The following is a 66,086-nucleotide window of genomic DNA, read 5'->3' on the forward strand; positions in this document are numbered from 1 at the left end:
AGTGGTAGCGAGAAATTGAAATTGTAAAGGATAATTACTATTGTAAAACTTAACAATGTTATAATATATTATCATTTAGTTTTTATTATGTTATCCATAGAATTATAGTTTCAAAGTATATGTTAAGTACATTGCACTGACATCAGCGATAAAATTTCCTAGCTTCGCCCCTAGCATCGAGAGCTAGCAATGCGGATGCCGCTAAGGTAGCAACAGAAGATGCTAGCAATGATCCTCATGTTGTACTCAATGATGGTGATATTGTTGCAGATCCTGGACTACGCATACCAATTGAGCAAATGCATCCAAATATTAGGGATGCAGCCAAAAGAGCATATATTTTGGCACTTGTTAGGTATTTCTTTACAATCTGTCAAATTTTTATTGAGTTTGATGTACAATCTTAAAGTTGGAATTGGAGATATAGTCTAAATTATGCAATTTAAGCACTTTTTGGCGATTGCTATTATGACTAGTAGTATGTAGATTAGTTTCAGTGCTTCAAGCCCTTAGGGCATGAGCAATGTATCTTGTCGAAGCCGTAAACAAGAGAGGGACCCAAAGGAGCTGTAAATAGCTATGTAAAATTCCACAATGATTACTTATAGCGTAGCTAATAAGGTGGGTCCTCTTAAGATAAAAAAAAAGTCACTATTTTTCAGCCTCCCTTCATCCATTGCCTGCAACAACATAGGAGAGAGAAGCTAGGAGCAACATGCAGTAGCTTTTCAATAGTTTATTCCTTGTTGCCTCGTAGTAAAGTTACTACCCACTCTCACAGTGGCTACTACCCGGCAACAAGATGGCATTTATTGTTTACTACCTGATTTTTTAGCACATTGCTGGTGCCTTTAGATAAGTGGCTCTAGGCGTGAAAAACTGCCAGCTCCGCCACTGCCGTGTCACAATGTGCCATGCCTGGTCCGTGACTGAAGCCGCGTTTAGAAGGAAAGCGCATTGTGGGGCATACGTCTTCGTTAGCAAATGTTCTACAATTCAAATAGTTACTGTAATGTGAGGCACTGTGTGTCAGAGTTGGTAGGCGAGGCATATATGCCAGCCGTGTAACATGCATAACCAGGCACGAACTCGATGGCCAGTATCAGAATTCAGAGGATGGACTCCCAGCACCATTCCTTGGGCAACATCTCGACATTGGTGAAGACATGCTTGGATTTATCGCTAGATGGAAAGGAGTTGTGGCCGCCCTAGCATCCTCCGAGAAGCCGCTCCTTCGTTGTTCGATCCTTTTAAAAGAAAGAAACTTAGATGAAACTGAAGATAATCATTAAAACAATGGTTTCAGAACAGAGAGAAAGCTACTGGCACTAACAGTCACCCGCAGATGCAGAATGTTCTTTGAAGAATATAGGAAGCTTTCGAGTAGGTAACTGACTATGGACAACAAGGCAGCGTGGAAAATGGGCATACCTGGCCCACTCCCGGTTTGCAAAATGCTGGCAAATTTCTCTCTGATGCTCATCTCGCTGAGGTCGCTGATGATGATGTGGCCGAATTAAGGGGTGCCGGGCCGTAGGAGGAGATGGCAGGTCCTGTAGTTCCGTTGATATGTGCCATCTGATCCGTGGTAGCTTTCATTATCAAGGTCAGTGAACTCGAAGTTGTAAAAGACCCGACTGTTGTAGCTAGACGCTCCATAACAGATCGGTTTCATCATTCATGGTTGTTCGTGCCAGCGGTGAAGTTTTCCAAGGTCTCCCCGAGCTGGGATGGGACATGTCTCTTGAGAGCCTGTTTGGATCCGCTAACTATCTAGCTATCTAGAAGAGCTTCACCTGGGAATTAGTTTTCAGTCTGAATCCGTCTCTATCAAACAATTAGCTGGTGGATCAAACCAGACACTAAGATAATAACAAAGATCATTTAGTGTGATGTCGTCATTCGGGCCGGTGATTCGCATGATGAGGGTGCGGTCCTCCAAACCGAGGCGGTGGTCGAGGATGAGCCTAATGATTTCCTCATCACGAAGGGTCTGCCCAACGGCGGTTAAGGTGTCGGCGAGCTGCTTGACCGCATGGATATAGCTGATGAGGGATTGATCTTTCTTCTTCCGGATATTGGCTATTTGTCGTTCAAAGAAAGTTGTCGGCTGCTTAAAAATAATTCAATAGGATTCAATGATCTCATATACTTATATACACTTCTCTTAATTAAAAAACCACTGAAAATCGTTAACAACAGATCAGCATGGGCATTTTGCCAGTGCCAGAGAGATTACTGCATGATGGAATCATCACAAAAGGAGAATGGGTGTTCACACCTATTCCAGCCAAAAATTCCCTTTTTGTTTCTCACAATTGGAATCTAGTTTGATGTTGAGATTTTAAATGGATGTACACCATTCCCTCACCTGGAATGCATTTTTTTATATTTTTAGCCTCTAGCTATGATTCATGAGCATTGCAAAAATTAGGTTTTTTTCCAGCTGCAACAAAAATATATATTCATAAGGATATGGCAAAAAAAACAAAAAATTCGTGCTTCTATCTGGAACCTCTAAAATAGTCCATACCCTAACAACGCAATCTAAATCTTCCAAATTACTTTTCATATCCGTATGCATAGAGCTTACTGTTATGCATTTTTGCACAGCGTACTTCACACATAATAAAATGGACATTGTTAGTAACATCATGCTTTTAATAAATGTATTAGGAGTTACAGTACTGCATGTGCTGAAAATTAGCGGGTATGCATGTATCCGCAGGCTATATGTTTGCAGTTCCTACCATTTTAAAGTTCATCATGGAGTGAAAAGTAATACTCCCTCATTTCCAGATGTTTCACTGTTGACGTTAAGACACAATGTTTTGCCATCTGTTTTATTCAAAAAAATTTATGTAAATATCATGTTGTTTTCCTGTTTTATCATTAAAGGTATTTTAAGCCCACTTACATTTTTACATATTTGCACCGACCTTTTTGAATAAGATGAATGGTCAAACATTATGCTCAAAAATCAATATAATGAACATTTAAGAACGGAGGGAGTAATTATTATCCAGCTACCAATCGACACTGCCGTGAACCTTAAGCACCGTACGGTCGCTACTGCACAGCAAGAGGGTGTACCTACATGTGGGAAAACTGCTAAAATAATTACCTTGTTTTTGACGTTCTGCAAGGTCCATCTACCATGCATCTTGCACCACTTCTGTGATTCATCATTAAGACTGATTTCCAAGTTCTCCAATGCAGTAAGGTCCGGTGATGGGAAAACCGCGAGCCCCTGGTCACTAGAAATTGCAGAAAGAAATACTAACCAATCACATAGTTGTTCTTGATTGTTATTGGAGACATCTATCTTCAGCGACCACAGTGATACCAGGAAAACCAAGCTTTCTGGCAGTTTTTTCTTTTGATAATTTGAAATTTCCAGTATCTCAAGAGCAGGGAGGTATTCGAACAGTGCCCATTCTTCGGGTAGAAGGTGGCAGTCAGTAACATGCAGTTTTGCTAGCGTCAAAGAGAATGATGAGCCCGCATCATATTTAGTTGCAATAATTTCATCGCTCGCTTGAATTCTCCACTCGGTTGCTCTAGGAAGACATGGTTTCAACCTTAGCCCAGGGCAGCGACAGATTTCCAGCTTGTGAAGATTGGGGAACATGAACTCACCATTTGCTGAATCCTTGGTGACCCATTCCTCCAGGGTTTCAAGATCTATCAGTGTGAACTTTCTTAATTTCTTAAATGCTCCACTTCCCCCACAAAATTCAGTTCCCAATTTCCTTAAGATAGGCATTCTCTTTAGAGTCAATTGCTCTAGATTTTGTAATTGGCCAAATGGCGGTAAATGCTCACATCTCGGTAAATCTACCATCTCAATGCAAACAAGATGCGGTAGACATGATGCCATGTCTATCATCCATCCAGAAAAGGAAGTTCCCATGTAGCCTTGTACTTTTAAAAACTTTAGATTTCCAGGAGGCTGGAGTTCTTGGAGTAAATCCTCATCCTCCACAACACGGCCAACTGCTGGTGTCCATGCCAATACCAATTTGGCAAGTACTGATTTGTCTGCCAAATTTACTGCAGCCGCTTCTTCGATACTAGTCACATTTTGAAGGCATTCAATTTCAAGCTCTGCGGGATGTACAGCTTGGAGGAGGGAAATATTGCTGGACATGCAGATGCTTGAAGCTGTTCTTTGAACGATAAACTTGGGTAATGTTAGCATATCATTCTTAAACTGTGACTCCCTAACACGCTGTTGCAACCAGGGTGAGCATCCTTTTATTAGTAGAAACTTGACGCTGGTCATCCCGCATAGTCTTTTTGGAAATCTCTCAATCCAGTCACATCTAGAGAGATCTAAAGTATGGAGATTTTTTAGATTGTTGACAGATTCAGGTATATGCATGAGACTTGGACAACGGGACAGGTTTAGGTACTGTAGGTTAGTAAGACAACAGACAGTCTCAATATCAACCTTTAGATTTAGTTTCAAGCAACCTGACAAGTTCAAATACTGAAGTTCACATAGCCTTCCAAAAGACTTGGGCAAAGAACTAAGATCATAACAATTTTCCAGATCCAAATATGATAAATTTACCAGCTCACCAAATGATTCTGATAATGAACAAAGGCCAGTACAACCACTTAGATCTAGATGTAGCAAGTTTCTGAGTGTTTCCACTGACTCGGGCAAAGTATTGAGAAGAGAACAATTTGAGAGGTTTAGATGTGAGAGGTTCATCAAGTCACCTAACGATTCTGGCAATGAAGAGAGGTTACAGCACCCAGATAGGTCTAAATGTAGTAAGCTTCTGAGTTTGTCCACTGACTTGGGCAAAGTTTCGAGAAGAGAGCAATTTGCCAGGTTTAGATGGGCGAGGTTCGTCAAGCCACCGAATGATTCTGGTAATGAATGAAGTTTACAGCACCCAGATAGGTCTAGATGTAACAAGCTTCTAAGTTTGTCTATTGAGTCTGGCAGCGTTGAGATTTTGATAGAGCCACTCATATTCAAGTGGATTAGCTTTGAAAGGCTAGTGACATGCTTAGGAACCTTTTTATGTAGCATGTCAGGAGCACTAAGGTACCTCAGCTGCTTCAATTTACCGATAGATGCTGGTAAGTTTCCTCTGGGACACTTGCCTAAATCCAAGATACGCAACGATTTACCAAACAAGGACAACTGAATTTCAGGACATTCAGAAAAATGCAGAGCTCTTAACTTAGCAGGCTCATCATTGCAGACAGCCATTTGAGCCTCATGATTCAGTACCAATGCATACCGGTAGTTGCCATTGCTAGAACTGTATTCCTTTTCACCATCCACGAGAAGTAATTCATCACCGATAACAGATCTACCAAGATCATGCATCAAGTCATGCATTCTAAGCAGCATAGAGTTCTTCGTGTCCTCCCTTGTACTCTGAAAAATGTGTAGGTTATATTATTTCAGCTTATCACAAAATGCTGCTCTACATTTTAATTCATATAGATGAGGAAAAAGATAACCACATATATATATATATATATATATATCACTTACAAATGAAGTTCTTTTTTTTTTGTGAAACAGTAGGGACAAGCCCCTGTTGTTTATATATTAAAGGTAAAGAAAAAGTTTTACAGAGGGAGGGAGAGAGGGAGGAAGGGGGGGGGGGGTATGGGGGGGAGATCTATACAAGTGAGTCTAGCCATTGAACTTGTGCTGGAAAGTACTTATCACTTACCAAGGAAGTTAGCCTTGAGTATTGGACAAATGACATTCCCAAAAGCTCATTTACATAGTTTTCTCCAACCTTCTCAAGTGTTATGTGCTTTTGGGGGCTGGGTGGGATGAACCCAAGAGATATCCATTGTTGAATTAGATTTCCCCTATGCACTTCAAAACCTTTAGGAAATACTGAGCAATAGGAAAAGCATAGCTTCAAGTAAGGAGACATCTGATAATAACTAAGCTTCAGCGACGGCAGCACATCATCTGTGGTAGAGGATCCGCTCCAAATCTCACTATCCCTCACACTTTTCCACTCTACAACAGCTTTGTTGCGCAACATATACCCAAGAGCTTGCGCTGCCATTGGCACTCCTTGACACTTGTTTGCAATATCCCTCCCAATGTTTTCCATCACATTTTTTTCATCTTCTCCTAGTGGGCAACCAGGTAGAAAAGAAATATTTTTGAACAACGCCCAGCACTGATCATCAGACAATGGTTCCAGCTTGTATGGTGTAACTGTACCTATCTTCCTTGCAACTTCTTCAGTGCGTGTTGTTACAATAATTCTAATCATGCTTTCCTTCTTAAAGTTGCTTAGCATCTGCAGTAAATCAGTTAGTTGAGAGCAGTTGTTCTCCCATAGGTCATCCAAAACAATCAGGCAGCTTCTACCGCACATTATCTCTTCAAGAGAATTACTAACAGATTGTAGGTCATGTAAACCCTCAACCTGTCCTTTGATTTGTGAAATTATACTTTTGCCGATCATTTTTAGATCAAAATGTGGAGACACATAAACCCATGCTCGCAGATCAAAATTTGGCATCTGGTCATCATTGAAAACCAATTTAGCTAGTGTGGTCTTACCAATGCCCCCAAACCCAAAAATCGGGATTACCATCGTTTTCTGTTCACGATTTGATGCTAGCAGTGTTACTATCTCCACTTTCTCTTTCTGCCTTCCGACGATAGTTGCTCTATTGACCTTTGATGTCGTTTCTCTCTTCTTTATCTCTTCATGGTCTGTTGAACAGGTGTGTAGCATGAACCCGAACTGCGACCGCTGTGCTGCTATGTTTGTTAACTTTTCCCTCAAATTCTTCAGCTTTCTACCCATAGAAAACTTGGCAACAGAGCTAGAGATCTTCCCCTGGTCAATACGAAATTGAAACTCGATATCAGTTTCAAAAGGGGACAAAAACAAATTTCCTAAATAACTGACGCAATAGATTCTCAGCAGAAGAATATACAGCCAATATATATTTACATTAAAACAGCGCGTCCTTCGGGGATCAAAATTTGCTACCTTATAAATTAGAAGAAAACATATGTTACATGTTCGATATCACCATATGTTCTTATATGCTACTCCGTATTACGAACAAGTCTCCCCTTAATTAGAGCACGAGGAAGAAGATTTACGGATTTACCTGCGACAGTTTGACCTCAAAGTCGTCGAACATGTCGGAGATGTCGTAGGCGGCGTTCTTGAGCATCTTGAGCCAGAGGCTGACTGCTTCCTCCCTCACGGACCGCCTCTCGGCATCCCTGAGCACTGCCTGCACCAGCTCCAGCGTGCTCTTGATGCTCTCCATGTCTTGCCTCAGCTTCCATCGCGCCGTCATCTGCTCCCCGACGGCGGACCCCAGCTTGCGAAGCACCTCCTTGAGCACCGCGGACACGAGCGCCTCCCCGACTCCGGCCATGGACGCGACTTCTTCCGCAGCAGCAGGTCCACCGTCCACGGCGGCTCCACTCCAATAAAAAAAGGTACAGGCGGGATGGAAGGGTAAAGACGAAGACCCGATGAGTCGCTCCCCCATTTCCCACCGCGTGTACGTACGCGGTATTCCTTGTTGTTTCGGTCTGGACTTTTGCAGGGCCAATCTAAAAGCCCAGTGTCGACTGATTGGGCCGACGCGCCGGTGGGTCCATGGGCCGTGCACGGTGCCAACGGCCGCCCCGGCGGCATCGTATAAATGTCGGCCTGGCCACGCGATACGCCCGGCCCGCTGGGTTCAAACAAACATGCCGCCGCGCCCGCGCGCGACTCCGTGCGGCCCACATGCCAATGACTCGGGAAGGCCGGGCCGAGGCCGACGTGGGGGCGCGGGGCCAGGGGCGGCGGCGTCAAGGATTCGCGTGCTCGGTGGCAGACTGGCAGCGCCCGGCGGCTGCGGCACGGGCAGCGGGGGGGCGCGACCGCGCGACGTGCGTGGTGGTGGGCGGCGTCGGCGTGGCTGGCCGCGTGCCGCTGTGCTGGCGGGCGGGCAGTCCGGTGTCCCATGGCACCGCGCCACTACGGCCGGCCAGCCGGCCGGCGCGGAGCCGCCCGCGCGAGTGGCTCTGGTGCATGGCGGTGAGTGAACCCCCGTAGTCCCGATTCCGACTACCCTCCCGCCCTTGATCTGTCAAGCTGAGATTGGCCAGCAAACAACAATAAAACAAACAGGGTTACAAAAGGATAAACCCCAAGCACTGAACTGAAGCAACAGGGCACATGCATGCTGATCTGTGTCAACCATGTTAAGGCTAAGCAACCATCACCAGGTAACGCTAACGGCCTGATGACCTGATCCGGCATCCACACAGATACGCGTCACCACTGCGCGATCCGACCCCCTAACATGCCAGGAGAGGGCATCGATCCAAAGCCGCGATCCGCCGGATACCCTAAATTGTCGCAGCGCTCGTCGGGGGATCGCGGTCCTAGCGACGACGCCATGTGGCCTGGGGGACTCGCTGTCACCAACGGGTTGGCCTCCGGCGTGAGAATAATGGCGGCGCCGACGCGAAATGCTCGCCGCCGCGACATGGCGCGGCGCCCGTGGATGCAGGGAAAGTTCTCCGGATATACTATAGCAACTGGGTACGCGCACGCGCGAGCAGATTCTTTTGTGCTCCAGCAGCCTCCAGGTCATCTCGCGCCGACTCGATCCGCTATCATTGGCGCCGCGCCGGCGTCAGGCCGGCCTTATCATCGTTTGAGATCATCGTGCGAATGCGTCACTAGAATGGGAGCAGTAATCACATTGCTCCAGTCTCTTTAATCGCCTGCCAGCCATGGCTGAGTAGAATAAACCATTGCAGCACTGCTTGTATCCTCGCACTGGCTTAAGCTTTCAAGCGTGAACTGGTCGGTGCGACGTGCATATAGAAATACAAGTGACGGGACTTGGAACAGCGATGCAGCGGGGAGATGAGTGTGGACTAAGCCCCCACAGGCCACCTTGACCACCCTTGAAGCCACACAAAACTGAACCCACACATACATACCTTTGGTCCTACTCAAAACATGCGCACACTGTGCACGTACAACTCTCACCATCATCGTCGCCGTTGCCGTCGTCATCTTTCTTTGCGTTCAAAACAAGGGCGGCAACCAATGGCAGGGCCCCGAACTACACCTAAAACAAACAATAAACTAGCGGTGGGCGACCGCGACGCCGGCCAAATTGCCAAGTCGCCAATCAACGGTCTAATCGGGAGGCCGGCCGGCTGATGGCCTCCCTAAGCTAACCGACCGCCCCAATGATCATGTCCTCCGCGGAGGCTCCGCCCCACCCCAATCCTACCGTCATCACCATCAAAAGCTCATCATTTTTGGCGCCAACCCTCCCATGTGCGACCCAAATAAACCTCGCAATGCAACTTTCAAAACATCTCAAGATTGGCCGCTGCAGCAGTACTATAATGGCGAATGGCAACATGCTTGTCCTTTTGTCTGCGTTTTTTTTAAAAAAAAAGATTTGGGTCCTACGCTTTGGACTTTGCAGAGATTGCATGCATTGCATTGGCATGCCTCGTCGTCGGGCTCCCCGGCGGTCCTGGACTTTAAACAGGCGCACGCTTGTAAAGCCAGCCTGCCTGCCAGTGCCAGCCAGCCCTCTGCAACGGCCTCTCCTCGTCCTATATATTCACACGGGTACCCACACAGCCTTGGTACTAGAACTGCAACTGCTAGTAGCTAGCACGGCCATTGAAGCAAGAAACTTGCAGCTGCTCCCACTCGTGCAGCCATGATCAAGCTGAGGTACTCCAAGAGGCTCTTCAAGAGGAGGCCCTCGTCGAAGCAGGCGGCCGCTTGCGGCGGCGGCAATGGCGGCGCGGCTGGTGGCGGCGCCGGGGAGATAGAGTGGGAGGTGAGGCCGGGAGGGATGCTGGTGCAGAAGAGGGATGGGAAGGGCGGCGAGGAGGTGATCGTCGTCAGGGTGTCCACCGGCTTCTCCTGGCATGATGTGTCCATCAGAGCCACCTCCACTTTTGGTGAGTACGCGTTCCTCAAATCTGATGGTTCTTCTCTCTGATTTCCTGTCGATTTGGGTGACTTTTATTTCTTTTGTAGTTGTTGATAGATTAGCAGCTTGATCCTGGAACTTGGTTTGGCATAGTTTTTCTTTTTGACATTTCCATCACTCTAGCATCCAGTGATATGTCTGTTGCTTTTACTTCTAGTATTTTATTTTTTTCTCTAGTTTCCATCACATACTTTTATTTAACTTCCCCCTAAATCCTACCAAAAGGAAGAGGAGAAAAGGAAGAAGAAGAAAACTTCACTTCTCCCTTCACATCAGTGAATGCAGTTGTTTGGTAGGCGTTGGATGCAGTTAAGAACCCTTGACCTGTGTGAACTGTCAAGTACAGCAGTGTCCCTGTATTTGACCGACTTCCTATGCAAAATTCGTCTATGGACAGCTCTGCTCCCAAATTTACTCCTCCCATGGCCATGAAAATTCAGAACGAAACCAAAATAGTCTCGAAACCGAATTCATTTTATTTGGAAACTCAGAGCTCCAAAGTCCAAATGTGAAATTTCCACGCTTCTGAATCGTACTGCGATTTCCAAAATTTTCGTACTAGTAGTTGACAGCTAGGAAGGTCGGCTGTCTGAATACTGAACTGTGAGCCGACATGTGCTGCATCTTCTTCAGAACTGCGCTACTTCTACTCCAGAAGTCTCACCGTATCTGTACGACTGTACAAGCAACGCTGACGCAAAGACACTTAAAAATCCTACACCCTAACATGGGCGTACACGCTCAGACATTACTTATTAATGGCTGCCACCGGCACTGCCAGCTCATGCTCATACAAGCAGTTGCAGGCATCTACCATCTGTCAACATGCCTGGAATCAGCCAAAGTTGCACACATGTTGGAAACTTGGAACCTTCATCGATTTTCTTTTCCATCGTTTTCGAAATGATGTGTGCACCGAAAGTTGTAATTCCATCTTATAGTATTCCCTATTTGGTTGTACTCTAGTACTTAATAAAGTTTTTTTTCTGAAATTTCAGGGGAGCTGAAGCTAATGCTGTCCATGGTGACTGGTCTAGAGCCCAGGGAGCAGAGGCTGCTATTCAGGGGCAAGGAGAGGGAGGACACCGACCACCTCCACATGGTCGGGGTGAGGGACAAGGACAAGGTGCTTCTTCTCGAGGACCCTGCCCTCAAGGACATGAAGCTCCGGGCCCTCGCAGCCCAAGTCGTGCAGAGTCCATGCCAGCCTTTTATCCAAGTGTAGCCTGGCCCGGCCCGGCCTGTTGTTGTTCTATCAGTACTACTTACTAGATCATGAACCGTACTATTTAGTCCAGCGTGAAGGTAATTTTAATTTCTGGAAGGTTTTTTATATCCAGAATCCGAGGGTATTTGTTCTCCAAACCCCTCTTAGTCCACTCTTAGTGCCGCTCCATGGAAGGGCTAAGGATCCCTGAAGGTGAGAGTGAGAGCGCCTTTTAATCATGTAGTTAGTTGCAAGTGCCAGCCATGTTGGTTGTGAACTTGTGATGTGATGTTAAGCCTGGTGTTGGGCTTTTTTTATGGTCCCTACTGCTTTGGTCATTTCTCATTCCAACAATCCAGTATGGGTCAGGATAGGAATGAGAAAGATTGTATGTATCTTGTGTTCCTGTTCCCAATGAGTGGATGAAACCAAGTGTGTCCCTTTTCCATGATGGAACTTCCTCCTTTTGTTGATCTTTGATGGTGTGGTTGCGATGTCTGTATGGAGAGCGAATCATATTGATGCGTCAGGTTCAAGAAAAGGAACCTAAGATGAGCACGATCTTGGCAATAAGGGTGGACAATGTGATCCATCCTTTTTGTGAATGCGCCATGGATGTTCTGTGGATGGCATGGTGGTTGGCGCTTGAGATTTCGTATCGAGCCCTTTTGGACTGCAGTGGAGGTGAGCTGAGAGTACAGATGGGTCGCTGATGTGTTCCCCATTTACAAACAGCGGCAATCTTCACCTGGATGCTTGTCAGCATCCATGCAGATTGCAGAGTAGAAAAGGGTGTTTAGCTTCAAAACGAAGGGATTAGTACTCCATGCATAACAATATCTACGTCACAACTGAATAAAGTATCAAGAGATGAGATGAATTCATGCTTGCAACTTGCAAGTCCAGATGCCACAACGAAGTAACATCGAGATGGTAGATGTGCTTTTGAGACTGAAGGTTTCTGAAGAAAAGGGCAGTGACAAACTGAGAAACAACATTGGTCACATGCCTGTACTATGATCTAGACTCCAGAGTTAGGATCGAATGCATACAGTCAACAGTCCAGTAATCCTTTTGTCAGCTCGTCCAACTGTAGCAGCGCCCAGTCTACTGTCTACATGTGACTGTGATGTCCACCATGTCCGCATGGAGAATGAATCATTGTGACACTTCAGATTCAAGGAAAGCAGCTTTATGATGGGAAAAAAGGTCAGTCCATTCTGCCCTTTTTGTTACTGCGCCTCTGATTTCATGTGCTAGGGTCGTTGGTGGTTGAGATTTCAGATCAGGAGCTGTGGACTGCAGCGAGCCAAAGAGTACAAATCGGTCGCGGGTTTGTTCCCCACTCGTAGACAGGGGCAACCTGCACCTGCTTGCTCGCACTCACCTCCTTTGGTCCATGGATGTCAGCATCAATGCAAAGTAGAAAGGCTGCTTGGCTTCACAAGAAAGGAACTCGTACAAGGCCTGATGAAAATGGATGTTGTCACTTGTCAGCTTGCTGCTCCATCCACAAGTAACCATACACGCATTTCTTCACAAAACCAGCTCCATCGCACCCAAGATCAAGACATTGATGCTTGCGAAAAGCAAATGGTAAAAGAATGCGCCAGCACTTTGATGGCGACGAAGAGCAGGGCCATGAGGAAGCAGAGAGTAAGCATTCGCATAAGAGGACATTATCTGACAACCGAAAGGATACTTGGTCTGTTTAGTTTGGGAGGACTAAACTTTAGCCCGTCACGTCAAATGAGAATCTTATCATTTAGAAGTATTAAATAAAATTTATTTATAATTTTTTCTACAAATTGGTGCTAATTCGCATGACGAATTTAATGAGCCTAATTAATCATGATTTGCAATAGTGATACTACATTAACTATCCGCTAATTATGGATTAATATACCTCATTATATTCGTCTCACAAATTAGTCTAGAAATTCTACAATTAATTTTATAATTAAACTTTATTAAATAATTTTAAATGATAAAATTTATTTTGATATGATAGGACTAATGTTTAAGACTTCCGCAACCCAATATCGCTTAGGTCACTTTGCATTTAGTCCTGGACCGATGATGAAGATGTAGACAGGAAACTCTGACATCCTAAACGCCGAAGTTGTTGACCCTGCGGAAAGCCCATCATCATCCATGATCGGCCATGCTGCTTCTGGTCTTCAGTCACTTGCAACAGAGAGCGACGAGCTGGTGTATCTGACAGGAGCCATGATCGATTGATCCCTCGGCACGCACGATGCGGCCCTCCTTTCTGACCTTTCGAGGAGGCTGCGCGTCCTTTTCCAGTTCCTTCTTGGGCCGGTGCCGTTACCCGTCGAGAATCGAGAGGATCAAGGCCTGATACTCGCATGACTGTGCCTTGACTTCCTTTCGCGACTACCGCTGGAACGACGATCACGCGCATCGGCGTGGAGCAGCGCGCCGCACGCGTGACCCGCGGTCTCCTCGTCGCCTCATCGCCCTGAGACAAGGACGCGCGGTCGCACGCGGCGCGCCTCTCCGCCTGCGCGTATGCGGTAGCCGTGTGTAAACAGTGGCCGCAACGCAACACGGAGGCGGGAGGTGGGCGTGCCCCCGGCCGGCGGCGGCGAGGTGACTGCCCGGCCGCCGCCATCTCCTTGCCTAGATTGGGCCTTGGGCCAGACGCAGTCGTCTGCCCAACTTGGGGGGTAAAGCCTAGTAACGGCCCGTCATCAGGAGACAGGTAGCCGTCGATCTCTCAATGGCAGACAGGCCCGAAGCGAAAGCCCAGTTCGCAAAAGAAAATAAAAATTCATACCTTCTCTGGTTATTCTTTTGGCGAAATCTGCATGGAGCTGCGTGCACGATCTCTCTGATTGGGATGGTTTCCCAACTTCTCGAGCCAACATGTGGGGGTGTTTGCTGCCAACAAATTTGGTGTCTCTCGCTTTTCATTTTTGCAAGGCTGGCCTCGGCCATTTGGTAGATGCACAATAAAATGGCCACCAAGAAACGATTTTCTAGCAATATAGTTAACCTGATCTACTCAATATTTCATTCTTGCATAAAGTGGCACATCGGGTTTCTTAAAAGGGCTTGCTCCCATCGCGCGAGCGCGCTTCACACGTATGGCTGAGCACTCGCAGCATGCCACGTCACTGGACAGGCTCTCCTATTCTCGCGCGGCCGTCTGCCTGCAACGTGGATCTCACAGCTCGCATCCCCCGCACAAGTCCGGTAAACTAAGGCCTCTTTTTACGCAGCTTCATTGATGGTTTCAAAAAAGCTTCACTTGAAAATATACCAAATAGGTATTTTGTCAGTAGCTTCATCCACGAAGCATCTGGAGAAACTATTTCTAGTTTACATCGAGCAGGAGAAGCTAAAAATTATGGCTTCAACCAGTTTTGACCAGAATAAGCTATTTTGCCAAACGATTTTCAAAATAGCTTTAACTTCACTAGAAAGCTGCTTCACCAAAAAAATTGCTTCGAAGCTATTTTAGAAAAAAGCCGTTTTAGAAGAAGGAAGCTATACCAAACAGAGGTTTAGGCTGTGTTTGGTTCAGCTTTTTGAACATGTTTCTGCTTTCAGAAAGCAGAAACTGAACTAAATGGTTCAGCTTTTCTGTAGCTACTTTGAAAAGCTGCTTTTCTATAGTACAAATTTAACAGCTTTTCTGTAGCTACTTTGAAAAAGCTGCTTTTCTATAGTACAAATTTAAAAGCAAGTTGCACCCTGCTTTTGCAGCTTTTCCGAATTTATGAAAACTACACGCCTACTATTAGTCACATATATACCCTTTCAATTTTTTTATATATAAGAAAATAAAGATTTTCATATATAGGAAAACAAAAATAAAAAAGAATAAAAAAGTTAACTCCAAATATTTTCATATTTATATAAAATAAAAATTTAAAGGAAAAAGAATTTGGTCATCATAAAGAAATATTGTATACTGTCAATTTGCATAAAGATAATATATAACATTTTTTATAGTCGACAACTCACAGCAGTTTGAACTAAACGACTTTCAGCTTTTTCACAGCAAGTATCTCACAGCAGCTTTTTCACAGCAGACATCTGACAGCAGCTTTTTCACAGCTCACAGCTGAACCAAACGCACCCTTAGAAGTGAGCTGATTCCACCTTGACGCATGGTAACAGTATGGCACTACGGCGGCCGCAGAGAGGAGAGCAGTGGGATGAAAACGGATAGGATTAGAGCGGATAATACTTATTTTCATATTCTCATCCATATTCTTTTATCAGATGCGGAGAGAAGAGGAGCAAATATTATATGAATACGGTTATGAATATGGGTTTTTAGGATATCGGATCTGGTACGGAGTTAGATCGGATGCAGATTAAAATAGTCGGATAATGCATATTTATGTGTAGCTTTTTATGTTAATTAACAATTCCTATACCAAAGCCATAAAGCAACGAAATATCATGAAAAATAATCATCTTTATAATTAAGGACACATTTAACTTGACAATGACATTTCAAACTTACGTCAACAAAAATAATTACAAATGCTAAGTTTAGACTTAAGTGTATACAGCGAACACATAAAACAAAATAATAACTCTTTATTGAGCAAATCCCCCTTTATCCTTCTTTATTGGTTAATGGGCTATAAAAATATTATATGTGTATTTAGGCTAGTCTTGATTTATACAGTGTGCTGGGCTCGCAAAAGTAGTCAGATATCCTATTATAAGCTTCAGATTATTCATGTCAATTATCGGATAATCTATATCCGCCAGATTCTACTAATACCATATCCTACACTGCATCCAGATACAATCTGTTTCAGATTATCCATATCCGCATGGATATAAAAAACTCTTCTTTATATCCGCAAAATTCGGATTCAGAACGGATTGGATGCAGAAATCATCTTCTCCACTTTCATCCCTAGAGAGTACAGCTTCGTAGAATACTAGCGTGGTGGCCTCCATTTCCACTGAGTGTGGTGTTATGAAACTCAGCCCACTGACCGATGGACCTCGTCTTGGGTGACCATACAGACTAAAGTCAGTGCGACTGTGGCTGTGTTGTAGAGCTGGAGGGGAGGTTCAGGCAGTGCGTCGTGCTGCATACCGTGTCGCGAGCAGGAGCAGAGGGCCTACAAGCACATCATGTTGTGTGCCATATTAGGCTAATCACAATGAAAATTTCATGGCGATTTTCATGACATTAATTACCATGACACATCAGCATTTTTGATGATGTGGTACTGATTTAATGAGGGAAGAGAAGAAACCAGTTTTATCCTCACGACACTCTACTGACTCGTTTCCAAGATATTGGAAATGGCGTGAAACGACCACTGTGACCGCCATTATTTCATGAGGGATCCCATATGATCAGCTCGTCTACATGATCAAAAACAACTTGAGAACATTATACTATTTTTCATACTTCACAGCATGGTAGTGGAAGATGAAAAGCAAGAGGATATTAAAGAGAATCTTGATTTGAATGAGGCTGCAAGTTCTACCATTGTCGAAGAACCCGAATTCTCCTTTGGTGAATCTATTCCATTTGAAAGAGTGCTAGAGAATCAAATGGATCTTCAAGATCGTTCGGCTCATCTAAAATTAAAGAAGGACTTGGTTGAGCATATTTGACAAAAATATGGGCGTCGTTAAAAAGTATTTATCTACTTATAAATATTATATGTAATATATATATATATAAACCTTATCTAGATGAGTTTGCTCTCTTTATTTGTCAAACATTCATTTCAATTTATGTATGGCAGCACATCGAAAACTATTATTCTATTGTTTGGCTACAAATATACATGCCACACTAGATCAACTAGCATTTAATTACACTGGTTAGCTTTGCAAATAGTGAAATGAAACTTCCCATTAAGGCACGGTGTTTCATTCATCCTCCCAAACTGATGTAGCATTCTTGGAAACAGGGATATGAAACTTCCCATTGTGATTAGCCTTATGCTTCCCTTCACTGAGTAACCATGAGATTCACCGTGAGATCATATAACCCCACTAATAGCGATGATAGCTTATTGAGGTTGGTCTAACCTCGTATCCACAGTTATAGTCTACTACATGATTTATGATCTGAGACTGCTTTATTAGTGCTCTCTATGCTTATTTGGATAGATATTCCAAGGTACCGGCTAAAATTTTGATAGTTATGAATGCTTATCAGGATACATAACATATGGCTTGATAAAAACCCATAGGCTGTAGAGGTCCGGTTGATATAGATATATCGACGATGTTAGGATATGTTACTACTAAATAGACTATTTGTCTGAGATGTTTGTCATGAATTTGTTCCTCTGGTGAACTTTGCCTGCTTATCCCCTTTTGTTATTTCTTTGCATTTTTACATATCCAAGTTGTCCTACTTTTGAAATCGTAGTAGCTGAAAGATTTGAGAGGCACCGAATGAAACTCATACTAGAGCGCGCAAAGCCTGCCTAACGTTCTAGTTCTATCGAAGGAGGGAAGGACAGCCAGGAGAAGACGGAGATGCAGGTGGACTCTTGGTGTCGGACATTGTAGAAATCCAGGGGTTAGATTTTGTTGAATTATTGTGTGCCCCGTGCCTGCGTGTAAACTGGTATTCTCCAAATTGAACGTTCTGAGTTAATTGCTTTTAATAAAAGCAGAGATGATCTCTTTCCAGAAAAGAAACGGCGACACAACTATGCTCCCAATTTGATATTTTGGTTGAGGACACCAATGAAAATGTACTAAAAATCATGAGAAAAAAAAGTTTATAATTCATATTAAACACGGCACCCAAACATGTACCTTGAGGTAATCCATATCTTTTCAATTCAACCAGCATGACACTAAAGTAAAATTCCTATTTTGAAGGTACTACTCTTTCAAAATACCGCTAATCTGGCACATCTGAATTCTGACCCAGCTCAAATAAAATCCCAGTGCACTCAAATTCAACTGAAACCTAGTTTGTTCAGCAGCTAGAGCTCATCCAAATTTACATGTGAAACCTGATATTTTATTTGCAATTTGGATAGTCGAACCGACTCTTATCCCTCTACTGAAAAACGTGCTCGAGAGAATTGGATCGAGTCCAGATCTAGAAATAGTTTAAGTCCATTGCTGCAGGTACTCAGCTACAGCGCCTGCCTTTTCGTTTTTGAAGTGCTGAACACCAGTCATCTCCCTCCCTCTGTCTCCTTCCCAGTGCCATGTGTTTGCCCAACAAGGCCAGGCAAGTGAAGAACTCATCTGGCCGACGCCGACCACTGGCTCCTTCCGTTCCTCCTCCTCTCCTGCATGCTTGCCTGCCCCGCCTGCGGCAGCTGCAGAGCCCCCGGCTCTGCTCCGCTCGCCAGCAACACCAACCTCCACTCCAGTCTCCACCAGCAAAGCGAGCTCCTTTTCACTCCCCCAGATCTCTGAATAAACAATCGCGCAAGCAACCTCGCTCCACCACCGGCCTCCCGCAAGTTCGTTCTCAGGAGTCAGGTCCCGGCCCACGCAGCAATCGACAGCGCAAGGCGGTTGCCCAGTCAGGTCTGCTTTTTCTTGGTTACTTTTCTTGCATCCCTTTGTTTAGTTAACAGCCCATAACCACCGGCAATCTAATCTCCAGGCCCGGTTCTTGGCTGTTCTGGGTTCCTATTTGGTGCCAGTTTCAGCCCCCCTCTCTGGCTCTGGGTTTGATGAGGAGCATTCACATAGTTCTCTTCCCGTTTTGCACAGTCTGGGGTGGACGGCTTTAAGTGGATTCGAAGGAAGAGACTGAGATTTTGAGGGTCTTCGACCAAGGTTGTCAATGGCGGCTGGGATTTGGATATCTGTTTGGAGCTTCTTTAAGTTCCTGCCTTTCTTCTTTGCGCTTCTCCTCCTGGGAATCATCAAAGGTGAACAGAACGCTTGCTCTTTTAGTGCATTATCCCCTTTTTGTGTAATAGAAGTATGGTTTGGAATTGTTTTGGAGGATGGTTTCATACGGTTTTGTCCTTGTTTCACAAATTCAATCGATCAGTTCATGTTCTGTGCTGCATTTGCTAGTTTGCTGGGAGGAATGGATGCTTGTACTGTTTTTTTCTTGAAAACGCTGGATGCTTGTACTGTTGCTTGGTTGCTCCTTTAAACCATTGCTGTAGGCTTCAGTAATGATGTGTGCCTTGAAGTATGGTTGCATAAGTGCTAATATCACGAATGAGTTAGTCCTTTCATGAGTTGATGTACATTGTCAATTTTTTTTTGCATTTACAGATTATTTCCATGCCATATCTTTTACTTATTAGTTGTACAGTTCTGCTTGATGTGTGGTGTAAACTGATTTCTGCAGTACTTGCAACCATGATTTCTAGTCATGTAATGAAATGTGGGTACATGAGATTTTGGAAGTTATTGAGAAGATTAAATGTCTGCTAATACTAGAAATCCACTGTGTTCTGATGGTAAATATTAATACCTTGGCTACATTTGATGGATCGGTTTACTACTTGGTAATTTTGTTGATCTCTGTTCTTATTTTCTTTAGGTTCATGCTAATCTTGCAGGTGCTTTGTTTGGCCCATGGGCATGGCTCATCATGACAATTGGAATTTCTGCACTCATTCTGGGCTTGTGGCCTATGCATGTGATTTGGACATATTACTGCATCATCAGGTAGTGTTTGCAGTTTTGCAGTCCTAAAAGAGAAGTCATCCAATGTGGTGTATTTGGATATGCTGATCACCTTATTATGAAAGCAGAACCAAGATGGTTGGACCCGTCGTAAAGCTGCTGCTCCTTATTGCTGTAACTGTGATTTTGGTTCTATGGCTAATAATTGGCATCATGGGAAGCATCCTCGCTGGTTTGGCTTACGGCTTTCTGGCGCCAGCAATGGCTACGTTTGATGCAGTTGGGGAAGGAAAAGAAAAGCCACTTCTTCACTGTTTTTTGGTACAACTTACCTGCAACGGTTTCACTTTGATATTGGCTTCATTCTTATTTTACCTGTTTAACATGGTTAGATAACTTGAAATGCAGGATGGAACATGGAGCACCATCACAGGAAGCTGTACAGTAGTCAGGGACGTGAAAGACATGTTGATGCATTCATATTTTTCAGTCATGGATGAAGTTCGTCTTCATGCACCTCCAGATGGCAAGCCATATGAAATAAGGTCCACTTTCTGTTATTGTTCACCTTTTCCATTCTTCCTGATAAGATCACAAGTTCTCTGCGTTACACCCTAATTCTGAGTTGATGTAACTGTGTAAAATGGAACATTTTATTTGTTTGTTATCTTGGTTAGCTTTTCTTAACCTAAAAAAATTCAGGTTAACAATGAAATGCACAATTATTTCATACTTGTGAACTCGTTTTGGAAAGAAATGATATGGGGGACTGCCCCGTGCAAACTGAAGTTCACTATGCTTTAAATCCTGATATTATCGCTAATATTTAAACACCCTTGTAATAATTTTATTTTAGTCGATAATTTTGTATTAACAATGAAAATAATAACTTGCATCCCTAGATTGCTTCACATTCCTGGTGCAATACTTGCTGCTGCTTGTGGACTTGTAGTGGATGCAATAATGTTCACATTAATTGCCTTGTACAAGTTCCCTGTTATGCTTTTCAAAGGATGGAAGCGGTTGATTGAAGATCTTGTCGGCAGAGAAGGACCTTTTCTTGAGACAGCTTGTGTGCCGTTCGCTGGTCTTGCTATTCTTCTCTGGCCATTTGCAGTTATAGGAGCTTTTCTAGCCTCCATTATCTGCAGTGTTCCTTTTGGCGCATATGCTGCTGTGGTGGTTTATCAGGTATCAACAATCTTTTTGGACTGGCAATGGGAATTTTTATTTCTAGCCTATAGCTAGTATTATAATAAAAGGTTACCTGAGTTAACCCCTTAGATGTGAAGGCATGAAGCTTACAGTGGCAATCTTGTTCCTGTGCCAGGAATCCTCACTTTTCTTGGGACTGTCTTATGTAGTATCATCAGTATCCATCTTTGATGAATATACAAATGATGTTCTTGACATGGCACCGGGATCTTGCTTTCCTAGGTATAACTGCTGTATTCTGTATTAAAAAGTTGTCCTTAAATTGTACATTTTGGAAATGCAAGTTATCCAAAATTTCACTTTCCATGGCTAGGTTTAAATATCGGAAAGATGAAGCTTCTTCGCATGGTGGTTCACTCTCGAGGCCCACCTCATTCAAGGACAATCATGATGTAAAGAAAGCGCCGCAGCGTGTTACATCATTTAAAAGTAGCTTTGATGAGTTCAATCCATTCAAGGTGATCTTTTTGTGGAAAACTGGCAAAAGAAATTTCACTGGTTCCCAGTAAATAAGAATTCTCAATACTGACACTCCATTTACAATTTCGGGATTATAGTATGATATTTTATGATCTTATTTAAAATTTGAAAGCTTTGCTATGATCCTTTGGTATTTGAAAATTTGTGCAGTATAACTGATTTAAAAGTGTTGTTTAGTTGCTAGATCTCTTGTTCATAGAGTGTAAGCACCATGGCAAGGATCTGGTCGCTGAAGGAGTGATAACACCAAAAGATATAGAAGGAACAAAGGCTGGCAAAGTCAGCACTGGGGTACTTAATGTTGGTTTACCGGCATATGTTATTCTTAGGGCACTCCTTCGATCTGCAAGAGCTAATTCTGATGGTTTGGTTCTAAGTGAGTACGAGTGCCTTTCTTCATCACCAAAAGAGGTTTACTGTTAACTTTTCTTGACCTTCGGGACTTTCATGTGTAATATGCAGGTGATGGCTCCGAGATAACATCTGACAATAGGCCTAAAAGTAAACTTTTCGAGTGGTTTTTCGACCCTCTGATGGTCATCAAAGATCAAATCAAAGCTGAGAACTTCACAGAAGAAGAGGAAGCATACCTTGAGAAGCAAGTACTCTTGATCAGCGATCCAAAGCGTGTCAAGGAGAATCTCATTCGGCTGCCATCGTTGAGCGAGCAAAAACAAGCAGAAATAGAAGCATTTGCTCGAAGGTACTTCCGTTCATAATTTTCTTTTCAATTACTAAAGCCTGTGCAATCCCTTGCTAACTCTGTTGATCCTACTGCAAGATTGCAAGGAATCACAAAGTCAATATCAAGGTACCCTACAGCCAAACGGCGTTTCGATGTCCTTGTGAAGGCACTCTCGGAGGAACTTGCTAGGACAATGGGTGGCAGTCAGTCTGCCAATGGATCTCAAGTTCGGAAGGTGAGGAGCAGTATTGTCCGAATGCTTAGCCAGAGATCACTAGGGAAAACAACAGGCATCCGAGGCGATGATCATGAGGCCCAGCTAACAAGTGATGTTAACACTGAATGAAGATTATTTCAACTAAAATTTTTTTGGGAATAGAAGTTTTCTCCTATGCCCTTTCTGGGCAATTTTTGCTAACTTTGTACAAAGAGCTGACGCTGCTGTATGAAGGGTTGACCCCGATAATTCTCTTGGATTAGCTGTTTTGGCTGGACATACAAATACAACGCAGTCCTACCCTGTATTAGAAAGGAAAGACTCATTCTCAGTTTACCATCAATAAGGTGTGCACGATACATTCACTGTTGCTGAACTGGACGCCCGACGAGCAATTTTCAATTCCTGTGACAAGGTGCTGTTGCATGTTTGCCGTTCAGTGTGTTTGCCCATGAAATGATCATAGTAGCGTGCCTTAGGCCTTAGCTATCTTTAGTTTCCACAAGGGCAGAAAAACCTTAACAATCCTGAGGCGGCGGCTGGAAGCCTGGAACCATGGAGGATCGCTGATGGATGCCATCTCTGTCGCCACGTTCAGGTGCAAATGTTTTTTGCATAGGTTGTGGTTGGTAGGGTGGCTAAAGGGCTGGATATGTCTGTGTAATGCAACCATGGTTTGTTTGGTTCCCCTGGTCAAGGCTCTACGCTTGGCTCCAACGATGCAAAAAGGGGTCCGAGCCTGGCTTCCTAAAAACGAGATTCATGAGCGTTTCCAGCAAGCCAGGCTTGCACAAGGTCGTTGGCCGGCGCGTGATGTATCTGCTCACCCCTGGCCATTTTTTACCGCCCTCATCTCCGTCCATTTTCACCACCCCATAAATTAGTGGCCATCCCTTGTCGCCGCTTTGGTTCGCCTAGAGCCATCGTGTCTATCTCGTCGCACGGCCCACCCTCGACGCCACCGGCGACCTTGCGCCTTGCTCAGTTCATGGTGCTCAAACGAGCCGTCGCTGGGTCCCATAGGCAGAGGGAGGGATGCGTTCGTCCACACTACAGTTGTTTGAACTCGAGACCATCACGACGAGTTCTTGGAAGGGATTCGTGGGTGGCGGAGCTCGATTCGACCATGTCGGAGATCGAGGTGGAGGTGGGGAGGAGTTGTCGGTGCGAACACGGGGAGACGAATTGGCCATGATGGAGCTCGATCATCGTGGAGGAAGAGCAGCCACAGGAGGTCAAGGCTACTAGAAGCGCTTGCGGTGGCGCGTGTTCCAGTCCCTGCGCCAGTCATGGTGGTGGTCCTGCAGCAGTGCCTGGTGGCCGCCGTCCCTGATATCTAGCAGGTCACTAAGGTCCATGGTGGGTCCTAACAATCAGCTTGCTCCTGAAGCTCGGAGCCTAGTCATAGAGCCATCATCAATACGGGGCTTTCAGCGCGGGTACGTGCTCGTGGAGAAGATGAATGTTGCATGCAAGGTGCTCGATGTAATGGGTAGGAGGATCTCTCTATCCAAGTTAAACTCACCGCATTTAGGAAGGGTGACCATATATAATGCAAGCCTAGCCAAACACGATTTTCGCAAACCAGGCTAAACTAAGCTCACCAACCAAACATGAGGGCCCAGCACTGTTGCAGCCAGATCAAAGCTGGCCATGGCTAATTCTTAGCCAGGTTTGAACTAAGCCGAGCAACCAATTACAACATCACTGGCAGTAGCAGTTCAGAGGCAGCATTTGTAAAATCACCGAGCTCTCTGTCCAGTGCAGTGCGGTGCAGGAGGCAAGCGCCAACCGATGCCACTCCACCAACCGCGGCGCGTGATTCGGTCAGGAGATGGGAATCAGTTGGCATCGTCTGCTCATCTCATCTGCTCCGCCCCGCCCGCCGATGGGCATCCCGTTCCTATCCATCTGCTCATCAGGAAAGGATAGATAGATAGAAAGATCGATCGGCTCATCGGCAGATGCTGTCCATGGTGCGGCGGCCGCTCTCCGCCGCCGTGCCCGCCGGCAACCTCCTTGGCATCCATCTCTTCCAGTGCCCCGTACGCCGTCTCTCCTTTTCCTTCCTCTCCCCCGCTCATCCCCGTTTCCGCCGCTCCATCTGGGGCCGCCGCCTCCTCGACTGACCGCGACCTCCCGAATTAAAACGGCCAGGACACCGTGGGCATCGTCGCCAAGCTGTCCGAGTGCATCGCCTCCCACGGCGGCAACATCCACAGCGTCGACGTCTTCGTCCCCGACGACAAGCGCGTCTTCTACTCCCGCAGGTCCTCCTTCTACTCTCAGTCGGATTGTGAAGAACGTCATTATCTAAAAAAAAGATTGTGCAGAACGTGCCAAAACGCGCTTCTTCAGTCAATCAGTTGTCTAAACCGTGTGTAGCTTTCCAGTGAATTCACGTACAACCCAAGGCTCTGGCCACGTGACGAGCTGCACAAGGATTTCCTCAACCTTTCACACTGCTTCAGTGCGCAGAGATCGACCGTACGAGTGCCTGATCTTGACCCCAAATACAAGATCTCAGTCCTCGCTTCAAAGCAGGTCTGTCAATTTCGCATCATTGCCTTTGGTACAGTTTAGTAGCTGCTGAGAAACTGCTCGGGATTCAGTACCACATTCCAAGCTATGTATGCATGTTGCCTCATGTTCTTTTGTTTTGATAGTATCTTATCTCCCCCTCTCCTTCTAGGACCATTGTTTGTTTGATTTATTGTATAGATGGCAAGAAGGCAGGCTTCCAGTTGACATTAATTGTGTCATAAGGTGAAGACAATATCAGGTCCCTATTTCCTTCTTATAAACGTCACTCCTCAGTCACACATCCTTTTGGTTTTTCTCTACAGCAATCATGATAGGCCAGAAGATAATCATGTCCGAAGATTTCTTGAGAGACATGGAATTCCATATCACTACTTACCGACCACATCTGGGAACAAACGAGAGCAAGAGATACTAGAATTGATTGAAGGCACAGATTTTGTTGTGCTGGCAAGATACATGCAGGTAAAATTATCGTTTTTCACTATATTCATGTTTTTCCTTATCGCATCCTAAGAATGGGAAAAAATTTGACAGGAACAAGTGTTAGCATGTCATAAAGCATACAAAGCTGAGATTGGCACTTATATATTCTCTAGACTTCTGTCTTTACATTTTGAGGCACAATATTAAAATCTAGCTTGCTGTTGATGTTAGGGACTCCCAGTCTGTTTCATTTATATCTACTCCTCTCTGAACTCATGCAACTAGAACTCAGTTTTGCAATAGAACTGATAATAAGCTATGCATATTTTAAGCTTGTATCACTGTTCTTTTCATCTCTATGTCCTGTCTGATCATCCAATCTCCATTAGGTGAATAGACTTTGTAAGGTTAACATTCAATACAGACTTTTGTCACCTATATATATCTGTGACACGTTATTTTTCCTCGCAGATATTGTCAGAAAGATTTTTAAAATCATATGGTAAAGATATTATTAACATTCATCATGGACTTCTTCCCTCATTTAAGGGAGGGCATCCTTCCAGACAGGTATTGAAGTTATTGGATTTTATTTGTGAACCTAATATGAGATGCTAATAAGTATCATCTTTCAGGCCTTCAATGCTGGGGTAAAGTTGATTGGTGCAACTAGCCATTTTGTCACTACCGAACTTGATGCTGGGCCAATCATTGAGCAGATGGTATTCTTACCTTTCACATAACATTTGACCTAAGTATCAAATTAATAGATCACATCATCAATTGAAATCGGCTGTCAATGTGAATACTGAATCGTCTTTGGCAAACAGTTGGTTGTTGGAATCCCCTTTATTTTAGTGTAACTGTAACCCCTAGGGACTTAAATTAGCATTGGCCTTCATTGAACCCTACTATCATGCCTGACCACTTTCATATCAGAACCATGCACCATTTATTGTGCTGCGAAGATTCACACGTCTGAAATTATAGTAAAGCAATTTCCTTGATCTTGGCAATTTCTAGCAGGCAGTTGAAAATTTAGTCTTTCAGTCTTTCTTTTTGCTGCTATACAGGTTGAGCGAGTTTCTCACAGAGACACGCTACGGAGTTTTGTTGTGAAGTCTGAGAACCTTGAGAAGCAGTGCCTAGCAGAGGCTATTAAGTCATACTGCGAGCTCCGTGTCTTACCATATGAACTGAAGAAGACTGTTGTATTCTGAGCTAATTTTTCTTACATATTGGTGTGGTGTGTATTATTTTTCACAAAACAAGCAATAAATGATTAATTTTCCTATATTTCCACAATCGCTCTCTAGCATTTTGTGATTATACATGTCTTACTCTGGTTTGATATGATGAGCATACTTGAGCAGTAGCAACGAATTATTCATTGGACACTAGTTCCCAGTAAGCATATATAAAAGCACATGAGAAGAAAACAGTTTAAAGATACTGCATACACTGTGATTAGGCAATGCAACAGCCTCTCTCCTGCATTTGCTCGAAGGTACTTCCGTTCATCACTGCTTTTCACTAAACAAAATGAGCCCTTCTGATTCTGTTGATTCTACTGCAAGGTTGCAAGGAATGAAGGAATCACAAAGTTGATATCAAGGTAACCTGCAAAAAAAAAAAAGAAGAGAAAGATATCAAGGTACCCTACAGCTGAACACTGTTTCGGCACCCTCATTAAGGCACTTGCGGAAGATCTTGCCGAGGATGATGGATAGCAGGCAGTCTGCCGCAGTCCCTCCTGGTCCTGGATGAGCTGTTTGTTTTGATGATCATGGGGCCCAGCTGACAAGTGATGCTGACACTGCATGATAATTCTGAAACCGTATTCAGCTGAAAAAGTTATTGAAGCTAGGTTCTCCATAGCTATTTTTGCTGATGTGTAGAAAGAGCGGACTCTGCTGTATGAAGAGTTAGCCTCAACCATTCTGGACGAGTTGTTTGTTTCGATGACTGTGTCTGGACATAAAGTAACGCCCTGTATTAGAAGAGCGGAGACTCATTCTCACTCGTACCACCAGTTAGATGTGCTGGTTCATGCTCGCTGAACTGGATGCCTGACGAGCATTCTTCAGTTCCTGTTACTTGGTGCTCTTCGGTACTTGCGTTATACTGTTTGCCTATGAAAAAATGATCTGACAGAATAACACATTGGCTATCTTTAATTTCCACAAGGGAAGCACGATCCTTACCATCCGCAGGCAAATGAGAGCTACGGCTGAAAAATGTAGTTCAAAACAAACGGAGAAACAGGAAGTGAATTCCCTTGAGAAGCAGCCGGAGAAACGGGAAGTGAATTCTCTTGAGAAGCAGCGTCATGAAGTTCAGTGATATAGAACCGCGTTAGAGAAAAACCCATTTCAAATCTTTTGGAGGCAGAGATACTACAGAACAAGAATTACACAACTTCTTAAGTTAATCCAATTCCATCTTTAACCTCATTAGTGTTACATTCTGAAATGAAGAACCACATGTTTTCGCTTCACAACTGTGTAAGGAACAACGATATTCTCATTTTTAACAGATTTAGAAAGTAATGATAGCTAAATGAAGTGACCACAGCGAAGCTAGAAGCACATGCCCACTAAAGGTGATGAAGAAACAGTGTGAATCACGACTTGCGTTCAGTAAATATCTGGAATATCACAGGGACTTCTTCTTGGCGTCCTTGGCTAGCCCCTTCTTGCGGATCTTGATGCACATACCCAGGCGCAAGCTGTCGATGAAGGACTCGGGAAGAATGGAGATCAAGAACCACATGACGGAGTGTGGCCAGTATGGCGTGCACCTAGGCTCGTAGCCAATGTGACGAACAGCAGCACGAGCGTAGGTGTCCGCAGATGGAACCATGAAGGAGGATTTCTTGATAGATGCCATCTTTGTCGCCACATACAAGGGCACCTGGATAGATTGAAGAATATGAGCTAAGAGTGCAAAAGTTCATATATAATATAAAATCACTAACAGAATATATGCATTATTTGTAAAATCAACGAATCCAAAATTGATCAAAAAGCAAGGACCCAAAGTAGTATAATTTTGGTTCAGCAGAGAAACAAGGTACATCTGTTGCAAAGAAAGAGAGAATAGTTATTACCTGGCACTGCACATCAATACCCTTGCTCTTGTATTCAACATAAAGACATCTTGAGAATTGGTCGACATACCTGAGAATTAAAGATAAAATAACTTTTAGCATGCACTTACTAAGTTAAAGGGGGTGTGCAGATCTGTCTATTATTTATTTCCCTAAAGAAGGCTAGAGAATAGATAGTTCATGTTTGTATTTTTCCAGTTAAGTATGTATAGCAGCACAGAGAGATGCACAGAATAGATGCAAGAAAAGCACCAATTGCTTATTTGAAAGTACAGTTTATGTCACTGTGTTTATGGGTTGCAAGCTGAAGGGACGATCATCAAAAGTTTTCAGTTATCATGCATATAAAAGCAAGTAGGCCTAAGTTTCTAGCTTACAAGTAACTCACTGCTTAGTTAACTATCTTTTCATTCCCTCTAGATAGAGTGATCATACGTTAGAATGTCAGATCTGAACAAACTGCACATCTGAAGTAGTCTAACTGATGGCATTTCAGTGCCCAACTAATTCGATACTCACACCGAAAGCGCTTCCTCGGGTTACAGCCTTACTAGAATAGTTCCAGATCCTAACGAACACCTTAAAATGGCTAAGCAAGTACAGACAGGTAACAAAGGCGTGTTTCTTTGTTCTCAGTCAGTCAATTTTACTTCCACTAACGCCATCTATCCTAAAATCGTGCCAATTCAAGCAATAATATGTACAACTGCGACCGTAAACAACAATGGAAACGAAGCAAAGCAGCAATCCGTGAGCAAGAACACGAGGAACTCACGCTTTGGTGGCGGCGTAGACGGAGTACATCGGATCAGAGGGTATGACGGAAGCGGAGCCGGAGCCGATGTTGACGATGGCGCCGCGCTTCCTCTCGACCATGCCGGGGAGCACGGCGTGGGTGACCCGCGTGACGCCCTCGACGTTGACCCGGATCAGGCTGCGCATCAGCTCCTCGTCCACCTCGTGGAAGTAGCGCGCGTACGGGTAGGACAGCCCGGCGTTGTTGACGAGCACCCCCACGTCGAGGCCCCGGATGGCCTCCTTGAGCGCCTCGACGCCCGCGGCGAGCCCCTCGGCGGCGAAGTCGAGCACGAAGGTGCGCACCTCGGGGACCTTGGGGTGCTTGGCCTTGATCTCGGCGGCCACGGCGGCCAGCTTCTCCGGGTTGCGGCCGACGAGGACGAGCCCGAGCCCGGCCGCGGCGAAGCGGAACGCGATGGCGCGGCCGATGCCGTCGGTGGCGCCGGTGACGACGGCCCAGGCGCCGTAGCGGCGGCGGAGGGGCTTGCCGGGGCGGAGGAACGCGGCGTAGACCCAGAGCGCGAGGCGGGTGGCGGCGCAGGCGGCCACGAGGAGGCCCACGGCGGCCAGCGCCAGCGCCCAAGCCGGCTGCGCGCGGAGGAACTCGACGTGGGCGCACGTGCCGGCCATGGCGTCGCCGGATTCGGGGAGCTGGGGAGGAGCAGGAGCAGCGACTCGACTCGATGCGATGCGGCGGTGCCCGTGGTGTGCCGCCGAGCCGGGGACTTATAGTGGGGATGGGCTTTCTCCGGTGGTGGGTGGAACTGGTGTACCAAGACTAACCGAACACGAACTGAATATTGGTCGAGTCGTGTCGGTGAACAGTTTCCGAAAGGATGCGGGTTTGATTGTTATTCTTTTCGCAGATATCAGACTCAGGCAGTAAAAATGGAGCAGAGTTGAAAAACAGGAAGTGGAGCAGTCCCAAACACGTTTTAAGATACTTTTTTTTTAAATCCAGTGAGAAACATTGACACCTAGGTAAAATCCACAAACAGACTTTTAGCATTTCTTCCATTACTTTTTAAAGATAATAGTGTAGTAAAATGGCTCATATATTTAGTCACCAAAGTATCACTAATGATATTTCTCACTTGCAAAATTTTATCAATACTTAGTAACTAGATATACATAGGCCATTCGGCTACACTTCCTTTAAACTCAATTGTGTTGGTAGTTAGGGGCGGAGCCCGAGCCCGAGGTTGGTCCTATGGCCATGGCCCACCTAGAAATGCAATCAAGATCCACTAATTTCATTTTAATTTTAGGATTTTATATCAGTATTGAAGTGGTAAATTAAAATATTGTATAATTTTCTTACCAAGAGGAGAGGTATTAAAATATCAAAAAATTTATGGTAAGTTGGACTATCCTAGTCTAAAATTCTAGCTACGCCACTGTTGGTAGTTTTTCTTAACCACATCGACAACCACAAACCGCCATAATCAATAATTCAATATGATGCTATTACTGTGAAGAATTATGTTTCTTCTCCTTGAAGTATCAGGTTGGCGGATATGAGACCACAATATATCCTGACTGGGCATCTTGGAGCCAATGCTTTATGCTTACGAGGTTCATCCAATGTAAAAATCTCCTCACTGTTCTCGCTAAATATAGTGAGTCTACTTAATTTTGCTCTTGAAAATGTTTTTTTATTCAGATTAAATTTTGAATGAGCCAAACGACAACTAGCAGGCAGCAGGCTGATATGCCTTTGTTGCAATATAGTACGCTCACTTTTCGAAATGGGAGACATTTCTTTCTCGAAACGAAGGATGGCAACTTGTGCAGTTAGTTTCTTTGACCACAGTCTTGTTTTCTCCTTGATCGTGGTGTCTTGTCATCATATTTGGTCAGAGTAGGAAATCCATTGAGGTTGACCCACCCAGATTCGGCCATTAGGCTGCAGCCCAGCTTCTTGGAGCATTTTCGCATAACCAACCGGGCCATTGAATTTGCTAGCAAAGTCTGTTCAAAGTAAGCCGAAGGAGCAATCTTTATATGAGATGGATCACAGATCCATACGCACGGCAGGGGATTTCAAAGCCAAGGGCATCCACGCTCTTTACCCATGTTACTTTTAGTTAAAATCTATCCACGAAACCGTTTGCGTGTTTGGTATGGGCTCATCGACCGGCCGCAGATCCGGATCAGAGTCCACGGTGCGCCGGGAGCAGCGTCCTGCTCTGCTGGCCGCTGCTGACTTGCTGTGAGGCTGTGAAGGCCTGACGGAAGGGGACGGCGGGGCAGGGGGGGTGTTGGGCTTGCCGCTTGCCGGTGAGGGGGCGCTGGGGTTTGATGAGCTGAAATTAAAGGCGGCGTTGGAGGCGGTGGTCGCAAGCGGCTGGCGGAGACCCCAACGCCTCCTCCCTCTTTAATTCCCCGCCACGGCACGGCCGGCCGGCGAGCAGAGCCCAGCCCGCCGGCGGGGACACGGATCCGGGTGCCGTCGCAGTAGCGACAGCATCCTGAGCAAGCCCCGTTTCTGGCCTGGTCCGATCGTTCGCCAAAGGGACGCGCCACGCTAGCGGATGCCGGGCCGCGCGGCAGCATTAACGACGCAGGCGCGCCCCATAAACTCGGCTTCAATCCGGGGCAGGCGGTGGGTGGTGGGATCCGTGCGGCGGGCCAGCGGGGGTCCGCGGCGGACGGAGACGCCGAGAGCGAGACCACGAGGGGGACAAGGGCTATAGCGTGTCGCCACGGCCGCGGCAGGCCGCGATCGGGCGGCTAATCTGGGCTGTGCTTTTGGTCTCGCGATCCATGGCCACGTCGCCGTCTCCGAAATCAGAACGGGGCGGATGGTCCGGTCTGGTGTCCGGCGAGCCCGCTACTGACGTGACGGTCAGCGCCGCCGCCCCGCCTGCGTGCCAAGGCTCAACATCTTTCGCGTTTCATTTTCTACAGACGAGAAAAAGAAGAGCTTCACCTCGTCGCAAAAGGGGATAATAGGTGTAAATAGATTCGAGGTTGCTGACGAATAGAGGCGACAACAATACTACCAGCACATTATGTTAAAATCTTTATCCAATTCAGGCACGGTCGAAATATCACCAGGATCAAGCAAGTGGCACAGCGTTAAAAGTGAAACATGGCCAGCTCACTGCAGCATCATGACTCATGGTACACCGAACAAATCGACTAGTTCCAATGTCTGATATATGTAACCTTCAGCCTGACTTCTATATCTCTAGCCTGCAGATCGTCAAAAGTCCACCAATCACTGTCCACGGCAGTGGTGCTATGTACACACCAAAACGGCAGATCCACATGGTTCTCACACGACTTCCAGCAAAACGGCAGATCCCCACGGGTTTCACATAATCCTGGAGTAGCTTGACTGAAGCATGCTTACTGATGCCTGCACAGGGCTAGGAAAAGAAGGGTCAGCTAGAGTGTCAATTGAGGTTGAATGATAGGTAAGAAAATTAAATCATGGAGCGCGATCCCACCTAAGAGAAGTGCACGGATGAGGCGGACTTTTGGATTTTGCAAAAGATGATATACACCATGCACACATGGCAGTCACTGTCTTGTGATGAGAACGGAGTACACCAGCTCGTCATCATCTGGCTCCTTGATGAGGTCGCAGAGATCCCCTGCCTGAAGGTTGTTTGCTGCAACAAAATTCCTCCAGCCCGCGGTGAAGCCCACAAATACTGGGTTCTCATGGTAAAGAACAGGCCATAACCTCTTCATGGGATCGTTCAGCAGTATAACGTTCCGGTCATGCCTTTTCTGTTTAACAGCATTGGGGAGCGACTTCGGCAGCTCCTAGAATAAGATCAAAAGAACAAGCGATTAGGGTAACTACTGAGAAATCTCAGCAGACGAGCATGTTTTACAATATCCTACTGAAGGTTAAGGTAACTAGATAGAACATGAACTTCAGGCCTGAGCACTATAAATACGCATGAACGAAACACTATATAAACACCATCAGGCAAGGAGCTATTTCTAAAGTTTAAACAGTACAATTGATGGTAGTAATATATTGCTGAACCAATCATCCATGGTTAGTAAAAGTTCACAACACTATCTGAATTGCCTGCTGATACAATTTTATTTGCTTTACTTCAGTTGTTTATATAAATGTGTCCTTCAATATCTGTGAGGCCCTACTATCAAGATGAAATAAATCTGATATGCATCTAGAATAGTGGCATAAAGTGGGTTCAACCATCTTCGCCCGGGCATTCATAATTTTATTTATTTATTTTCCTTTTGCAGGGATGCTTTTGATTAAGCCAATAGAAAAGATATATATAATATCATAATGTGTTACAGAACAGTAGTGAAAGAGGACTATTTACGGAGCCTGCACAACTCACAAGCCATTTCCGAGTGGTATCAGGAACGCAAAGTTGCAAGCTGAACTTTAGTAGAGAATGATCATCCAACTCCAAAATTTTGTCTTTCATAGGCAACAAAGACTCTTGGACTGCACAATTAATAGACTTTCTACCTTCCTGCTTGGAGAAACAATGTTCTGCATGGGTAAATCCAACAACCTAATTAGAGATGCACTATCCAACTGGAAAACCGCTCCTTTTAATTTTATATTCAAACAAAATTAGATAAAATGAGCTCACCGGACACATGTGCAGCCACACAGCTGCCATACGTAGCATTGTTGCTGCTTTGGCTACATACACTGCTCCCCACTGGCTCCACCTGATCCACTTTTGTTTCAAGTTGAACAATAGTTCCTACCAAATATAGATTCAATATATGCTATAAATAACAAGTATCTTCACAATAGACAGCCAAGTGATTTTTCAAAAGAAAATACGTTGCAGTGGTACAAGAAAAGTTAAAGAGTAAATTGCCACCTTTTCCATTGACATTATGATCGATCTCTGTCCTGCTACTTTCATATTTGGATATTTCATCAGGACTCGAGGGTTTCTCAACGGGCACTGTGAGCATTGGTTCGACAATGGCACAAGTTACTTCTGGTCCAACAGGGTTTAGTCCTATTGCACTGTACTTGCCCGGAACTACAGCGTTCGCAGACACGGGGATATTGTTCCTTTGGCTATTTACAATGCTTCCCACGGGTTCCAGTTGTTCTCCTTGTGTTTTAATTTGAATAGCAGCTCCTATAAAATAGTCACCAAATACATGGTATAAATATCACTCACTTCCACAATATACTCTTTTTTGAATGAAACAGTACAAAAACTTTTGACAACAGCTACCGGCAGCAATCATAGAAAATTACGATTTGAAGCATACCTCCACATTTCTCATTGATACTATGGTCAATCTCTGTTTCGCCATGTCTGCATTTGGATACTCTGTCAGCACTTAAGGGTCCTTTGACAGCCATGGTGAATACTGGTGGGACATGTGTATGATTGCCCTCAGAACAAAAGTACTCATCCACAGTGTTTAGCCCAATTGAACCATAACCATCAACCAATTTACTGTCAGTTTTTTCTGTGTTTTCAGGTTCAGTCAGTACGGTGCCATCAAGAGCTGCTCGACTATTCACAATACCCGCCCTCCACCACTTCTCCAAGCATCGAAAACCTCCAGCTGCTGCATATTTTCTGCAGAAGTTTTGACTGATGTTCATCGTGCTATGTATCTGATGTTTCTCCACAGCTATGATAGAACCTAAAGGAATGCAATTTATCCCTTGTTTCCTTATTAAATCTTCATCCAAATCATGTACTTGTAATTCATTCCCCACTCTACCATCATTTTCATGCATTAAGGGAGCTGCATCATTTACAATTATTTCAGAACTTGTTTTTCCTTCATTGCATGCTGGTGAAATACACTTGGTTCCACACTCTCCATCAGGCAAATTGCCAACGCCACTTTGAACTCTTTCAAGGTCTTTGTTGGTATTAATAGTCACATGATGTGTTGAATCTGCATCTGAAGTTGTGAGATTCACTACATCCTCATTATGTGCAGAAGCTACTGAATCCGAAATCAGAATTGCTGTTTTTACTTGGCTGCGCATGCATGCATAATTTTCATTATTGTTGTCTTGTGGCACGGGTCCAGACCCAACCCCATGTTGGACTCTTTTTGGGCCTTTTTTGAAACACAACCTTTCATGAGAATTCATACCGAAAACACGCACAGAAAATGTTTTCGTAGCAATGTACTCAAACAGCAGAAACTCCCCCCGTTTAATCGAATGGTCTGAAACAAAAATATTCCATCCCTGATGAAAAGCGAGGGAATCATTCACCACAGATAGCCTGACCTTTGAACGTCTTTCCTCTGAATCTTCAAGATAGACATGCTGATTACTCAAATCTGTCAACTTGTGTGCAACAGCTGGTGGTATGAGCTGCACAAACACACAGGTTCGTGATGTTTAATGTAGGCACCATGACATAACACACAAACAAACAAGAAAAAGATACTACTATTAGAGACTGTATTTTGTGCCCACATGGGTATGTGCCCACCCAAACCGTGCCCGTCAGATGGAACCTGAGCGGTGGAGATGCATCCTAAGATATTAACGTAGGCTAACGGCGTTGGATGAGGCAAAAGCATCTCAGCTCACATGTTCACGGGTCATACGGTGACTTTTTGTCATTTTCTGTTTATCCATATCCTATATTCCACTTCCATCCAAAAAGCATACCCGATCACATGCTCGTCTCCTACCTCTAGCTTCTAGGCAGCAAGGGATGTGGGCGCTGCACAATGATGAAGCATCTCCTACATCTAGCGCTGCCAGCTCGTGCATCTCTATAGCCAGCATCGCACCATGCTAGTTCATGCATCGTGGAGCCGTCGACCATTGCCGCCCCATTGCAGTAGTGGAGCGTTGCAAGTTGCGCTGCGCGTCGGTTCAACCAACACTGACTTCCGTGAGCCGGAGTCTGTGTCCATGGCCCCCTGCTAGGGTCTTGCTGGAGTGCGGGCAAGGGTGGGCGCCGCCGCCATGACACCAACACGCATCTCGCTAGCATCCTGATCTCAGTTGCCAGATGAGGCAAACAACCATATTTTCTATTTTTGGATTTGTCAACTCATTTGTTTTGGATTTTGATTTGCCAATTGATTTGCATGTACAGATCTATAAGATTATGTCTAAACTAGATGAAATCTTTCTCTTGTGAGTTTTTCCCTTTTCCGATGGTTTCCATCCCCTTGTTTTCTCTTTATCCATGCTCTAGGTGACAGCAGCAACCTGGCGGTCAGATTAGTGACAGCTGCTGCACCAGAATCAACATGCTGTTTAGATTTGGATTTTTTATCTTATTCCAAATTGCATCGGATGTTGTTTTCATTGGAGAAATCTTTTCTGTGACATTAGCTAGAGGTCAAGATTCTAGGATTCATGAGGAACTTTTGCTTCTTATTCTTCTCTTTTTTGTCTTCTTTCAAAAGTCTAGGAATAGGTCAAGCTCATGTATAGGAATAAATAATGATCAAATGTGCAAAAATGTTTTACTAAAGTGCCAGATTGTTATTTTGTCAGATTGTGCTAATTCTTTTTCTTATTTGTGTTGATTGGTGCTGGCTTCAGTCGTTTATTTTTCCTTTTTGATTGAATTTCACACAAATGGAAGTGGAGAAATCACCTCAAATACATTCTAGAATTTGTGACAGATTTTGTTGGGATTTCTCCTGTCTAAATTGATATTTTGATTTGTCATTTCCTGGAATGTGTTGCCATGGCTAAAAAGAAGCTTTCAGACGGGTAGATGTTGTTTCAGATGCTAGTAACCATTTGGACAGAGCCTATTTTCTAGATAAAATTGCTGGAAATCAATTTGAACAGAAGCTATATCCGGACAAACCAATATAAGAGTAGTAACATTATTGTGTCAGATTGTTGAATGATTTGGAATAGATTTTTCTAAGTCTAGATTGGAATTTGAAATCAATTTGGACTGAACCTATTTTCGAACAAAATTGATAGAATTCACTATAAAATTTGGACATAAGCTATTTTCTAGGTAAATCAATATAAAAACAACAACTTGGAGGGTGCTCAACTCATAGAATAGCATCAGGAGAAGAGAGAATGGAACAACAACAAAACAACAAAATACCATGAGTGCACTGACGCAAAGAAAGCTAACGGAGCCTAACAATGTCGGGTGAGGGCATCTGCCCACGCGGGCACGAAGTATTTTCCGCTACTATTAACCCAAACGTCAAGAAAAATGATAAGATCATGAGGAAAACAGTAAGAAACAAAAACTTACTAGAAATTCCTCGAACCTGTTGTATATGAACTTGAAGAATGCGAAGGATGCGAAGGGAGTATGCTTATTCTTTTCCTTGCCACCACCACATATCTTCTTTTCCTGCACCCTACCACTATGAATCTTATTATCACTCCTCTTTCCTTTTTTGGGTAAAGTGTGATCCCTCTTCCTTTTCTTATATTTAGAACCACTTGATGTATCGATCTTCTTCTCTTTGGATACAATAGATGACACACTTCTCCTATTTGTTTTTTCATGGCACATCATTGCCTCCGTGCTCTCACTGGGCCTCATTCTCTTCTCCTTAACAACAGGTATGAATGGTGCATTTTCTTCATCTTCATCCCTCTGCAGCTCCTCATTGTTGGTCTTGTTCAGCCTTTTTCCTTTCTTTTCCTTCCCAAATAATGCAGTGGACACCTCCCCGCTCTTTATGCTATTGTGGCGGCTCAGTATCTTCCTCTCCTTGCGGTCAGCAGCCCACATCTTCTCTTTGTGTGTTTTGTTCAGCTTTCCCTTATTCTTGTCCTTCTCACATAACGTGGGGGACTCCTTCCTGTTCGTCAACTTATGGTCCCCATTATGCCTATTCTTTCCCTCCTCGTCATCATCAATTTGCATTTTCTTCTTGTTGTTGGCATTGCAAAGTTTTTGCTTCTTCATCTTCTCAGGGGATGCAGTGGACACCTTCTTCGTACTCTTCACCTTATGGTGACCATTCCATATAATCCTCTCTTCCCTCTCCTGGTCATCAGCCATCATATTCTTGTTGCTGTTGGTTCTCCCTTCCTTTTGCTTCCCCTTCTCCAAGAAGGCGTCTATGGATGTCTTCCTGTTCTTCACCTCACTGCCACCACCACTCATTTTCTTTCCCTCCTCATTGTCATCACTCTGAATCTTTATCATGGTGCTGTCGTGACTCCTCAGCCGCTTCCGGCATGCCGCATCAGGAGCAGCACCGCTCATCAGTGGCGGACCCAGGAATTGGTCAAGACTAGGGCCAAAATTCAAGCAAAACGACCTCAAATATGTGACATACAGAAAAATAGGAAAAGTATAGGTAATGGTTCAAATTTGACAGATTCTTGAAATTATATGGCACTAGTGCAGCAATACAGTAGTAAAGAAAGACATGGAACACACATAAAAAAAAAACCTAGTGAACATTTGGTGCATCAACATCTTCCATTTCCTCATCAGCAGCAACTGGAAGTGGAAAAGATGAAAAGTTTCCCTTGTTGCTTGAGCTGGAGGACTCATTGCGTCCTCGAAAAGCATGTGTTTGCAGCAAAAGAAATCTCGCAATCCCTTGTTTCAATCTAATATTCCAATTAACGAATTAAGTAGAAACTAGAAAGGGTGGAGATAAACACCTAAGAAAAAGGGCAACCGATGGCTCTTGGTGCCTTCCGACTTCGGTCCGACTGCATGCACGCAACGACGGAGCCGAGTAGGAACCAATCTATGAGCTGCCGATGATGGGCGAGCCGGCGAGGAGCGATTTCGCGAGCAATGAGGGCTCCGTGCCTCCGGAGGCCGGAGGCCGGCGGCCGGCCAATGCGCGCACGCCGCGAACTAGCCAGGCACTCAGGCAGATGGTGGCGGCGGCGGCAACAGACAGGCAGACGCGGCGGTTCTAGAAAAAGTTCAATTTACTCCCTTCAACTGTAGCCAAAGTCTGAATAACCCCCTAAACTATAACTTGGTTCATTTACCCCCTAAACTATGCTATTTAGTTCATTTTACCCCATAATACAATTTGTCTTTTTTATTTCTCGATACACAAGTTGAATTTTAATTTTAAATTTTGCAGGGTAGTAGTGGACATCACAATGCATATTAAAAAATTGTATAATTTTTTCACCGTTATTTTCCATACAATTCTAAACTCCAATGATTAATTTATTATTAAATATCCTAACATATCAAAATAATGATAAAAAATTATGATTTATTTTTTCTAACATATGTTATGATGTGTACTATCATCTTGAAAAAATTCAACTTAAATCTCCACCTATTCATTGAGAAATGAAAAGGACAAATTATATTAGGGGTAATTTGAACCGAGGGGCATAGCTTGGGGTAAAATGAACCAAACGATAGTTTAGGGATTATATGGACTTTGGCTACAGAGGAGTAATTTAGACTTTTTTTCCCGGCGGTTCCCTTCCCTGTCCCTGTTCCCGGGTGGCCCTAGGCGCAGGTTCCGCTCCCTGTTGCCCTAGGCCCCTCATCCTCTGAAACCCCAATCAGATTCCGTTCCTCCCCTGACCAACCAATGAAGCCACCAGAAATATGGGCCACTTAGACATGAGAGGAAAATATCAGAGGTCCAGAGCAAGAGCAACAGCAGCAGGACGGGTAACTAGGAATTAAACTCCCGAAAAAAAAGAATTAAACTCAAGAAATCACTCACGTGCCGTTTTGTTACGCCACAGTTCAAAACAAAAGCCCGAAATTTATCAAGAACCCTGAACCCTAACTCATAGTACAGGGTAATGAACAATACCTGTGCAGGTGATCGAAGGCACCAGCAGATGGAGAACAGTCCGCCCATAAGAACCCGGTCGTCCGGGACGTGGCGAAACGGATATTGCCAGCCGATCGGATCGCCTTCCAGATGAATGCGCCTTTATTCTTGAATTGATTGAAGAGTAAGAGCTCGACCTGGGCGGCCTAGTGCTGCGGGGGTGCGGCTGCGCCAGTGGAGGGTGGACTCGAGGAGAAGGCTGTGGGGTTCTCCGTTCTGATTCCCAAGGAAGCAGAAGAGTCGGGTCGTTCCTATTGACCAGAGTGGGACCCGCTTGCCAGTGAGCGCTGCTCGAGCTCCTGGGACGCGTGGGTGATGCGCGTGAGCCACGATGTTACAGTATTTTGGTGGACTTGCAAGTGAGAGTGTGAGGTGAGAGAGACAGAGAGTGATGCTGGATCAGAGCTCTTGGGCCGGCTGGATCCGAATTGGTCTGCTCTTGTTTGGTTTGGAATGTATTCTCCCAAAAACGGTGGTAAAAAAGGTAACAGTCAGCGAAGGAACACATCAAAGAATGCTGGATCATAAGTTGTGGCAGAAACAATCACCAGCCAAAGGGGGATACCAGACAATAAGAACAGATAAATCGTTCTCTTGGAACATACAAAATGAGCTTTACACTCTGCACTAACCTCAATTAGCCCACTTTGATTCTCTTTCATCCAGAAAGATTGTCTTGAAGTAACTTTACATTTCCATGCCCCATGTATAGTAGTAGTGTCTGTAGTGCCTTTCTTTGAAGGCAACCACAATTGTATTCGTCGAAGTGTACAAAAATTGTCAGTGTGTTCAGAATTTTGAGTTGGAAAACATGGTATCCCAACATCGGATGTGGACGAGTCTTCACATCAAACGACCAGCGTAGTATGCTCGAGGGTACTTTTGTTGCAGCTGGGGCCACTGCACGTAGAACTGATCAGCTATCCGTAGCTTGTACAGCAGTAAACCACTCAATGAAAGCTTCTTCACTCTTGCAATGCTTTCGATGTAGAAAATGGAGGACCATCCCAAACCAAGCACCTGTAGAAAGACATACGGCATCAACTTGAGATTTTGGATGGACAAATTAGCAATGGTCAGTAGGTTGATGTCAGCTCACGTCCTGTTCTATAATAAGAGAAAAGGCAGAAGTATTATACTGTATCGAGTAAGCGAGGATAGAAGCTAGGGTTTGAGGGCTACCTTCAGAACAAAAGCGCACACACAGAGTGGGAAGCATGTGCCTGGACCATTGCAGAATATCTACAGGAGTAACAGATCGTAAGTATCTTTGAGCTCATGCTGCGCAATGGGCACTAACAAATTTAAACATGGTACACACCACTTGTGGTCTGATTCTTATTACTAGCCACATAGCATGCAATGTAGCTAGCAATGTTGTTGCAATGGAGGTAATGTAAGATTGGCCTACTTCACGACTACGATATATCTGCATGAAGTGGGCATTCTTGATGATCTTCTCTCCACTCTGAAAAAGGAATTAAACACATTCCAGAATGTAACTAGGTAAGAAACTTGTACCATATCTAGTTCATCACATAATGGTAATTGACCTCCACCTGAATCAGTGACTGCTCATAGACCTGAGCCTTTTGAAGGCTCATATTGTCAGTAAGTGCAGCCACATAGTACCTTGGCGTGAACCTATCCTTCTGAAGCGCTGTTACAATATTCATCATTTCTGCAGTATGCCCTCCTAAGAACCAACTTCACAAATTAATAGATAATCCATCGTGCTGTGTTATTTTTATTGGCTTACTCGGAGTAGCTATCTAATGTTCTTCCAAGATCCTACAATCTGGTAAATTGGAAACAGTTTTAGTGACATATTATTGTAGTATTTACAACGGAGCATCTGCAATTAGACACTGTGATGTACAAGAAGAGAATGGGACAGAATTTATAAAAGCAAACCGGAGAAAAAGAGATGATCAAATATGCATCTGCTTATTTTTAGGAGATATAAATGTGCATTAAAATACCAAACCTGACAACACCCAGACAATATCAGTACTTGAACTAAATATCATGGACTGTGCACACTGCATAAGGCCATAATGAAAATGCATCAGAGGTAATGTAGTTAGCACAGTGGTAAAAGTGTGTTGCAGATTAACAATGTAACTCATGAGTCTTGGCAGTAAACCACGTTCAAATATGTATATCAAAAAGCATTTTTTGGAACCCATATGAAGTAGCACGTGAGGTTGCAAGAGTTGATTGTAAGGCAAATATACCACACTCAGTCTTGGCAATAAGGCCATTAGTATAAGAAAGCAATACTGCTTCGTTACAAATGTCATGGTGGTGGTGTTACTGTCGTTGACTGAGATCTTGCAATACCATCAAGAACCTGACTGTCAATCATGATTAAAGACAGTGACGAAGCAATTCGCGTATGGGCTTGCAGTTACCAACAGTAATTCAGTATCACCATGGTATACTCACCAGATCCGAGGACGATGAGACACCGCAACCCGGCGGTGGGCGACCTGGACGACGGCTGGCCGCTGCGCCAAAGCACGTACGCGAAGCGGACGGCGAGCAGCGCGAGGAGTACCGGAAGGACGCAGCACGCGGCCGCCAGGGCATCGAGCCCCATCTGAGCCTACAGAGAGGAGGGAGTCAGTAGGCATGTATAGTTGCAACTGGGTCAGATCCGAACACAAATAGCTCGCGTTAGGGTTTGGGTGCTTGGTTTGGAACAGCAGGAAGGGAAGGGAGGTGGGCCTACCTGGTGAATACTCGTCGCCGGCGAAGGGCGGCGCCGCTCGACTGGTCGTCGCCGGCAGAGGATGAGCTCAACAAGCACAGGCAGCGACCCGTACCGCCGTGCGGGCCGTTTTGGGTGGCAGCGTAAACGTAAAGCCTGTCTCGAGCTGAGCGCCTTTTTTCGGCCCAGTTTAGGATGAAGCTTTGGGCTGAGAGGTGGCGTGACATGGGGCATATAGTGTTGGGCTTTGCTGGGCTGAACTGGGCTCGTATGTTATTTTTTTGAAAAAAAATCATTTTTACCTCCTAGAACTTTGGACCAATTCACGTTTCCTCCATAGACAATGAAACCATCCCACTTCTCAAACTTAGCATGCCGAACTCTGGCCGGTTTCTCTCAGTGATTTTCCTTTTTTTAATATTTATTTTGGCTAAATATTTGAAAAATCATAGTAAATAAAAAAAATCATGAAATAAAAAAAATCAATTTTGTTGGACTTTGAATCAGTAGATCTATGCAGTGAACATATGATATGATATAATTTTTAAAAAAATATTGTACTTTTAGATATATATATATTTTTGTGTAATTAATTCATATCTACAGTTCGATGGTTCAAATATGGTGAAATTTTTGTGGTGGGCTAACCATTATATGCATGAGCCGTAGTAAAATTTTTATACTCATTTAATCATATATGTTTGAGCAATTATATTCCAAGTTATACCAAAGACTCTTTAGTTTTTCAAGCATATATGATCAAATGAGCATGAAATTTTTACTACAGCTTACGCATATAATGATTAGCCCACCATAAAAATTTTACCATAATTTGACCACAGAACTGTAGCTATGAAATAATAATTATAGAAAAATATATATCTAAAAATACAAATTTTTTTACTAAATTATATCATATCATATGTTCAGTGCATGGATCTACTCATGTAGAGTAAAAAAATTAAATTTTTTATTTTATGCTTTATTTGTGATTTATTATGTTTTTTAACAATTCAACCAAAATAAACATAAACGAAAAGGAGAAAAACCACTAAGAGAAACCAGCTAAGGAGGTCATGTGTTCGGTATCGCAAGTCCGAGGAGTTCAGGCGGACGGTTTCATTGTCTAGATAGAAAACGCGGATTTAGGGTCCAGAGAGAAAATACGGATTTGTCCTAAAGTCTAGTGAGTTAAAAAGGACTTTTTCCTTTTTTTCCATCTCTTCTCTAAGTTTGATGATATTTTTCTCAGCCTAAAAAAAAGATGTTCCTCTCTTTATTTCAGAAAAAAGATGTTCCTCTCAACAGAAAAACAGAAAAAAGGAAAGCGTTGTGAAGGCGCATTCCAGGTGTTCACAAACGGAACAGGAAAGTGCTTAAGTGCGCCCATCTACTCTCGCTCCTCCTGTGATCTCGTGTGTTGATCTCGTGGGTGTTGGGCTCCGCGCGCGACGCCCCTGGAAGACGCAAGAGCCCAAGACGGCTGGGCGCCTAGGACCCGTTTCCCACTGAAACATGGGCCCGTTTCCCTCTCAAATAAAGGTGGCAACGGGACCTCCCTCACTCCCTCCCTGACCGTGCCGAGTGTCACGGGGTCAACGAACGAAGACACAGCCACACAGGACACGAACGGAACGGATCTTGGGCTGCGCAGTGGATCCCCGCAGGGAGCACGTCCTCACGCACCGCCAGGTGAGCCCTCGGTCGCCGCGCCGCTGGCAATAGCCAGTCAACCAGCACCACATCGACAAATCACCACCGCCAGCTCCCCCACTGCCAACCGGGCCCCACGTGTAAGCACGCTCTGCCCCGATCCTCTGCGGCAGCCGCAGCCGCAGCCTGCAGCTCGGCTCCACGCACCCGGGGACTGGCCCACGCGCCATCGTCTCCACCGAACCAGACATTCCACCTGATACCCCTGCTCTTCCCCCGCGTCGCCGAACACCGATGGCTTGATCGGATCCCCCCACCGGCCCAGATCTAGCGCTGCCGCCGCCATGGGCGATCACTCCGACTCCGACTCCTCCCCCAAGTCCTCCTCCTCCTCGTCCTCCTCCCCCTCCGCCCGACGCCGCTCCTCGCCGCATCGCGGCCGGGCCCACTCCGACGAGAGCGGCAGCAGCGACGGCGTCCTCGTCGAACTTCCCGCGCAGGTATGGCGCCAAGTCGACTCCGTTCCGATGCATGGGCCCGGGCTCCGGACCAACGGCTTCTTAGAGGAGCTCCTCTCGCTCTGCAGGAAGCGCGGAGCCCCGGGGCGGACCCGGACGGCGGCGTCCTCGTGAACATGCCGGCCGACGACGCCACCAGCGGAGAGACCTTCGAGGACGCACCCGACGACCTCGCCGCCGCGGGCTCCCGCTCCGCCCGCGCGCTGGATGAGTCCATGGCCGTCATCGACTTCCCTGAGGTGTCCAGCGCTGCCCCCGAGCTCCGCAAGTACCAGGTGCTGCTTCCTCTTGCCTCCACAATGGATTGGATTGGCCTCGCGTGATTCAGCACATGATTTTGCACCGGGCAAGCTCTAGCACGTGATGTGACGCACAGTTGTTTTGGTTCAGGAAGAGAAGGAGGCGTTTGCCCGCGAGGCAGTGGCACTCCGGAGGATGCTACAGGAGATGGTTGGGCAGGTAGCTTCTGTTTCGTTGCATGGGGAGGACCTAGATGAGACGCCATTACATTCGATGCTGGACGACTGCTCGAGGCTTGTCCTTGAACTTAATTCAGTGGCACGAGCCAGGGAGCAGGAGATTGAGAGCCTACATACGAGGGTTGCGGAGGCAGAGGTGTCAAAGGAGGTTGCTGATGTATACCTGGGTTCATGGAGGGAAGGGTCTGAGCAAGTGGTTGGGCGGATGCTTGCATCAATTGATGCTGTGGTTGGGCAAGATGATGCCAGCTTTGAGGGTGCTGACCAGGATGGGATTTCTATTCTGGAAAGAAAGACTTTGTCGCTATTAGAGAAGTACAAGCAGGTCTCTATGGGTATTGAACAGCTTGAGCAAGTTTTAGCAGAGGTGAAGCCTGGTTTTGTGGCCACAGGGCAAGGTGACCTAGCTACCATCTTAGGTATTGTTACAGAGGAATTGGTCAGTAGCAAGAGAAATGAGGTGGATTTCCTGCAGAAGCTGAACACTTTTGCTGAAGAGAAGAAGGCTCTTGCCGATGAACTTGAGGAAGTAAAAGCCGCTCGAGATGCAGCGAATGCGGAGGCAAGCAAAGCTAAGGCAGAGTTTGAGCAGATGGAGCATAAGTTATCAACAACCAAGGAGAAGCTCAGCATGGCTGTTACGAAGGGCAAGTCACTGGTGCAGCACCGTGATTCCTTGAAGCAGGCCTTGGCTGAAAAGACGGCTGAGCTTCAAAGTTGCATGGCAGAGTTGCAAAAGAAGTCTGATGCCTTGCAAGCAGCTGAGGGCACAGTTGAGGAGCTAAGGGTTTCTCTAGATGAAAAGACGATTGAGCATGAGAAATGCTTGGATGAGCTTCGAGAAACGTATAGTGCTTGGGAAGCTGCTAAGTCCAGCATCGAGCAACTAAATGAAGAAAACAGTGCCTTTACTTCTCTCCAGGCATCCCTTTCACTAAAAGATGGGGTTCTTCAACGCATTGAAGAGATCATGTCGGAGGCAACATTTCCAGAGGATCTGCTTTCCTTGGAGATGGCAGACAGGTTGGGATGGTTAATTGAGCAGAAGAAAATTGCAGATATGATCTTCTCAGAGCACCACAAAGTTAAAGGCATTTTAAGCTCGGTTGACATTCCACATTCGGTTTTAACTGGTGAACTTGATTCTCAGATCAGCTGGCTTGTCAGCTCGCTGAACCAGGCCAAAGATGATGTAGCCCGGTTACATAGTGAATCTGCTGACATGTTGGCTAGACTGGCTGCACATGAATCAAAGCTGGTTTCGATGCATGAGGAAATTGACCGTTTGACAATTGTGCTACTGGAAGAGAAACAGGAAAAAGACATGCTTGTAAATGAACATTCAGAGTTGATGTCCCTATATAATGATGCTATTGATAAATTGTCTGTTGCCTCTTCACAGAATAATGAGCTGATAAAGGCATTTGCAGAATTTTCTGATGTCACATTGGAAGGTAATGATCCTCTGGATACTGCCAAATTAGTACAGCAGAGCCTCAGCAACATCCAACAAAGAACCAAATCCTTTCCTATTGGGACTGACAGTTTTGAGAAGCTGCAAACATTTCTATATACCCTAGATCAGGAATCATCACTATGTAAGATAATTCTCGAGGAAGACATAATCGATAGATCTGTGAGGACTGGTGAACTGCATAGAATGATGGAGGAAATTCATGTTCTGAAAAATGAAAAGGACTTGGTGCAGGAGGAGCTCGAACGGGTGGAGGAGAGATCATCATTGCTTAGAGAGAAGTTATCAATGGCTGTAAAGAAGGGGAAGGGTCTGGTACATGAGCGTGAAGGACTCAAGCAAGTCCTCGATCAAAAGAGCTCTGAAATAGAGAATTTGAAACAAGTTCTGGAAGGGAAGAACTCTGAGATAGAGAAGCTTAAATATGCTCTAAATGAAAATAAATCTGAAACAGAGAATATAAAAGAAGTTTTGGACATAAAGAACTCAGAGATAGAGAAGCTAAAACATGCTTTGGATGAAAATAACTCCATAACAGATGATTTGAAGCAAGCTTTGGACGGGAAAAACTCTGAGATTGAAAGGCTTAAACATGCTCTGGATGAGAGTTGCATGGAAACAGAAAATCTAAACCAAGCTTTGATTGAGAAAACCTCCGAAGCAGATAAGATAAAACAAGAGTTGGGTGCAAAGAACATTGATATTGAGAATCTAAGACATGAGATAGAATCAAGAGAATCTTCCATGACAGACCTCAGAGAGCATGTTGAGCATGTATCTTTGCAATCTGCACATTTTGAAAAGCTGCAATTAGATATTGTTACCCTTAATGATGAAAAGGGAAAAGTAGAAAGCATGTTGGAAGAAGCCAGAGCTTCCTTGGGCACTCTGTCTGATTCAATATCAAGCCTTGCTCTTCCTGTTGATCAGCCCTTTGAGGAGCCTATGGAAAAAATTAGCCAGATTGCCCAATACATCCAGGAATCTCAAGTTGCTAAGAGTTCTTTTGATTATGAGCTACACAAAGCAAATGAGCAAATTACCTTACATGCTAGCAGGCTTTCTGACGCCCTTTCCACCATAAATGTGTTAGAAGATGAATTGAGAAAAGTAAATGATCATATTTCTTCCATTTCTGAAGAAAAACGTCAAGTACAGTTGCATACTGCTGCTATAGAGGAGGAGTTGGAGAAAACAAATGAGGAACTGGCTATAAATGTCAACAAACTTGAAGATGCCAATGCTACCATTAATTTACTGCAAGATGAACTATCACAGGCTAGATCAAATATTTCTATTCTTGATGCTGAAAAGAATGAAGCTGAAGTGAAACATGAAACAGAAATCAATGCTCTTAATGCTAAGCTAGCCAAATGTTTGGAGGAGTTGGATAGAACTCATGGAAACTTACAAAGTCATTCAACAGAACATCATGGTTACCTCGAGAAGCTTAGCATGCTTGTAATGGATGACAGTCACTTATCTCTGATGGCTGAAGAATTTGGAAAGACAATCAACAGCTTGAGAGAGATGGGCCTTATTGTTAAAAGTATGCATGAGCAGCTTGCTGCAAAGGGCTTTCAGAATGATGCAGTTGCGGAGGTAAATTTTTCCTATGATCATGCATTTTGTTTAGGCTTCTACATTCTGTCCAATGAAAGGAAATAATTTATTGGTTTATTGAACTTGCTGGTTTTCTAGAGCTATCCAGAGTACTTCAAAGTTCCAGCAATGTTTCACTACCATTGGACCGAGTTGCTTGCTTTGTTTAATCATCATAGTTGCTCATCTAGTTCTTGTGTTATTGGTCCTGTGAACTCTGTAGCATTGTCCTTAGTGTGTGCTATTGCTTCCCACCAGTGTACAAGATAGATGAATGAGTAATCTAATTAAGAACTGTCAACATGTTGTGTCTGATCTTGTTAGTAAGATAATAGATAACTAATGGTAACAAATGGAATCCACTATTGACATGGCCATCTAGTTTCACTTGATATATTATTTTGCCTGTATGTTATGCATGCAATTAAGAGGTGGACCTTATACAATTGTAAACTTCCTCCCTTCTAGTTTTTCCCTTTTCTCCCCCTTTGGTTTGCCAATTCATATCAGGTATAATGATTGTGCTAACTTGACCTCTGCATGATCATAAATGGTACAGGAGTCCGAACTCTCAACACTTCTCTCTCTTCCAGATTATGATAGCTTTGTTACAGAAAGATTGGTCAACAGCAAAACTAGAAAAGGGAATGTTGATGATACTTCGTCCTTCTCTACTATTGTTGAACAGTTGAGCAGCCAAGCTGAATACTTTTCTAGTTTTTCGAAAGATTTGTCATCCTACATGAATGGCAATATTATGTTGGTGCTTCGTGCTCTGCAACTGGCGAGCAACAACTTTGCTCATACTCTAGAAGAGCATGGCACCTTGAAGATTGAATTGGGAAACAAGGATGCTCATAACAGAGCTCAAGAATCTGAAGTGCTTTCTCTACAAAAAGAGCTGAGAGCAATGTCATCAAAATGTATTTATTGCATCCAGCAGATTAAAATTGTTTTTGATGATGTGGTTGATCTAGGATATGCAATAGAGTTGGCTACAGGCAGGTCAAGCACAAGATCTGAACTAGAAGTAACTGTATCTGATCTGATGGATGAGGATGCCAATGATTATAATAAGGTGGCTGATGCTTTACTGTCTACGGTTACAATTCTGAAGTCCAAATCTGAAGAATTATCTGCTATTAAGGGTTGTGTGATAACTTCATTGGATGAGTTTAAAATAAGGCTTAAACAAGCTGAATCAGCTACTGAAATTGCTGCACATGACCACCAGTTGTTATTAGAAAGGACATGCATGCTGGAGAAAGAGCTTGAAACATTACAGGATGAATGCAACAGAATGGAACTAAAGATGCAGGAATACCAGGAAAGGGAGGGTACATTGAAGGCAAAGGAGTTAGAGTTGCTATCACTTGAGCATACTCAAATTACAACCGACAGAGGTAAAATGTACTAAATTATAATCGGACATTCTTTTATTCTTTATGTTCTTTTGGTTCCCAACTTATATTTACTTGTTCCATCTTGCTGAACTCTTTTTCTTCAAAAATCCAGGTAAAACCGAAGATGCAATTTCAAAAAATCAAATGGAAGCCCTTCTTGAGAAGATAAATAAGTTAAACTTGCTGTCAGACGAGTCACATTTGCAGAGGGAAGAGGCAGCATTGCCTAGTCCAATTGACAAATTCTTTGCTGTCATTGATGGATTCAGTGCACTTCAACGTGAGGTTGAGACCTTAAGATATGAAAATGAAGATTTACAGTTAAATGTTGAATCATATACTCGTGAAATAGAACAGCTGAGGGAGGTTTCCAGAAATAGTGATTTGAATAGTAGGGAGTTGGAGTCCAAAAGCAGTGAACTCCTTGAGGTAACCGTTAGTATGGAGCGGATGATTCAGCGGTTAGGATATCTCGGAGGAAAAGATTTAGTAGAAGATAACAAACCTACTACCACACAAGCTCTCTTATCGAAGCTGGAAAAACTAATAATTGCTTCAAGTACTGAAGCTGGGAATGCTAAATCCATAATACAGGAGCTAGGAGCAAAGCTGCAGTCCAGGGAAAAGGCAGTTGATGAGTTGTCAACAAAAGTTAAGATGCTTGAGAACTTGTACCATGCACGACTCGCGCAACCAGATTCTAGTAAAGACAGATCATTTGAAGCATCTTCCTCAGCAATTGGTTCAGATGTGTCTGAGATTGAAGATGTGGTAAGCATTGGTTTCTGCTTCTTTGTAGTTAGTTATCCTTCTTTTTAATCTTCCAATATATGTTACTGGCATTCGTAATGTTTGGAAGTAATATATTGTTCTTTAGTTGTGATTTCACTGCCCACAAGTATCATTAACCTTGCCTTTGTTGTTATGGTGTTCTGATGCTAGTAGTTTGTCAACTTTTTGCACAGGACTATTCTTTGCATACTAGCACAGATCTGTGCAGATATATTTATGTTTGGTTATAAGTTGATCTTTTGAACTACTCTGCAGGGACCAATGGGCAAGGCGTCAATTTCATCTGTCTCTACTGCTGCACATGCTAGAACAATGCGGAAGGGATCATCGGATCATCTTGTTCTTAATATTGGCTCAGAGTCAGAACGACTAATTGCTTCACAGGATTCAGACGACAAAGGTATTGTAGCCTACTTCTTTTGAGTTTTTTCCCACTACATTTTAATGTGTAAATAACAGCACTGTTCTTGTCTTTGAAGGGCGTATAAAATCACTACATACATCTGGCTTGATTCCAGCACAGGGAAAGCACATCGCTGATAGGGTTGATGCTATCTGGTAAGCTGATTACACTATTACAAATAATGCTGCCCTTGTGTGTTGGAAACTTAAGAATGAGGTGGGCTATGCTCAGCATTCACTGAAACCCTTGAACTGTAGTGGTTCACTTCAGCAACTTGCACTGCTTAGCTCTCTCGGTCTCAATTGATTTTGCAGAACAAATATTTGCACTTTTTCCAAAGGGAAAAAAGGGGACCCATTTTTCCGATGATGAATTATTCTGTGGAATGCATGTACAACTTAAGCTTTAAAAAGGATTACCTGCACCCTAATAATTATAGCTGCTACGCCCTCCCTCGGTATCCCTTAGAACCTTAGTATTTTTTTTGTTATACCGAGGAGAAGTTACCAAAGGTCAGTTCTTAATATTGCCTTCTTTTTCCAGTATTGATAGGAGAGCTTATCAAGCCCAAATCAGTAATTAGGTGCATACAGAACTTTTGGCCTTAACAAATACTGCCTTGTCTTTCCAACACCAATAAGAGGGCTTATCCAGTGCAGACCAGTAATTAGGCTATCTTGTTTCCTCGCTTTGTGTGTTCTCCTAAAACAAATTTAATCCTGATCATGGAGTTTTAGAGGCGGACTAAATTTTTACTACCTTAACAAATACTTTTGGTTTTCATTTAACACCAGGATCAAAGCAGCTTGCATAATTTCTCGGGTTATTAATTTACTCTATATTTCTTCATTTATGACTGGGCTCAGTGGAAAGAAGAGTTAAATTCATAGAACATGACAAGTCAAATTTATTTCTTGAAATGCATGATAAACCTTGTGTTGTATCCATTTTATTGATTAGTTGATGGTTGGTTCCTATGAGAGTAATGCATCTTACTTCTGTTCAGAAGTGCACTTTGGTCTAATCAACTTGAGTCTTTCTGTAGGGTCTCGGGGAGCCAAATTTTGATGAACCGGCCACGAGCGAGGCTAGGGCTTATGGTGTACTGGCTCTTCTTGCACCTATGGTTGCTGGGCAGCATCTTGTGACACTACTCATCAATACCCAACCCACTTCATAGCATAACTGTAAAATAGTATTGGCAGTTTCTTCTTTCTTTCATACCATACATGGTAGGTGGTACAAATGCCATTCTTTTCATTTTCTCCCTCCTGCTCAGATTTGTGCTTGAGCAGTATATGTTGAAATTTCGCACAGGAAATGTAATGTGCAGAAAATAACATTATCATTCTTTGAATCTTTGTTATACTGAACAAGTGGTAGCAGTAGATGTGGTCATGTGGCCTCGATGCCCTGCTGATGTCCATCATCGTTAATTCGTTGCTGGAAACGAAAGCATTTGCAGTCTCGAGCATTGTTTCCCAAAATTGTTTTTGTAGCTGCATAAGGCATGAATTGTCATGGCATCAACACTGCTTTTCACAAAAGGTAATGAAAACTGTAGGTTTTGTAACGAACTATAAGCAAAATATACTCCACAAAGCATATTGAAGCTGAAGCTGTGATTGAAGGCACTGAAGCTGACAGCCCCAAGGAACCAGAGAGCCCTGTCTTCGGTTCCTCCTACATACAAACCCAGCAGCAGAACAGAAAGAGGAAGACTTCACCCAGGAACAACAAAATGGTACTCAGGAGCAACAAAAAGATGAAAACCCCAATCTCTGAGGATGGACTTAGGAGTGAATCTCTGAGGATGGACTTAGAAGGAGTGGCAGAATGCAAGAGAAGAACACGGGCTGCAAAGCCTGCAATGTTGAGACTCAGCAAAGCAAGCACAAAGGTGGGAGAAACAACAGGAGGCCGATCGCGCCAGGAATGTGGTGGCTAGCCATGCTGAATTGTCCGGTAAAATTATTCTACCAGCAATAATCTCTGAAACTGAGTTCTCAGGCCTTGATAATCTTGAAAAATCAAATTCTGCATATCCTGAGATCTCGGTCACTGAACTACAGAACATTGCTGTCAACAGATGCCGTCTAGGTCCTTCGGAGGTGACGGTGGACTTACTCCTGGTCAGTAGAGAGAAGGCTGATGGTGTGAATGGAGACAAGTCCAAGCTGGAGGTTACAAGAATGTCTCATGGATAAGAAGACCTTAGTAATTTTAGGCTGCAGGATATGTCCTGTGTGGAGTCAGTCCGATACTCCTAAGATATGTACTCAGTTATCTCACTATGGCAATATCTGGATTTGGTTTATCTTCATTCTTTGCTGTGAACTTATCAGTTGTCCTTTTAAAATCTGGTTCAGTGGTCGGTTAATATCAGTTCATGGTATTATCCTTAGTGGTTATGTGATCTGCTATGACATTGCTAAAATGAGGTTGTTTGATGTTGTTAGTCTGATGAGGAATGATGGTGCTGTTGGCCTGTTTTTTCCTCTCATGCTCTTCGAGCACACTCAGGGGAACCACTACTTCAAATCGTTCTCTTATGTATAATCTGAACAAAAGAAGTTGGAATGTTCTAAACTGGAACATCAGAGGCTTGAATGATATTGGTAAAAGTGATGCAATGAGAGCCAAAATTGAAGAAAGTTCTTGTGCAATATATTGTCTGCAGGAAACAAAAAAAGAAAACTTCAATCACTCATTCATAAAGAAGCTGGCTCCAAAAAGGTTTGACAAATTTGCTTTCTCCCCCTCGGTTGGAGCTTCAGGGGGAATTCTAGTTGGGTGGAACAGTGCTCTCTTCCATGGAGAAGTGATTCACAATCTCATATTTGCCTTGACTATAAAATTCACATCCAAGCACGACAATAGATGCTGGTGGTTAACAAATGTATATGGACCATGCCAAGGACCTGAAAGGGAAGGATTTGTCAAGTGGCTAAATGAATTAGAAATTCCAGATGATGCAAATTTGATGATACTAGGAGATTTTAATTTCTGTAGACCTAAGTAACAGAAACAGGCCAGGAGGGGATATCAATGACATCTTCACATTTAACTCTATTATCAGCAACCTTGGAATTCTGGAAATCCCTCTGAAAGGAAGAAAATACACTTGGAGTAATATGCAGGAAAATCCCCTCCTTGAACAGCTTGATTGGTGTTTCACATCCACAAATTGGATCATGGATTTCCCAAACACTCTCATGCTCCCTCTTGCAAACCAACTTCTGACCACACTCCATGCATGGTTCAGATTGGAACAAGCATTACTAAGGCCCAAGTGTTTAGATTTGAGAACTTCTGGGTTGAGCTTCCTGGGTTCTTTGAACTTGTTCAAGAAGTTTGGCATACTGATGTAAGAGCCACCAATGCAGCCACAAGGATCACAGCCAAACTGAAAATCCTGAGAAGAGTGCTCAAGAGGTGGAGCAAATCTATGGCCCATCTAACCAACCTAACCAAATAATGCAATTCAGCCCTTGCTATCCTTGACAAGTTAGAGGAACAGAGACCTCTATACATCCAGGAAAACAATTTTAGGAACATCCTGAAGAATCATATCCTCATGCTGCTATAATACAAAGGGGAATATTGGAAGAAGAGGTATACAATCAGATGGACCAAATTTGGTGATCAAAGCACTAAATTCTTTCATGCTGCTGCCACTGAGAGGTATAGGCAAAACGAAATCACATCCTTAGACACAAATGATGGAAGACGAGTCACAAGTCATTCTGAAAAGGCTGCTCTTTTATTGAAAACTTACAAAGAAAGGATGGGGAACTCCTGTAACCCCCAAATGTTATATAATCTAAACAACCTAGTACAAAGACATGAGAATCTAGAGCAACTATCAAGACAAGTTACAAGGGAGGAAATCAATAAAGTAGTGGCACAAATGCCCTTGGATAAATCTCCCGATCCGGATGGATTCAATGGGCTCTTTTTCAAGAAGTGTTGGCACATCATCAGAGAAGATGTGTATGAGCTATGTAATGATTTTTTCAGTGGAAGTCTGAGCCTTGAGGCCAAAACTCCTCCTTCATCACACTAATTCCCAAATGCAACAATCGAACAAAAGTCAATGACTATAGGCCCATCTCACTCCTCAATTCAATACTCAAGCTCACCACAAAAATCCTGGCTGATAGGTTGCAAGCTGCTATTATCCCTCTCATTCATGAAAATCAATATGGCTTTATCAAGAACAGAACTGTCGGTGTTTTGGATCGCCGACTAGTGAATTTGTGTTTGCGTGTCTGGCTCGAATGGTGTGCAAAGAAAGATACAAGGGTTTATACTGGTTCGGACGGAACATCCCTGCATCCAGTTCAAGCTGCTCGTGTTCTTGCACTTGCTTGCAGTAGGGGTTACAAACGGTCGAGAGAGGGAAAGGGCTCCCAAGTCTCTAGTGGCGAAGTGTCCGTGCGAGTGCGTGAGTCCTCTCTCCTGGGGGGGGACCTCCCCTTCCCTTTTATAGGTCAAGGGGAAGAGGTGGATACATGAGAGAGAGAGAGGATAGAGAGATCAGGAGAAGAAAAAGAAGGTCCCCTGGATCCCGATGCTCCCCTTCCCTGCGCGTGGGCCCCGTTGGCCCTGTAGATGATGACGGGGTGTCCCTGCGCCCCTCCACGACACGACGGGCGATGTGCACTCCAACAGAACAGGCGGCGCGGGCTCCCGGCGTGTCTGGTGGCGCGAGCCCCCGTTGTGGTGGACGGCGTATGCTCCGACAAGACAGGTGGCGTGAGCCCCCGGCGTGTTTTGCAGCTTAAGCCACGGCGTGGCGGGCAGCGGGAGCTCTCCGTTATGGCCTGTCACCTCCGGGGGTCACTTTGAGATGTGCCCTTGCTTGTCCCTACTCAAACCTCTAACGCGACCCTTCACTCCCACGGGACCCCGAGGGCCCCACATCTCTGATGCGGGTACGGCCGTGCCCTCGGGGTTGGGGGAAGCGGAGCTCTCCCTCCGGGGTCAGGTGAGGCCGATCCTACGCCTTCGGGGTCGGGCGAGGCGGAACCTAACTCCCGGCGGTCGGGCGAGGCGGCTCGTGCCCCGCGTCTGGGCCTGTTATTGGGCTGTTGATGTTCCTTCAACCGCCAGGCCACCCGTGGCCGCGTGACGGCCCAGTTAGGCCAAGCTGCATGGTTAGGAGAGCTAGTCTGCGGTTAGTCCTCTAGGACCACACTTTGGGGTACCTGTGATATTCGCCCCCGTCAAGAACCATCTAAGATTGTCTTGCTTGGGCCTTTGAGTACATTCACCAATGCCAGCAATCAAAAAAAGAGATTGTAATCCTGAAGCTAGATTTCGAAAAGGCTTTTGACACAATAGAGTATAATACTATATATGGAATGATGGACCAGATGGGTTTCTCAGCAACCTGGTGTGATTGGATTAGAAGAATCATGAGCTCTGGAACTTCTTCAATCCTCCTCAATGGTGTTCCAGGACAAAGCTTCCACTGCAAGAGGGGTGTGAGACAAGGAGACCCTTTATCACCTTTGTTATTTGTCATGGCTGCTGACCTTCTGCAATGTGTGGTGAATAAAGCTCATAGTCAGGGCCTCTTTTCTCTACCAATACCCAACAATGCCTCTTGTGATTTCCCAATAATTCAGTATGCTGATGACACAATCTTAATAATGAAAGCATCTCAAACAAAGCTTCACTGTCTTAAAGGAATCCTGGAAGGTTTTTCTCAATCCACAGGGCTAAAAGTCAATCATGCAAAATCCTGCTTAGTTCCTCTAAACCTCACCCCAGAGAAAGCAGTTATATTGGCTGGAGTTTTTGGATGTCACCTTGGATCATTACCTTTTACCTACCTGGGTCTGCCATTAGGTATAACCAAGCCAAAGATTGAAGACATGTCGCCATTGGTTAATAAAATGGAGAGGAGAATCACGGCAACATCAAGATTTCTGAACTATGCTGGGAGAATTGAACTAGTCAACACCTCTCGGACGTCTCTTCTCACCTACCCAATGTGCACAATCAAGATCCCTCTTGGAGCTGTAGACAACATGGACAGAGCAAGAAGGCATTGCATTTGGCGAGGACCTGATATAAATGCAAGAAGTAGACCTTTAGTTGCTTGGAAGAAAGTAAACAAACCCAAAGACAAAGGTGGATTAGGAGTAATCAATCTTAGAAGTCAGAACTGTGCTTTACTTCTCAAACATCTAGACAAGTTTTACTACAAGAAGAACATCCCCTGGGTAAGATTAATATGGAACATACTACCCTAATGGAGAAATACCACATGTTTCTGCAGAGAAGAGTTCATTTTGGTGGAAGGACATTATGAGACTTTGTGACATGTTCAGAGGCGTTGCAACCTGCACAGTTGGAAATGGCACAAGTGTACTATTCTGGAAAGATGTATGGAACAATAACCATCTAGATGAAGCCTTCCCCCGACTCTTCTCCTTTGCCAAGAATCAAGACATCTCAGTGGCTGAATTCCTCCAGAACAATATAATTGAAGATCAGTTTCACACTCCTTTGTCCAATGAAGCATTTCAAGAATATCAGGAACTTCAGAACCTGATTCAAAATCTACAGATTCAAGAGAAAGAAAAGGACAAATGGCACTACATTTGGGGGACAGACAGGTACTCATCCAAGAAGTTCTACAACCTGCCCTACAAAAACATCAAACCTCCCCCACCATTCCAATGGATCTGGAACTCTTAAGTGGAGCAACAAGCTGAAGGTTTTTTCATGGCTTCTTCTAATGGATAGACTTAACACAAGAAAGAAGGAGAAACTTTCAAATTGAAAATAGAAACTACAATTGTGTGCTCTGTAGGGAAAATCTGGAAGAAACTGCCCTGCATCTCTTCTTTACTTGCCCCTTTAGCAGAGCTTGTTGGGAAATCGGAGTGCTATGGAATTTTAATTTGCCTTTCTATAATATGATGAAAGATGCAAGGCAAAACAGCAACAACTTCTTCATGGAAACTTTTATCATTGCTGCATGAGGAATCTGAAAGCAAAGAAATAACTTTGTTTTTAAGGAAGAAGACCTTCTCTACGAGCCTGGACATCTCAGTTTGTTGAAGAAGCTATTCTACAAGCGCACAGACTAAAAGATAGCAACAACAAGTTTTCTTAGATTGGGTAAACTCTGTATAGTTGATGTATAGCCTTTTCTTTCAGTTTTTATCTTCGGTGGGGGCACTCTTGTGCTGTTGTTGCCCTTCTCGGGCTCTGTACAGTTTTTTATTTTATTTTGTTTTCTCCTATTAATATATTTACCACAGTGGGGGTTTCCCTTGCTATTTCTTTTCAAAAAAATATGGATATAAATATATTTATCATAGAATTACATGCTAGGCATGATGCCAAGCCGAAAATTTTGTGCTGTGCAGGCGTGCAGCTGTGCTGTTTCCCTGTCCATTTTATAACAGATATCGTTACCTAATCCTTATACATTTTACATTGCGGTAAAGTAGAGCAGCAACAGATATTCTGTTGTTTAGAGGCTCATACTGTCACTCGAATAATACTAACAAAAATGGAAGTTCATCGGAAACAACAAAATTTGATGATTAAAATTAGCATAGTTGTTCAAAGATTTAGTGTGCTAAAGTTTGGTTCATACCTAGAAATGAATTCGAGCGAGAAGGTATATGACTCTCAATGGTAATCGCGCACGAGGCACCTAAGAGGCTAAGAAGTAAGAACAGCTCCAGTTTGATCGATTTTGCTTCGTGATCAGTGGTGTGTTAGAAAGCTTAATAGCCACGGCCCAAGGTTAGGTTGCTAAGGCCCCATTCAAGCAAGTAAAGAAAGGGAAAAAGACATTATCTATTTTGCAAGCTTTTCAGTTTGCAATGCCATTGATTCTTCACTTGCAAATTCATGGTTCGAAACATCTTTCAGTGTCAATTTTGGTTCCACACAATTGATAGTCTAATGTGTAGCATTCGGTTTCTCTCTTATGATTCAAATTTTACTGCACACGAGAAGTAGTTGCTTCTTACTTTATATACGTGGCCTCTGATTGTCAAATAATAGATCTGAGTAAAAATATCACAAAAAGTTTAGTTGTGTGATACATAAAATTTAGAATTATGATAAATTGCCTGGTGACATAGTTTTGCGAGATTTACTCTCTTGTCCATTAGAATATATATAAATTCTAGGTAAAATAGATATTTTAGTCCTTCAACTTTAAACTGAGGGTCGATTTTATCCTTCGACTTTCAGATTAGCCATAGTCCCTCAACTTTACTTTTATTTTTGGGTTAAACTCATCTTTGTGCTGATATTGTACTCCATAATAATACAAGATTTAGGTAAAAAGATCCCCTTTGCCCTTAGCTCCTTCTTCCAAATTCATTTAAGAGTTTGAACATCACAAGTGTTTAATTTGGAATATAGAATTTTATTTACGCATGCATCGTATTGTGTTGCGACAAATGGAGAGTAAACTAAAGCTACTTATTGCATAAGTATGTACCACCATATAAAGTAAAACTAAACCTACTTATTGTATAACTATATACCACCATATATTATGGAAAGTTGAGCGAACAATGACACAAAACGGTGGAAATTAAGGAGAGGAAAAAAACAAGGGTAAAAAAAGAACTTTTTACATTTATCTCATGTTATGAAGTATAATATCAGCACGAGAACGAGTTTGACAGACTATATTGACCAATTTAAAAGTTGATGGACGAACTTGACCCTCGGGATAAAGTTGAGGGATCAAAATGACTACTTTGCCTAAATTCTAGATAAATCCTACAAAAGTTTATATGAATACTAAAATTAATATGAATGGATTTCTAGCAAATAACTTGAAATTTGTGTATTTCAAACACGTATACGAAACAAAGGATCCTGTCATTTTCCGGAAACAAATCCTCGCACAAAAACCCTGTAACCTCTCTCGAACCACTTCCGTAGACTCTCGTCTGTTCGAACGGGCATGGGGAGCACGCGAAGCAGTTCCACGCCCTCCCCGGCCGGCGGCGATGGAGTGACGGGCCTCGAAGCCCTGGCGCTAGCCAAGGTTGCAGAGGCAGCCGACGCAATTGCCGCCGCGGCGAGTGCCGGCGAGGTGGTCCACGCGATCCACGCCGTCGCTGCCCTCCTCTTCCCCGTCGACTCCGCCGCCGTCGCCGGTGAGGCCCCGAGCCCTAATCCACAGACCTATCTTCAAATCTCTCATCGTACCACTTCTGGTCTCTAACTCGTGTTGTTCGCGTGCGCTATCTTGCCTGCAGGTACCGTCGAGGAACCCTTCAGGACCCAGGTGAGTCTTTGTGATAGTTTGAAGCTTATAGTTCATTCATTTGAGCGAAATTCTGAGATATTCACGATATTTTGCTATGTTATGTGACAAATATGAAGTTTGATTGATGGAAGGTATCTGGACTTCCAGGAAGTCTGTTTTGGCTTGCAGTTGCATGGGATAGCATGATAAAATAAAATCCGCAACTATTAGAATTATCGCATAAGAACATTAGGTTTATATTTAGATTAAGAAAAGCCATATATGCAGCTGAGATAAGAGAAATGGTATTCTGGAAAGAAGTAGCTTAGCATTGAACTAGGTTAAATGTGCCACAAGATCTTTTGGTTGATAAGCATTTCTATCCGTACTACATGAGTGATTCCAGAAGGGGTTATCACACAAGATATTACTGAGACCACTTAGGTGAGAAGTTAGCAGTACACATTCATGGAATTGCTGGGACCTTTGTCTTAGACATTCATGGCAGTGCACTGAGTTGTAAATTTTGGGATATAATTTAGTGAATATTTTCAAATACAGGTACTTCTTTCAGTGTGTTTCAGAAAATTGGAGTTCAGAACCATGGTATAGCATGGAGGATTTATTGCGTTTATTTTGTTTCAGATTATTGAAGCTGTAAACCTCAGCAATGATGAAAGGGAGTCTTGGAGGCGTGCCTTTTATCATGGTCCAGCATTTCCTACTATGTCTAAAATATTGCTTGGCAGTAAGTTTACTTGTCAAACTTGTCACTGCATGCTGTTACTTTGTTACTCTAGAGCATTTTTGGCACTCTAATCCATTCTGCCACTTTGGTCTGTCAGATGTTGCCGTGAAGTGGTTACGGAAAGCTCATGCTTCTGCAAGAAATGAAATTTATGATCCATTTTTTGTCAAAGGACCTCCAACTGAAGTGATTCAAGCTCTTGTTCCAGCGTTATCTGAAAAGGAAGATTCTAAGGAGGACCATCGGGCTTTTTGCTTGAACCTTGAAAGGTGGTATTCATAAACTGATCACCTGCAGCTTATCAGAGTTACAATCTGCTGAACTCTGAGACATTACACTAAAAATCTTGTTTCATTGTTCATCTTTATGAACTTCACTAGAGTCATGCCTTTGTCACATTTAGCCTGTGGATGTTTATATATGCACTGTTGTTCAGTCTAGTTATCGCAAAAGCAATTGGGGCACATTTTCATCTTATCTTTAACTAGTCATTGTTGCTTCTTATCTTGGAAGTTTTAATTCCATGTGGGATCTTTCTTTTGCTCTCACCTGATAACTTTATTTTGAATTTAGGATTGTTACTTAAAGAGTTTTACCCATTTCAGGCTACTGATTCTATGCTTGCTTGATAATAAGGGGGTTTCCCAAATCCTTGCGGAGTTTACTTGTTGTAATAAGCATGGTAATGATGTTCTCAACCCAGATAAAACAATGGTCGTTTCAAGAGTTGCACAACTACTTGCATCTGTTCCAGATAAAGCAAGATTGGGAGCTTCAGCTGCACTTGCATCAACGTATCCTTTTCCACTATGTAGTATCTTATACTTTACTAGACAGTTACCTGATATTCTTTCTTGTTAAATTTCTTCTTTGTGGTTTGTTGCGCCCGGGTCAAAGACCATAAATAAAGAATTGGATTGATATTTTTCTTGCCATTTATTTCTGCAGTTTGTTGTTTCCACACTCAAAATATTTTTTTCCTTCTCATTTGTTCTTGAAATTGTGAATCCTTAACGAAAACCAAGTTCATTTTTCAAGGATGTTGTCAGCCAACTTCTTGCTGGAGCAGAAGCAGCAACTGTTCAATTGGCTGCTGACAAAGATGCTACTGAACATTGTGCCTTGAGTTCTGTATTCCTCTTTGTGGGTGAAGTGCTATCTCGTGTTAGTCGTCGGGGGTCTACCGGTGAGGATTAATCCCTCAAAGCCCAAGCCCACTTTGATGTTTTGATTGTTCTGTGACTTAGAGCATGTTTGATTCTTTAGCGTACAGTTTGTACACTTTAAGCTTTGTGCTATTTGTTTGCTACCACTGTCACACAACAAGGCATCAGTCATTTGTTTGTATGTCTGATAATGTCTTGTGGATTTCAGGCATTTTAATTGCTGAATTGATTCCTAGGATCCGCAATCACCTACACAGATGTGTGCCATCAGATCATAAGGCCATAAGTCCTGAGACGATCCAGCATGTTTCCCAGTCTCAATTTTGGCTCAATGTGGTTGAAGCAATGAGAGATCAACATTCTGTTGAAAGGTTAACAGAAGAGTTGTTGCGTCAGCTTGCACCACAACCTATAAGTGATGAAGAGGCTTATTGGATTCTGTGGACCCTCTTTAATCAGAGCTTCAAGCGTTTAACTGTTATGAGGTGAGATAGGACCCGCCTGATTTTTCTATGCAACACGGAAGTGCATCTTGTGGTAGCTTAGCAATATTTTTTCCAGTTCACCTGCATATGTGGCATGTAGTATGCTATATTGCTTTGTAAAGCGAAGGATACTTCAAAAGTCTTCTTCGGACTTCGGCGAATAGTTAGTTCATGATATCCAATTTGGCAACTAAGTGGGCAATCTGTTCTTTCCTTTTGTGGTCATTGCTCTGCAAATTTTCACTGCAACTATTCATCTTTCCACTCACTGTGTATTATGAAACTTTTGGGACGTGTCCTCTGAGATGAAGTTTGTGATGAGTATTGGGGGATTTTATTTTGAGTATCCCATCATCAGTTTTCAAATCAGTGTTTACCTTTTCAATTTGTGGTTTTTCAATGTGAATAATATTGTTCAGATCCATATTACTGTGAAGGACTATGTTTCATGCATTACTTTCATTACATCCTACCTCTACATGACCATTCAATGTACAAATTCTGTGCCTTAGGAAACTTTAGCATTTACTCAATTTGCATAGTACTTTTATGTTTTTTTCTTTTCCTTTATCATGTAATTTATCTCATATTACTTCAGGTCAATGTTTGTTGACAAATTTTTGCTCTGGAAAACATTTCCTTTGTGCTGCCTGAGATGGATTCTTCACTATGCTGTCTTTGAATGCCCACCAAATTCAGCAACAGAAACTCTGATGCAAAGGACACCCGACTTCTTTGGTACTTTGCAAAGTTTGGTTAGTATTTGGTCCAGGAAAGAATTTGTTCAGTCATATTCAGTGGAGCAACAAGCTTGTATCCTTTGAGCTTCTGAAAATTAAGTTGTTTCATTTTTCTAAAGCAAGTTATTGTTTGGCATTGTTCCCCTTAAGAAATGCAGATATCACTGCAGCAATTGGGTTATGTTTGGAAAAGCTTACAAAAAAAGAATTAGAAACAACTAAAGATGTATTAAATTCTATTCTTCAAGGAGTAAGCTGTGAGTTCCCCCCTGTACATTACCTTAGTCCTTAGCAGAATATGATGTGAATAACCATAATATCTCCTTGCTGAATGTTATTTTGTTACTATAGGCAGGTTGGAGAGCCCAATTGAGTTGATACGGAAGATGGCTAGTGCAGTTGCATTAACATTTTCCAAAGTTGTTGATCCAAAAAATCCTCTGTACCTTGATGACAATTGTTGTGAAAATGTTGATTGGGAGTTTGGGGTTCTCTCTCCAAAGGAGATCAAAGCCCCTTTACATGCTGTAGAATCAGAAAATAAGCCAAAATCACGTGAGAACAAGAGAAATGCTGGTGAGAGAAAGGCAAAAGCAATCAAACCTGATGTTCCAGACGTCAGAGCAAAAATTGTAGAGATCAAATCAGTAGATCGTGATCAAATGTCTGATACTGTTACGAATGGGCAATTTGAGGAGGAAGAATGTGATGAGGACAGCATGAACATTGATGCATCTAGTGATTCATCCCTGGAGCCATATGATCTATCAGATGATGACACAGATTTGCAAAAGAAATTCAGCCACCTGAGTGATCTTGCAGCGGCACTAAGAAAACCTGATGATCCAGATGGTGTAAGTCCCCAATTAATATTATCAATTCTTTTGAAAGAAAATATCGCAAAATCCTGATCTCTCTTTATTTTCTGTGCCCAAGGTTGAAAATGCTCTTAGTTCTGCTGAAAAGCTTGTGAGAGCATCACCTGATGAACTGTGCCACAACTCAGGCGATCTTGTTAGAGCACTGGTGCATGTTCGCTGTTCTGATTTGGCAATGGAAGGAGAGGAAGATTCTGCTGAAGAAAAAAGACAGAAGGCATTGATTGCCTTGCTGGTAACCTGCCCATTTGAATCATTAAATGTTCTGACAAAACTACTATATTCATCTAGTGTGGATATTAGTCAGCGCATTTTGATTATTGATGTTATGACTGAGGCAGCACAGGAGCTTGCAGAAACTAAAATTCTGAAGACAGAACAGCGGCGTGGTAACTTGATTACTGACAACTCTCCCTCTTGGCTGGTTCCAAGTAATAGGGGACCTTCTGGGGCAGGCCCTTGGAGAGAGGTCTCTGAACCAGGAACGCTTTTAAGTTGGTCACACCGCTATGAAAGAGAAGTTCCATCTAGATCAGGTCAGGTTAAATCAGGGAAATCTCGTAAATGGGGTCTCGGAAAAGCGAAAGACTTGCAGGTTGAGTGGTCTAAAAATAGATTTCCTTTGTATGCCGCTGCTTTTATGCTCCCTGTGATGCAAGGATATGACAAAAGGTCACACGGTGTTGACTTGCTCAATCGGGACTTTGTTGTCCTCGGTAAATTGATATACATGCTTGGTGTCTGTATGAAGTGTGTGGCCATGCATCCAGAAGCATCAGCTCTTGCTCCTGCTCTTCTTGACATGATAAGATCAAGGTATTGACCAGAAGAAGAAATATTTACATATTGAGGAACTTGTTTGCTACCCACTTTTTTTTTCTAATTTTGGTGTGAACTCTTTTTCTACAGAGATGTTTCGCAACATGCTGAAGCATATGTCAGAAGGTCCGTGCTGTTTGCAGCCTCTTGCATATTGATATCTTTGCATCCATCATATGTGGCGTCATCTCTCATTGAAGGCAACCGGGACATTTCTACTGGCTTAGAGTGGATACGCACATGGGCTCTTCAAGTTGCTGAAGCTGATCCTGATACAGAATGTACATCAGTAAGTACTGTGATCATTACTGGGATAAGTATCTGTTATATATCAATTATCACTTATATCTGTACCTATATATTTTATTATGTGGCTCTGATCCTTGGTATATAGATCAATTGTGGGGGTTAATTTTACCCCTTTTATCCATATAAAGCCCAAGAACATGATGCGTTGAATTCAAACACTATGGCCTTCCATTCTAGTCTGCAGAAAAGAATTTGTATACTTGGGTAACCTTGATAGCCAATCATCCCATTTAGTACACATCGAGCAGTCTGTATAGAGAAACTAATTACTAGTAATGTAAGTTGGATATGCTATCATTAATGCTGCTGCTAATCGTGTTCTTTTCATGTCTGACTCTGTAGATGGCCATGACCTGCCTGCGGCTCCATTCCGAGATGGCTCTTCAGACATCGCGCGCTCTGGAATCTGCAGATCATCCGAAGACCGGCAGAGGCCTACCTACTAAGCTTGATAGCATCATCATACCGTTTGGAAACGTGATGAAGTAGCGGAGCGATGTATCATGTTGTTGTACAGAAATTCCATAGCAAATTCTGGCTTTGGAGTAGGCCCAGTTTCCTGGTTGTATCAGTTGTTTATGTGCTGCTCCTGTAGCAGTGTGAACGCTGCAGGTAGACAGGAACTTCTCATTATTTCTGGATCGAGCTACGCAATGCTATTGCATTGTTGTTCTC

At 43.7% G+C, this 66,086-nt stretch overlaps 9 protein-coding genes across 15 annotated transcripts in view; 5 read left to right on the forward strand and 4 right to left on the reverse strand.

Annotated features, from left to right (window-relative positions):
• Positions 1 to 709: 709 nt before the first annotated feature.
• Positions 710 to 7,516, reverse strand: LOC112889854 (putative disease resistance protein RGA4). Of its 2 annotated transcripts, XM_025956636.1 has the most exons (5): positions 7,126 to 7,516; positions 5,706 to 6,845; positions 3,125 to 5,401; positions 1,432 to 2,110; positions 710 to 1,247 (listed from the first exon to the last, which is right to left on the reverse strand). In XM_025956636.1, the coding sequence occupies exons 1-4, from the start codon at positions 7,399 to 7,401 to the stop codon at positions 1,811 to 1,813; spliced, it is 3,993 nt and encodes a 1,330-aa protein (XP_025812421.1). In that variant the 5' UTR covers positions 7,402 to 7,516; the 3' UTR covers positions 710 to 1,247; positions 1,432 to 1,810. The 2 variants fall into 2 exon arrangements, with proteins under 2 accessions (XP_025812421.1, XP_025812429.1); XM_025956644.1 differs by lacking the exons at positions 710 to 1,247; positions 1,432 to 2,110 and adding an exon at positions 2,260 to 2,371.
• A 2,096-nt stretch (positions 7,517 to 9,612) lies between these two features.
• Positions 9,613 to 11,651, forward strand: LOC112903743 (BAG family molecular chaperone regulator 1-like). The gene is made up of 2 exons (XM_025972962.1): positions 9,613 to 9,961; positions 10,992 to 11,651. The coding sequence occupies exons 1-2, from the start codon at positions 9,715 to 9,717 to the stop codon at positions 11,216 to 11,218; spliced, it is 474 nt and encodes a 157-aa protein (XP_025828747.1). The 5' UTR covers positions 9,613 to 9,714; the 3' UTR covers positions 11,219 to 11,651.
• A 6,739-nt stretch (positions 11,652 to 18,390) lies between these two features.
• Positions 18,391 to 22,745, forward strand: LOC112901639 (uncharacterized membrane protein At3g27390-like). 2 transcript variants are annotated; one of them, XM_025970596.1, is made up of 11 exons: positions 18,391 to 18,718; positions 18,798 to 19,068; positions 19,717 to 19,825; positions 19,912 to 20,104; positions 20,192 to 20,328; positions 20,686 to 20,974; positions 21,114 to 21,220; positions 21,312 to 21,456; positions 21,656 to 21,854; positions 21,941 to 22,181; positions 22,260 to 22,745. In XM_025970596.1, exons 2-11 carry the CDS (start codon positions 18,981 to 18,983, stop codon positions 22,507 to 22,509), a joined length of 1,758 nt encoding a protein of 585 aa, XP_025826381.1. In that variant the 5' UTR covers positions 18,391 to 18,718; positions 18,798 to 18,980; the 3' UTR covers positions 22,510 to 22,745. The 2 variants fall into 2 exon arrangements, with proteins under 2 accessions (XP_025826381.1, XP_025826388.1); XM_025970603.1 differs by having other exon boundaries at positions 18,908 to 19,068.
• Positions 22,746 to 23,932: 1,187 nt separating this feature from the next.
• Positions 23,933 to 27,443, forward strand: LOC112894723 (formyltetrahydrofolate deformylase 2, mitochondrial-like). The gene is made up of 9 exons (XM_025962522.1): positions 23,933 to 24,425; positions 24,538 to 24,650; positions 24,774 to 24,924; positions 25,073 to 25,146; positions 25,227 to 25,386; positions 25,819 to 25,917; positions 25,983 to 26,069; positions 26,421 to 26,854; positions 26,925 to 27,443. The coding sequence occupies exons 1-8, from the start codon at positions 24,345 to 24,347 to the stop codon at positions 26,565 to 26,567; spliced, it is 912 nt and encodes a 303-aa protein (XP_025818307.1). The 5' UTR covers positions 23,933 to 24,344; the 3' UTR covers positions 26,568 to 26,854; positions 26,925 to 27,443.
• A 298-nt stretch (positions 27,444 to 27,741) lies between these two features.
• On the reverse strand, positions 27,742 to 29,984 carry LOC112879077 (very-long-chain 3-oxoacyl-CoA reductase 1). The gene is made up of 3 exons (XM_025943414.1): positions 29,232 to 29,984; positions 28,457 to 28,526; positions 27,742 to 28,260 (listed from the first exon to the last, which is right to left on the reverse strand). Exons 1-3 carry the CDS (start codon positions 29,882 to 29,884, stop codon positions 28,003 to 28,005), a joined length of 981 nt encoding a protein of 326 aa, XP_025799199.1. The 5' UTR covers positions 29,885 to 29,984; the 3' UTR covers positions 27,742 to 28,002.
• A 2,261-nt stretch (positions 29,985 to 32,245) lies between these two features.
• Positions 32,246 to 40,438, reverse strand: LOC112887359 (B3 domain-containing protein Os02g0598200-like). Of its 2 annotated transcripts, none has more exons than XM_025953515.1 (8): positions 39,965 to 40,438; positions 37,450 to 38,446; positions 34,496 to 35,570; positions 34,090 to 34,359; positions 33,850 to 33,966; positions 33,589 to 33,746; positions 32,710 to 33,031; positions 32,246 to 32,618 (listed from the first exon to the last, which is right to left on the reverse strand). In XM_025953515.1, exons 2-7 carry the CDS (start codon positions 38,416 to 38,418, stop codon positions 32,783 to 32,785), a joined length of 2,838 nt encoding a protein of 945 aa, XP_025809300.1. In that variant the 5' UTR covers positions 38,419 to 38,446; positions 39,965 to 40,438; the 3' UTR covers positions 32,246 to 32,618; positions 32,710 to 32,782. The 2 variants fall into 2 exon arrangements, with proteins under 2 accessions (XP_025809300.1, XP_025809292.1); XM_025953507.1 differs by having other exon boundaries at positions 32,246 to 32,628.
• Positions 40,439 to 40,613: 175 nt separating this feature from the next.
• Positions 40,614 to 42,841, reverse strand: LOC112887373 (UDP-N-acetylglucosamine transferase subunit ALG14 homolog). Of its 3 annotated transcripts, XM_025953533.1 has the most exons (7): positions 42,720 to 42,841; positions 42,434 to 42,593; positions 41,973 to 42,027; positions 41,545 to 41,681; positions 41,307 to 41,453; positions 41,168 to 41,227; positions 40,614 to 41,005 (listed from the first exon to the last, which is right to left on the reverse strand). In XM_025953533.1, exons 2-7 carry the CDS (start codon positions 42,575 to 42,577, stop codon positions 40,829 to 40,831), a joined length of 720 nt encoding a protein of 239 aa, XP_025809318.1. In that variant the 5' UTR covers positions 42,578 to 42,593; positions 42,720 to 42,841; the 3' UTR covers positions 40,614 to 40,828. The 3 variants fall into 3 exon arrangements, with proteins under 3 accessions (XP_025809318.1, XP_025809327.1, XP_025809309.1); XM_025953542.1 differs by lacking the exon at positions 41,973 to 42,027; XM_025953524.1 differs by lacking the exon at positions 42,720 to 42,841 and having other exon boundaries at positions 41,973 to 42,342.
• A 1,738-nt stretch (positions 42,842 to 44,579) lies between these two features.
• Positions 44,580 to 52,489, forward strand: LOC112878926 (GRIP and coiled-coil domain-containing protein 2). The gene is made up of 8 exons (XM_025943200.1): positions 44,580 to 44,851; positions 44,938 to 45,144; positions 45,260 to 48,424; positions 48,984 to 49,827; positions 49,940 to 50,598; positions 50,875 to 51,019; positions 51,099 to 51,177; positions 52,068 to 52,489. Exons 1-8 carry the CDS (start codon positions 44,696 to 44,698, stop codon positions 52,168 to 52,170), a joined length of 5,358 nt encoding a protein of 1,785 aa, XP_025798985.1. The 5' UTR covers positions 44,580 to 44,695; the 3' UTR covers positions 52,171 to 52,489.
• Positions 52,490 to 59,953: 7,464 nt separating this feature from the next.
• The window catches only part of LOC112903130 (telomere length regulation protein TEL2 homolog), a 6,231-nt gene continuing 98 nt past the window's right edge, over positions 59,954 to 66,086 (forward strand). Inside the window, exons 1-14 of one of the 2 annotated variants that reach the window (XM_025972356.1) lie at positions 59,954 to 60,174; positions 60,277 to 60,305; positions 60,912 to 61,014; positions 61,112 to 61,283; positions 61,620 to 61,808; positions 62,040 to 62,200; positions 62,389 to 62,665; positions 63,264 to 63,478; positions 63,564 to 63,662; positions 63,757 to 64,259; positions 64,342 to 65,099; positions 65,193 to 65,228; positions 65,303 to 65,391; positions 65,754 to 66,086. The exon at positions 65,754 to 66,086 is cut by the window's right edge and continues 98 nt beyond it. In XM_025972356.1, coding sequence (XP_025828141.1) covers positions 59,979 to 60,174; positions 60,277 to 60,305; positions 60,912 to 61,014; positions 61,112 to 61,283; positions 61,620 to 61,808; positions 62,040 to 62,200; positions 62,389 to 62,665; positions 63,264 to 63,478; positions 63,564 to 63,662; positions 63,757 to 64,259; positions 64,342 to 65,099; positions 65,193 to 65,228; positions 65,303 to 65,363 — 2,799 coding nt within the window. In that variant the 5' untranslated portion in view covers positions 59,954 to 59,978 and the 3' untranslated portion in view covers positions 65,364 to 65,391; positions 65,754 to 66,086. Of the gene's footprint in view, positions 60,175 to 60,276; positions 60,306 to 60,911; positions 61,015 to 61,111; positions 61,284 to 61,619; positions 61,809 to 62,039; positions 62,201 to 62,388; positions 62,666 to 63,263; positions 63,479 to 63,563; positions 63,663 to 63,756; positions 64,260 to 64,341; positions 65,100 to 65,192; positions 65,392 to 65,753 lie in introns of both variants that reach the window. The other variant, XM_025972348.1, reaches the window with a different exon arrangement.

This window comes from Panicum hallii, chromosome 1, assembly GCF_002211085.1.
Source record: "Panicum hallii strain FIL2 chromosome 1, PHallii_v3.1, whole genome shotgun sequence".
Lineage (NCBI taxonomy): Eukaryota > Viridiplantae > Streptophyta > Magnoliopsida > Poales > Poaceae > Panicum > Panicum hallii.

What these genes read in the sequence shown, in the direction of transcription:
- LOC112889854 (XM_025956636.1), bottom strand. Translation starts at nt 7,401, where the DNA reads ATGGCCGGAGTCGGGGAGGCGCTCGTGTCCGCGGTGCTCAAGGAGGTG. An exon ending in ACTCAAGGCTAACTTCCTTG is followed by an intron (nt 5,402 to 5,705) that starts GTAAGTGATAAG and finishes CACATTTTTCAG; the next exon opens with AGTACAAGGGAGGACACGAA. An exon ending in TGCAGAACGTCAAAAACAAG is followed by an intron (nt 2,111 to 3,124) that starts GTAATTATTTTA and finishes ATTTTTAAGCAG; the next exon opens with CCGACAACTTTCTTTGAACG.
- LOC112887373 (XM_025953524.1), bottom strand. Translation starts at nt 42,288, where the DNA reads ATGACATTTGTAACGAAGCAGTATTGCTTTCTTATACTAATGGCCTTA. An exon ending in ATGAGCAGTCACTGATTCAG is followed by an intron (nt 41,454 to 41,544) that starts GTGGAGGTCAAT and finishes TTCCTTTTTCAG; the next exon opens with AGTGGAGAGAAGATCATCAA. An exon ending in TGTGCGCTTTTGTTCTGAAG is followed by an intron (nt 41,006 to 41,167) that starts GTAGCCCTCAAA and finishes GTCTTTCTACAG; the next exon opens with GTGCTTGGTTTGGGATGGTC.
- LOC112879077 (XM_025943414.1), bottom strand. Translation starts at nt 29,884, where the DNA reads ATGGCCGGCACGTGCGCCCACGTCGAGTTCCTCCGCGCGCAGCCGGCT. An exon ending in GTCTACGCCGCCACCAAAGC is followed by an intron (nt 28,527 to 29,231) that starts GTGAGTTCCTCG and finishes TTTAATTCTCAG; the next exon opens with GTATGTCGACCAATTCTCAA. An exon ending in GTATTGATGTGCAGTGCCAG is followed by an intron (nt 28,261 to 28,456) that starts GTAATAACTATT and finishes CAATCTATCCAG; the next exon opens with GTGCCCTTGTATGTGGCGAC.
- LOC112878926 (XM_025943200.1), top strand. Translation starts at nt 44,696, where the DNA reads ATGGGCGATCACTCCGACTCCGACTCCTCCCCCAAGTCCTCCTCCTCC. An exon ending in TCAAATTACAACCGACAGAG is followed by an intron (nt 49,828 to 49,939) that starts GTAAAATGTACT and finishes TCAAAAATCCAG; the next exon opens with GTAAAACCGAAGATGCAATT. An exon ending in TGTCTGAGATTGAAGATGTG is followed by an intron (nt 50,599 to 50,874) that starts GTAAGCATTGGT and finishes ACTACTCTGCAG; the next exon opens with GGACCAATGGGCAAGGCGTC.
- LOC112894723 (XM_025962522.1), top strand. Translation starts at nt 24,345, where the DNA reads ATGCTGTCCATGGTGCGGCGGCCGCTCTCCGCCGCCGTGCCCGCCGGC. An exon ending in CAGTCCTCGCTTCAAAGCAG is followed by an intron (nt 24,925 to 25,072) that starts GTCTGTCAATTT and finishes CTCTCCTTCTAG; the next exon opens with GACCATTGTTTGTTTGATTT. An exon ending in GACATTAATTGTGTCATAAG is followed by an intron (nt 25,147 to 25,226) that starts GTGAAGACAATA and finishes TTTTCTCTACAG; the next exon opens with CAATCATGATAGGCCAGAAG.
- LOC112903743 (XM_025972962.1), top strand. Translation starts at nt 9,715, where the DNA reads ATGATCAAGCTGAGGTACTCCAAGAGGCTCTTCAAGAGGAGGCCCTCG. An exon ending in CAGAGCCACCTCCACTTTTG is followed by an intron (nt 9,962 to 10,991) that starts GTGAGTACGCGT and finishes CTGAAATTTCAG; the next exon opens with GGGAGCTGAAGCTAATGCTG.
- LOC112901639 (XM_025970596.1), top strand. Translation starts at nt 18,981, where the DNA reads ATGGCGGCTGGGATTTGGATATCTGTTTGGAGCTTCTTTAAGTTCCTG. An exon ending in CACTTCTTCACTGTTTTTTG is followed by an intron (nt 20,105 to 20,191) that starts GTACAACTTACC and finishes CTTGAAATGCAG; the next exon opens with GATGGAACATGGAGCACCAT. An exon ending in CTGCTGTGGTGGTTTATCAG is followed by an intron (nt 20,975 to 21,113) that starts GTATCAACAATC and finishes TTCCTGTGCCAG; the next exon opens with GAATCCTCACTTTTCTTGGG.
- LOC112887359 (XM_025953515.1), bottom strand. Translation starts at nt 38,418, where the DNA reads ATGAGCGGTGCTGCTCCTGATGCGGCATGCCGGAAGCGGCTGAGGAGT. An exon ending in TGTGGCTGCACATGTGTCCG is followed by an intron (nt 33,747 to 33,849) that starts GTGAGCTCATTT and finishes TTACCCATGCAG; the next exon opens with AACATTGTTTCTCCAAGCAG. An exon ending in ATACCACTCGGAAATGGCTT is followed by an intron (nt 33,032 to 33,588) that starts GTGAGTTGTGCA and finishes ATCTTATTCTAG; the next exon opens with GAGCTGCCGAAGTCGCTCCC.